Here is a 62,586-nt window from a genome sequence, read left to right as displayed (position 1 = left end):
TTTGTGTTTGCTTCTTGGAAAAGTTTAGTTGATGAATTTCTCTTTTGGTCTGCCATTGAATTTCTTATAATAACATTGTAAAATCGCAGTGGGTAGCTAACACTCATCCTCGTCAAACTTCTTTAGCCACTCCCATGGTCAACCAGAAAGAACCTTGGAGTTAACATTGACCAAATTGGCTAATCCAGTTTACAACACTACCTAAAGTAGCTTCCACTAGCATTCATATAATCTCACTTTAATTCCCCCAAATGGTACTTACTGTTTTTATTTAAATATTCTTTTGATTTATTTATGTCCAGATCCTCTCCAACCCCATCCCTTAATGAAAGATAAGCTCCATATCTTATTTATCTCTGTCTCCCCCAGCACAATACCTAGCACTTAGTAGTACAATAATGCCAAATGTTGTGTTAAATGTTGAAGAGTGACAGCAGGTCAACTGAGGAAAAATAATGGGGAACCTTATAGTCTCAGGCAGGGAGTTCAAGCATTACCCTTTGGGCCTGTGATTCCTAGGCGATCGAGGTCATGGACATATCTGAGAATCTGAACAGTTATGAGCCACTGCCTTCTCCAGAAAAAAATGCACATTTAATGATACACATAAAATTATACCTGTGATTTCAGGGAATGTAGAGACCCCAGGTTCAAAATTCCTGCTTCTAAACATGTGCAAGCCAGAAAAAACTTTCAAATAGATGCATGAAAAATCCAGCTTTGCATTTTAAGATAATAACTCTCATGGTCATACAATGATGGAGGAGGAGGGAGCAAGAGGCTAGGAGACCAGTAGAAGGCCTTGAGGTAGGCTAAGAGGAAGAGGATGTGGGTGTCAATTTAGGTAATTCTAAGCAAATGGAGAGAAATGGGGATTTGGGGGAAACATTTCTAAAATAGCAACTATAAGATTTGATCATTGACCAGTTGATGGAGGTGACAGAAGGAGAAGAGACAAGGTAGCTGTGAGAGTTCTGGCCTGGAATCCTAGGGGATAATGACAACCTGAATCATGGCAGAGATGATGCATCCCTTCTTAGGGTGAGGCCAAAGTGATAACCCAACCTTCAGGGCTGGATCCTAACCATAGACTTTGGTCTGCCCTCAGGCTACCTTGCAGTTCCTAGGAAACAGCCTGAACCGAAGGGCATGGGAAGGAGAGAAGAAACCTGCTTTCTGTGTTTCTGAAAGTGCCTCCTTCTCTTGGCACTAGTCTTCCCTCTCTTTGCTGAATCTTTGTTGGAGGAGTCAACTCTAGTATTGAAATGCTTTTAAGGGCAGCCCAGGTGGCTCAGCGGTTTAGCGCCGCCTGCAGCCCAGGGTGTGATCCTGGAGACCTGGGATTGAGTCCCATGTCAGGCTCCCTGCATGGAGCCTGCTTCTCCCTCTACCTGTGTCTCTGCCTCTCTATCTCTGTGTGTGTGTGTATATCTCTCATGAATAAATAAATAAAAATCTTTAAAAAATAAAAGAAATGCTTTTAAAATGTGGAAGTCCTAGGATGAACAGGTCAGAAATCTTAGCCTCTTCTTGCACATCTGTGGTTTAAAACAGTCTTTGGCTCACGCCGACCACATTGCTATTGTTGAGCTGTGGGTGTGACTATGAGGTAGCCCCCACATTGCACTGTATCCCAGTCCCTCTCACCCATTCAAAGACGTTGCTCCTGTAATTCTCCCCGTCCTTTTCCCACATCATTAATTTTTGCCCTCCACTGGACTATTGCAGTTGTTGTCCTGATTTGAAAATACTCTGATCTTTCTTCTCAATGCAGGAAGAAAGATCTTCTGCCCCTCTTTGTCCTGCTTTATTGTGATGTTCCTTGAAAGAATTGCCCATACTTACTACTGTCCGTAATTTCTCTTCTACCGATCTCTCTTGAACCCACATATAACAGACCTTCCTTCCTACTGTGACACCAAAAGGCCCGGATCATAATCAGCGATGGCCTTTACATCACTAAATCCACCAGTCAGTTGCCCATCATTGTGTAGTGGGGCCTCTCTGCAACACACTTGACATAGTTTTTACTCCCTCCTGGACATCACTCACTTCTCATTTTCCTGCTACATCCCTGGATGCTCCTTCCTAGTCTTCTTTGCTGGTTTTCCCACGTTTCTTGGATCTCAAAATGTTGGAAAAGCCTGGGGATCAGTTCTGGTTCTCATCTTTTTTCTACCTATATTGCCCCTGAAGATATCCTCAGGTCTCATAGCTTTAAATGTGCTGATGCTTCCTAAATTTACATCTCCAGCCCAGCCCTCTCCCTTGAATTTCATATTTTTATATCCAATCATCTGATTCTGTTTGAGTAGCTACTAAACATTTCCAATTATCATGTTCAAAGTTGAGCTTCTAAAGCACCCTTCCTACCTCTACAAACCTGCTCTTCACATTTTAGTAAATGGTTTTTTCATTCTTCCAACTGCTCAGGCCAAAAACCTTCAAGTAGCCTTGACTTCCTCTTTCTCACCCCATATCTGGTCCTTTGTGCTCCATCTTAGCAATTCCTCTATTACACGCTGATCCTTTCCTACCTAGATCATTGCCTTCTAACAAGTCACCTTGCTTCTTCCACTGCCCTTCTTCTATCTAGTCACCATATAGTAACTAGAGTGAAGTTGGTAAATCATAAGTCAGTCATGTCACTCTTATGTTTTAAACCCTCCTATGGCTTCCCATCTTATTCAGAGTAAAAGCTAAAGCCCTTATATAAATTGCCCCAATCTCCTCGCTGACTTCCTCTTCTACCCTCCCATCACTCATCTGCCCCAGCTGCACTGGCCTCCTTCCTGCCCCTTAAACATACTGGGTGTGCCCTTTGCCTCACGACTTTGCATTTACTGCTCCATCCACTTAGAATGCTCTTCCTCTGGATATGTGTATGACCTGCTCTCTCACCTCCTTCAGATCTTTATATATATATATGTCACCTTCCCATTGAGACTTTAACTGGATGTCATATATAAAATTATAACTCTCTCCACTAAATATTCTCTATTCCTTTCTCCATGTATTTTTTCCTGACAGTTTTCATTATTAAACACATTATATGTTTTACTTAATCATTTTGCCAATTTTCTATCTTTCCCACTAAAATATAAGCACCACACATACAGTGATTTTTGCTCTTTGCTTACTGTTGTATCTCCAGTGCTGAGACAATGCCTGAAATTATAAGTGGAACTTCAATAAATATTTTTCAGAAAATGTTTATATTTTAGTTCTGTATCAGAGCCTAAATGACAGTTCTAGAGATTATAAAAAGAATACTTGCCACATTCTCCTTCTGTCTACAGTGAAGTGACTTGTATCAGACCTATGTACCCACAAAACCAAGAGGAAAATCTGAATAAAATACAAAATTCTGTCTGGGGGCACTCTTAATGTCAGACATGAAGAGGATGTCTTGAAACCATTTAGAACATTTGAAGGGCTACACCCTAAGAGTAAGAACATCAGGAGTAGATCAAGACTTCAAAGGTCTCAGGCTAGCTTTAAGTAGTCTCAGTCCCTAATTGGACTGAGGTGATCTGCCCTGCCCTTACTACCCTCCAGGGAATAGACTAAAACCATTCTGCAGGAAAATAACTTTGTCCAGAGCCTCTATGATTATACTTACACAAATCTGGTACTGAATAAAATTTCCTGACACACAAAGGGAGAGGACAAAGACCACAGAAATACATTCACAGATGAGCCAGATATTAGCATTATTAGACATGGACTTTAAAATAAATGTGATAAAAATGTTCAAGAAAATAATTGTCAAGGTGGAGAATTTCATCTGAGAATTGGAATGTGTTAATAACACTGATGATTCTACCAATGAAAAAAATAATGTCAAATAAAAACTGAACACATGGATTAATAGCATAATGAATGAAAATGAGGAGAGAATTATTTTACTAAAAGATAGGGCAATAGAAAAAAATCAGACTGAGACCCAGGATGAAAAATCAAACAACAACAAAACAAAGAGTCATGAGTGTGGTGAAAAGTTTAGAGACTTGTAGTCCCAGAGTTGAGAAAAGAGAAAATTATTTGAAGAAATTATGGCCTAGAATTTTCAAAATTGGTGAACATCAAACCACCTATTCAAGAAGCACTACAAACCCCAAGCAGTATAAGCACAAATGAAATCACAACCAAGCACATTGTATTCAAACTTCTGAAAATTAAAACCAAAGAGAATACCTTAAAAGCAACCAGAGTAAAAAGAGACATTACACTTAGAAGAGCAACAATAATTCTGACAGCTGACTTCCTAACATAAATGATGGAAGCAAGAAGACAAGAAATGGCATCTTTAAAGTGCTTAAAGACTATAATAACCAACCAAGGATACTCTTGAAAATATCCTTCAAAGTAAAGAGAAAATAAAGGTATTTTTAGGAAAATACATATTTTTGCAATAAGACCCACAGTAAAATAACTTAAGGCAGCTCAAAAAGAAGGAAAAAGAGCCCCTATATAACCAGGGAAATGAAGGAAAGAATTATGAAAAATGAAAAATGCAAAATATGGACAAATCTAAAAAAATTGACTTTATAGTCATCAACAATTATATAGAACAAGCAAACAAAAAATCGACGAGGATACAGAAGCTCTGCCAACGTGATTAACAAACTTGAACTAATTGACATATATTGGAGAGTTTATCCAACAACTTCAGAATATACCATTTTCTAAAATACATGAAATGTCTACAGAATTATATGCTAAGCTATAAAAGCAACTCACAACAAATTCTGAGACTAAGATAAATCAGGGGATCCCTGGGTGGCGCAGCGGTTTGGCGCCTGCCTTTGGCCCAGGGTGCGATCCTGGAGACCCGGGATCAAATCCCACGTCGGGCTCCCGGTACATGGAGCCTGTTTCTCCCTCTGCCTATGTCTCTGCCTCTCTCTCTCTCTCTCTCTCTCTCTCTATGTGTGTGACTATCATAAATAAATAAAATTTTTTTTAAATTAAAAAAAAATAAATCAGACTATTTTCTCTGATCACATTGTAAACCAGAAATCAATAACACAAATATAAATAGATAACCCCCACATGTTTAGAAATCAAGTATGTTAGGTAAAACACTACTAAACAACCAATAAGTGAAAGAAGAAACTGTGGTGGAAATTAGAAAATATTGATAATTAAATGATAATAAAAATGTAGTAAATCAAAAATTATAAGGTAAATTTAAAACTATGTCTAGAAATTGGTATCCTGATTGTATATATTATAAAATAAGAAAGACTGAAAGCAAATGACCTAAGAATTCATCTCAAGATTTTAAAAATCAAGAGTAAATTAAGTCCTAACAAAGTAGAGAAATGAGAGAGTGGTGATTAGAGTAGAAATTTTTTAAAGTAGGAAATAAATGTGGATAGGAGAAAATTCACAAAGCCAAATATTGGTTCTCAGAAAAGGCTAATATATATATATATTTTCTTGTCCCTTCCCCCAATATGTACATAAATTTCAGGAATAAAATGAGGAATACCATTATTAATCCTACACACTTTAAAAGATGAAAGAATATTATAATAACTTCGTGCTGATATAGTAGAAAATTTAAATGAAATGGACAAATTCCTTTAAAAATAAAACTTAAAACTCAACAAATAATGAAAAATCTGAATAATTCTCTTTATATATTAAGGAATTTAAACCTGTAATTTCCAGGCCCAAAGGGCTTCATTGTTGAATGTTACCAAAGATTAAAGAAGAAATAAAGCACCAATCTTACCTAAAGTCTTCCAGGGAATAGAAAAAGAAGAAACACTGCCCAAATTGTTATCTGCAGGGGGTCGGGGAGGGGACATAATTTGACCAGCATAATCAGATACAAAATATAATAAGGAAATTACAAAAAAGAAAAATACAGGCCCATATCCCTCAAAACACAGATGCAAAAAATTGTAAATAAAATACCTGCTGATTGAACCCAGAACTATATAAAAAAAGGAAACACATCACAACTTGCTAGGATTATTATAGGAAAGTAAGGTTACTTTAACATTCAAAAATCAATGTAATTCACTATATTTGCAGAACAAAGAGAGGAAACATGGTCATGTTAACAGAGGCTGGAAAATAATTTGGTAAAACTTATGATTAAAAAAAAAAAACCTCTTAGCACACTAAGAATAAATGGGAACTTCCTTATACTTTAAAAATGGTGTGTGCAGGGGCACCTGGGTGGCTCAGTCCGTTGTGTTCGACTATTGGTTTTGGCTCAGGTCATGATCTCATGGGCCATGAGATGGAGTTCCACATTGAACTCTGTGCTCTGTGGGGAGTCTGCTTGAAGATTCTCTCCATCTGCCCCTCCCCCCCACTTGCATGCTTTCTCTCTCTGTCTCTCAAATAAATAAATATTAAAAATAAAATAAAAATGAGTATCCGAAAGAAGCCTACAAAAAACTCTTATATTTAATCACAGATTATTGAAAACTTTCCTTCAAGACAAGGAGAAAGAGGAAGAGAGAGGAAAATCGGAAATGAAACAAGAGTAGCCACTAAAATTACTTCTGTTGAATATTGTACTGAGGTACTGGTGAGAGTAACAATGCATGAAAAAGAAATAAAAAATGTAAAAATTAAAAATGAAATAATATCATCACTTTTGGCAGGCACCATGATTGTCTAAGTGGAAAATACAAAACACACGCTCATAAACTATTAGAACTAATAAGTGAATTTAGTAAGATTTCTGGATATAAAGTCAATACACAAGCCAATTGTACCTCTATATATTAGAACCAAAAAATTAGAAAATGTACTTTTTATTTTAAAAAAAATTTTTTGAAAATGTACTTTCTAAAAAGACATCAATTTACAATAGCATTTAAAAATCACATTCTTAAAAATAAATATTACAAAAGATTTGAAAAAAATTTTTCATAGAAAATTACAAAATGTTATTGAGAGAAAATAAAATCCAAATGGAGGGATATACAATGTTTATGAATTATAAGAGTCAATATTTTAAACAGATCAATTGTTCATGAAATGATCTATATTTTCAGTGTACTTCCAATCAGATACCCAGCAGTTTTTAATTTATTTATTTTTTTATTTATTTTTTATTTTTTTAATTGAAGTTCACTTTGCCAGCATATAGTATACCATCTAGTGCTCATCCCATCAAGTGCCCTTCTCAGTGCCCATCACCTAGTTACCTCATCCCCCCACCTGCTTCCCCTTGCACTACTCTTTGTTCGTTTCCCAGAGCTAGGAGTCTTTCATGTTTTATTAACCTCTGTGATTTTTCCCGCTTGTTTTTCCCTCCTTTCCCTTATAATCTCTTTCACCATTTCTTATATTCCCCATATGAGTGAAACCATATGATGATTGCCCTTCTCTGATTGACTTATTTCACTCAGCATTATACCCTCCAATTCCATCCACGTCAAAGCAAATGGTGGAGATACCCAGCAGTTTTTTAAAGAAATTGATAAATTTATTCTAAAATCTATATGGAAATACAAAGGCTCAATAAAAGCCACAGGATTGAATTAAGAATAACCAAACTTGACCAATGAGCAGGTGTCAAGAATTTTTATAAATTTCAAGTAATTAAGACAGTATGCACACTTACAAGTAACACAGGGTCAAAGAAGAAATCTCAAAAGAAATATTTTCAAGATTTTATTTATTTATTTGAGAGAGAGAGAGAGAGAGAGAGAGAGAGTATGAGTGGGGGAAGGGCAAAGGGAGAGGGACAAATAGACTCCCCACTCAGGGCAGAGCCTGATGTCTAGGATGGAGCCTGATGTCGAGGGCAGAGCCTGATGTGGGGCTCTATCCCAGGACCCTGAGATCATTACCTAAGAGCTGAATTCAGATGCTTAACCAACTGTTAAGCATTGAAGCATCCTTCAAAAGAAAGTTTAAAATACTTTGAATGAAATGAAAATGAAGACACAACTTATCATAATTCATGGGATGCAGTGAAAGCTGCTCTCAGAGGGAAATGTATAGCATTGAAAGCTCATATTTAAAAAAAAAAAAGAAACATCTAAAATCAGTAATCTAAGTTTTCACCTTAGGAAGCTAGAAAAAGAAGCACAGTAAGTGGAAGAAAAGAAATAATAAAAATTAGAGCAGAAATCAATAACATTTGGAAACAGGAAATCAGGAGAAAATCAATGAAACCAAAAGCTGCTTCTTTGAAAGGATCAATAAAATCAATAACCGTCTAGCCAAACTAACAAGAAAAGAGAAAGAGAGGATACAAATTACTAATATCATAAATGAAAAAAGGATACATTACTACAGGTCCTATGGACATTAAAAGAATAATCAAGGACTGCTATAAACAAATCTATGCCCACAGATTTGATAGCCTAGATGAAATGCACCAGCTGCTAGAAAAACACAATCTGTCAAAACTCACACAATAAGAAATAGACAATCTAAACAGGCCTAGAGCTATTAAGGAAAATTAATAAAAAATTAATAACTTTCCAAAACAGAAAACATCAGGTCCAGATGAGTTCACTGATGAATTTTACCAAACATCTAAGGAAGAAATAGTACCAATTCTCTAAAATCCATTTCAGAAGATAGAAGCAGAGGGAATACACCCTAACTCATTCTATAATGTCAGCACTACCCTAATATCAAAATCAGACAAAGATATTACAAGAAAAGATAATGGTATTGGTTCTATGAGATGAAGACTGGTTCTATGAGATGAAGATAAGATTTCTATGACCAAAGAAAGAATATAGAGAAACAGACCCACACACATAGGGTTACTTGATTTATGATGATGTCACTTCCATGAAATAGGACACAGCTGCCTTTTCAATATATGGGACTGGGTCAGTTGGATATCCATTCACAGAAACCATTTCCAGATTGAATAACTAAATGTGAAACGTAAAATAATAAAGATTTTCCAAGAAAACAGGGGAATATCTTTATAACCTTGGAGTAGGCAAATATTTCTTAAACAGATCATAGAAAAAACTAACCATAAAGGAAAATATTGATAAATTGGACTGCATTAAATTAAGGGCTAAAATTTGTACATCAAAAGGCACCATTAAGAGACTGTGAAGTCAGCTGTAGATTAGAAGAATATATTTTCAATACCCATATCCAACAGAGACTTATATCCAGAATATATAAAGGTGTTATAAAAAAAATTTCTCAGTATCAGTTGTCATTAGGAAATACAAATTAGTCACATTGGGATACCACTCCACACCTATCAGAATGGCTAAAATTAAAATTCATCAACCTATATACATATGCTTTGTACATTTTCTGCATGTAGCTTTCAAAAAAACCAACTTCAAAAATAGCTACAAGTCATTTTAAAAATTATTTTTATCAACTTTATTAAGGTAAAATTTATGTATAATAAAATGCACCTATTTTATAAGATATTTATTTATTTATTTATTTATTTATTTATTTATTTATTTATTTTAGAGAGAGAAGGCATGCAAGCAGGGGGAGAAGCAGAGGAGTCAGGAGAGGGGAGAGGACAAGGGAAGAAATCTCAAGCAGACTCCACACTGAACGCAGACCCCAGGTGGGGCTTAATCTCACAACCCTGAGATCATGACCTGAGCTGAAACTAAGAGCCGGGGGCTTAACCAGCTGAGCCTCCCAGGCACCCCAGCACTTATTTTAAGCGGATAGTTTGATGAGTCTGAACAGGGGTCAGGAAACTATGGCTCTTGAGCCAAATTCAGCCACATCCATTTGCTTACTTATTATTTATGTCTGCTTTTATGCTAAGTGATAAAGCAGAGTCGTTGTAATAGAGACCATATAGTCCTCAAAGCAAAATATTTCTTATCCGACCCTTTATAGAAAAAAGTTTGCTGACCTTTAGCCCCCACCACTACAATCAAGATATAGAATATTTTTGTCATCTCAAGAAAACTCCTCCCTTTTTTGTCCAATCCCCCTGGGCCCCAGACAACCATTGCCCTACTTTCTGATATTCTACACTTGTTTTGACTTTCCTAAAATTTCATATAAACGTAACCATAGAGTACGTACTTTTCTGTGTCTGACTTAATTTGTCATACTGTTTTTAAGACTCATCCATGTTGTTGCGTGAATCTGTTGTTTGGTCCTTTTGTTTTTTTTCGTTTGGTCCTTTTTATTGCCAAGTAGTATTCCATTATATTGTTATAATATAATTCACCTATTCACTGGTTGATGGACATTTGGGGTTGTTTTTAGTTTTTAGCTATTACAAGTAAAGCTGCTATGAACATTTATACTCAAGCCTTCGCAGGGACATATGTTTTCATTTATCTTGGGTAAATAAAAGTTGAATCCTGTGTATGTTTAACTAGCAAATAATTTTCCAAAGTGGTTGACCATTTTTTATTCCCACCAGCAATGTATGAGACTTCTAACTGGACCGCATCCTCAACAACACTTGGTACTGGCAATCTTCCTAACTTTAGCCCTTCTAATGGGCATGAGATAGTATCTTGTTGTGGTTTTAATTTGCATTTTCCTTATAATTAATGATATTCATCCTCTTGTGTGCTTATTGGTCATTTGTATATCTTCTTTTTGTCTGTTCAAATCTTTTGTCAATTTTTAAATTGGTTTGCTTGTTTATTCATCTGTAAGATTTTTTTTCTGTGTTCTTGGTACAAGTCCTGTGTGTGTGTGTGTGTGTGTGTGTGTTTTCTTAATGGTGTATGTATCAGTTTTCTTGATGATGTAACTAATTATTACAAACAGGGGGTAAAAGCAACAAAAATTTATTATTTTGTAGTTCTGGTGGTCAGAAGTCAATTTCACTAGGTTAAAATCAAGGTGTTGGCAGAGCAGCATTACTTCTGGAGGCTCTAGAGCAGGACTTATTTCTGTGCCTCTTCTAGTGTCTGACAGCTGCATGCATTTTTTGGCTGGTGGCTCTGCACAATTCTAACTTCTGCTTCCATCATCATATCTCCTCTCCAACTCTGACTCTTCTGGTTTCTTCTTACAAAGGACCTTTTTATATTAGACCCACTGGATAATCCAGGAAAACATCCCCATCTCAAGATCCTTTATTTAATCCTAGCTGCAAAGTCTCTGTTGCCATGCCAGGTGACATCTTCGCAGATTTCAGGATTAAGACATGGACATCTTGTGGAGGCCGTTATTCAACCCTCACTGTTTTTCAATGAGCAAAAGTTTTTGTCTGTAATAGTCAGGTTTCTCCAGAGAAACAGAAAAAATAGGAGATAGATAGATACATGATAGATAGATGATAGATAGATAGAGGATAGATAGATAGATAGATAGATAATAGCTGATAGATAGATCAATCTTTATGGAAAGAGATTTTTTTTATAAGTAATTGGCTCAAGCAATTATGCAAGATGACAAGTCCCCAGATCTTCAGGGTGAGCTGGGGAGCTGGAGATCCAGAAGAGCCAGTGGTGTAGTTCTAGTCCTAAAACTGGCAGGCTTGAGACTCAGGAAAAGCTGAGGTTTCAAGTCTGAAGGCAAGAAAAAGCCAGTGCCCCAGCTCAGAGGTAGTCAAGTAGGAGGAATCCCTTCTTTCTTAAGGGACCATCAGCCTTTTTGTTCTATTCAGGCCTTCAACAGATTGGATGAGGCCCACCCATGTTGAGGAGAGAAATCTGCTTTATTCAGTCCATCTGATTTAAGTGTTAGTCTGATTCAGAAATACTCTCATAGAAACATGCAGAATAATGTTTGGCCAAATATCTGGGCATCCTATGGTCCAGTCAAGTTCACACATAAGATTAATCATCACAGATCTATAGTCCATTTTGAGTTAATTTCTGTGTATGATGTGAGGTAAGAAGAATGGAGTTTTTATTATTTTTTTTCCCAAATGGATAGCCAACCATTCTAGCACCATTTGTTGAAAATACTGTCCTTTCTCCATTGAAAAACTTAGCACCTTTGCAGAATAATCAACTGACCATATGTCTATGGGTCTGTATAAGAACTCTCCATTCTATTTCATTCATCTGTATGCCTATCCTTAGGCCAGTATTTTATGCTGTAGCTTTTAAGTCTTTAAATATGGTAGTATAGGGAGGCCTGGTTGGCTCAGCGGTTGAGCATCTGCCTTTGGCCCAGGGCGTGATCCCAGAGTCCTGGGATCGAGTCCCACATTGGGCTCCCTGCATGGAGCCTGCTTTTCCCTCTGCCTGTGTCTCTGCCTCTCTGTGTGTCTCATGAATAAATAAATAAAATCTTTTTTAAAAAAAGAAATATGGTAGTATAACTCTTCCAACTTTGTTCTTTTTCAAAATTGTTTTGGTTTATTATGAGGTCTTTGCATTTTCATATAAGTTTTAGAATACATTTGTCTATTTTGATTTTAAGTAAGACTACTGAAACTTTAGAATTTCATTAAATCTATAGATAGATTTGGGGGAAACTGGCATCTTTAATTTGAGTGTTTTTTCAAAGTAACATCCTAACTGTTAATCTTAGGATCTTTGCTGTTGAAGATATTTATACCAAATGGTAAAAAAAGAAAAATAGCAATAATTTATTGAACTCAGCCTTGTACAGATACTCTCTATATATAATTTGACTTAATTATCCCAGAAATCTTATGAGGCATGTATTATTACCCTCATTTTTTAACTGCATAGTTGAGAACTGAGATTCTGAGATATAAAGTAACTGGCTTGAAGTTACAGTGTTAGTAAGTGGCAGAGTTAGGATATGAACATACAATTTTTTGCTTTCAAAATCCATCCCTTTTCTTCAAAAACACGAAGGCTATTTTACATCATATTCCTCATTCCCTGCCACCTCTTGCCCTGACTTCAACTCCCACCTAACTGACTCCCTAATTAACATTTATTAAGTCCCTATTATGTGTGCCTGGTGCAGAGCTAGGTGATTTATGCACAGTATTTCATCTACTTCCTCAGAGAGATACACACTTCTATGTCTCTATATGCACTCGCATGGCAATGTGTGCCTTTTCCAGAGGTGTCCCCCAAGACAAGGGTGAGGTTCTGCCTACCTTCCACTGTGCCATGAAGGCAGAGACCAGCTGAAAGCTGCTAGACATATTGATGTCCCCCACAGCCAACCCCAGGCCTCCAGGATTTCAGGAGTTCTTACTCAGCTCACCTGTATGTTTGCTCATTGTAGAAGGGGTTGCAGATTTCCATCTTAGAGTGAATGATTTGATCCTTTCTCTGACTCTCGACAAATAAGCAAACTTGCACAAACTAGCCAAGATGAATCGCAGAGGACCCAACTCTAAACGTGGGAAAACCAGCACTGCTATTTTTAGGTAACCCACTTGCTCTGCTATCTCACCCCTCTGTGGATAGATTTCCTTCTGCTTGCACAGGACTCGCTTGAAGGAAGCAGGTTTCTTGTACACTCTTTCCTTCCCAGCCAGTCTGGTGTGTGTCCCCATACAACCCCGTGGTGTCCCCATGACCAGGCCCTCAGGTCTCAGCCTAGCTCTCAAAGATATGAGATGGAAAGCAGCAGTATCTCACCTCCAATCTCCATCTGTAGCAAGAGCAGCACCTTCTGTAATCTTTATTTGTTTTAATGTCTAAATACCTACCTGGACACATGCATGGTAAAGTGGCTTCTTGGGGGCACTGTCATCTTTCTGCCATACTTAACAGGGAATATTTAGACTCCTGCCCCCGGCTGCCAGTACTCCCATGGGGTGTCTGGGGGACTGCTAAAAATTAGAGAAACATTTAGAGGCAGGCTGAATGCCAGCCAAATAAGGTTGTTCAGGCATTTACTCCCCCATTCAGCAAATATTTGTGGAAAATTCATCATTAGGTCCCTGATACACTATTATGGACAAGTGACACAAAGATGAGTAAGACAGAGTGCTTGGCCTCAAGAAACTCACAAGCTAATATGTGGGCCATAGATAACTACTTAAACAGTAGGAAGAACAGGGCAGCCCCAGTGGTGCTGCAGTTTAGTGTCGCCTGCAGCCTGGGGTGTGATCCTGGAGACCCGGGATCGAGCCACGCATCGGGCTTCCTGCATGGGGCCTGCTTCTCCCTCTGCCTGTGTCTCTGCCTCTCTCTTGCTCTCTCTGAATAAATAAATAAATAAATAAATCTTAAAAAAAAAAAAACAGTAGGAAGAGAAAAGAAACAACAGTGAAGAACAGGTCTCAGTAGGTAGGAGCTTACCCAGGGAGGTGGGGTACCCTGTGGTCCAACTCTGCTTACCAGGAAAGGGTGGAGGGAGGTGAGGGGGGACCTGCCCAGGAGAAGGCATGGGCCCTTTTGCACAGCGACTGATTTACTGCTCTGTCTCTAGTGAAGACAGATGTGAGGAAGTGGGCAAACCCCGCACAGGCACAATGTAGCTGACTTGGGGGTGTTGCCACCGGGATGGGTTGTTTTACCCTCCTTTGGGGTCTCTAAGATAGGGAACTAGGTGATAACCTCAGAGTCTCAGATATCAGAAAAAATGGCAAAATTAAAATTCCTGCATATGACACACCGAAGAATATGCCTTAAGAACTTTAGGGCAGGATTAGGGAACTTAGGCAAAGGAACACAAAAGAAGACAATATAAATTGTCCAATGTGCATTATCCCCTGAGCAGTGGTTAAGGGCAGGGCTGGAGTCAGGCTACCCTTGGGTTCCAAACTCAGTTTTACCACTTTTTACTTGCTGTGTAATGATGGGCAAATTATTAAACCTCTCCGGGCCCCAATCTCCTCATCTATAAAAAAGGGCTAAAATACCTTTGCTATAGTTATGAGAATCAGTGAGGCAAACGTATGTTAATCTCCTCATCCCTTTCTCACATTTGTGCAGGGAATGAATGAGTGCGGTGTTATTGACAGGTAGTAAACACTCCAAAAGTGCCTCTTGTCATTATTGCCACCACCCAAATTCCTACCCCATTGATGTCAGTCCCGCCCAGGGCTTATCTGTGCCTGGCCACACTGTGCACATTTTCAAAGCATTGGTAGACAGCCATGAAAAACAAGCACAAGTGCGGGTCCCGGCCATAGGCTGTCTGCTAATCAGCATGTTGCTCCTCCTGTGTCCTCTCCCCTTGGACTCTGGACCTAGGTCTCCTTCTGAATTCCAGCCAACAATTTTCTACAATGAGCAGAAAGGATCCTGGCCTGTACCTCTCTCTCCATTTCTGTTCCTCTCCCCTCCTCCCTGCTTTATTTTGGCCCAGGAATGTGTCCCCAGCATGTCAACAGCAGTGGGAAGTAACCTAATTAGTAGTTATTTGATAGACTGCCCACCCTCATGTCCCACTGGCAATCCAGCAGCCTTTTTCTGCAGACAGGAAAATATTTCCTTGCTAATTAATCTGAGCACAGGGATTTGAGTTTGGACCAAGGCAGGGAAATCCATCTCCACGAGTCTTGTTCAATTGCATCTGTTTCCCTGCAATCATTTCCTTCCCCTGACTCCCCCTGCTCCAACCCACCCCTCTCGCATCTCATCTTCTACCTTTATTAAGGCTGGTTACCCTGATGACTTTCCCACATGCCCCCCGGTGGCCCCTCTCATGAAGAGGCTGTTCTCTGAGGACTTGCTTTGGGTTGATTTTTCTCCAGCATCAGGTGATGCCCAAGGATAGACGAGTTCACGCCCCTCAGCTCTGGGTGGATGAGACACCAGTGGCCCTGTCTGTTCTGCTCCCAGGCCCCATCAGAATAGCACACACCTCACTGCAGTGCCCCCTGCCCCCACAATCCACACTCCCAAACAAATACAGACATCTCACTGTCGTTTTAAATAAGGTTCAGCTTCTGTCCCTGGGCCCTGCCCTGGTCCTCTGTAGGATTGTCTATTTGCATCCAAAGAAGTTCCTAAGAAAGGGGCAACCACACACATCATTTCACACATGTTTCTCCCTATTAGCTTCTGCCCTTTCCACTTATGTCTCCAGAATGCACACCAGACAAGGGCAGTGAGAAGGGAGACTTGGTGTTGATGGGTGTCTGTGAAGGGATGGAGGGTCATCTACAATGAGGTGGTGATGAATTCATTTCTGTTGGATGAGCTTGGGATCAATTGAAAGAAAGCACTCTTTGCCCAATATTAACTTATCAGACAAACACAAAGATTTTACATGTGTGTGTATTGTAATAGAGCAGATGACCTATTGCTTTTGTTTGCTCAGCATGCGCTTTTCCTGGTAACTTCACTCTAATTTTGCTTTGGAGAGATGTCCCATGCTCACTCCTTGCAACCTTGGTACAATCAGCAATACGACTTAAGCTAGGCCAACAGGATGCTCTCTCCATGGTGCTGAGTCTTGAACCAGGTGCCCCTAAGTCTGAAAACAGCCAAGCACATCCAGATCTTTAGCTGCTGTAGCTCTTGGCATCCCTGAGGCTTGGCCCTTCCTGTGAGCTCCTCCATCCTTCCAGTATATTCCAGTTTTGCTTACGTTTGTTCGGTCAGTTTCTATTGTTTGCAACCAGACAGCTATGGTGATGATGACTACATAACCTGGACAGCCTAAACCTCCCTCCCCCCTCTTATTTCCTAAGACCAGTTGGTAGGAATGTTCTTTACTCAGATGTCAGGCAATTTTAGAAGGAAATTATGAAATATAAGGCTGAAAATTAACATTCCTTTTTCCTTATCATGTCTCTGAGTCTCTTTCTTCTCAGAGTATTTCTTAGAAACTTTCTCAGGAACTTTCTCCACCTCCCTTGGGAACCATAGCCCACACAGGAAGGGCTCTCTTTCCTGGCTCCATCCTTCCTATTCCTGTGCAATGTTCCCCAGTCTAAGCCTATCATTCTGGAGTAGTAGACCAAGACCTGACAAGATGGTCAGGATGGACTTGATTCTACCCAAGTGCTATCCACCCAAACTGGGAGGATAAAGGGACTCTGGGCCCTATGGTGGATGGGGGGAGGGGGTCTTTCTGGGTAGAACCCCTCCTTAGTAGCTAAATCAGCATATGCTACAGGAAAGGTGGCTGCTTCATCCACTGGTCCATTAAAGTAGACACATAGTTCCCCAAAGGATTAATTTGGGGGAGATAACACAGTCTAAAGCCAACTTGAAAAACGTAATGTTTTCTCAGTTATGAAGCTATCTTTCCCTTCCTTCAGCTATCTTTCCCTTGCTTTCTAGTATCTGAATGAAGCATTTGGTTTCTTTCTTGTTCCATCTGGATTCCACCTATAAAAAAAAAAAAAAAAAGCCTTACACTGCCTTAACCATGCCTTCCACTGTTCTCAAGGATGAGTTCTGGACTCCACTAAATTATAAAGGTTCAGATGAGATTGGGCACATTCAGGGTGGGATAGCTTGGGTGACTCAGTGGTTGAGCATCTGCTTTTGGCTCAGGTCATGGCCCCGGGGTCCTGGGAACGAGTCTCACATCGGCCTCCCTGAAGGGAGCCTGCTTCTCTCTGCCTATGTCTCTGCCTCTCTCTATGTGTCTCTCATGAATCAATAAATAAAATATTTTAAAAATAAATAAATAAATTCTAAAAGTTCTACAGTCTCCTTCTGAGAGCTTTGCCAATTCTTCCAGAACTGAAGGAAGGATTCACTAAAAGGGAGGAATAATTTCCTAATAACAAATTTATGTTACCCTTACTTCCAGAAGAGACACAGCAGAATTTTGTTATTTAAAGAACACTCTAAAAAAATAAAAATAAAAAAAAATAAAGAACACTCTAATAAAATGCAGATTGGTTCCACTTCTTTCCAGTGCTAGTGAGGTAAAGCCTGGATCATTTTCCTGCTGTAGACAAAGTCCTGCCAACCCTCCAGGCAGGACCATGTTCTATACCACATGAGGCTTCCTTGACTTGGAAGCATTTCCTGAGAACACCATCAGAGATTATTTTCACCTGCTCAGGGTCCATGACTCTCTTGATGACACTGCTTTCCTTAGCTACCAGCTACCTAAAGAATAGAGCTCCTCTAGACCTAAAGAATGGATAGCTCCCATTGTTCTCTTGTACAGAAAGCTAACTTATTCCGAAGGGGGAGAGAGACATTTTCCAGGTGGTATTTGAGAATCTCTTTCCACCACCAAGTTGTTACTTTAGTTTCAGTCTGACTCTATGTCTGAGGTGATGTCAGAAAGACATGTAAGCTCACTTGATGACCTAAGAACCTGAGTGGATAACCCCTTAGGGGCCACGTAGCAAAGAGGTCATGAGTAGACTCCAGAGTCTAGTGGCCTAGATCCAAATCCTGGCTCAGCTATTACTTTTTGCAGAGGTTATCTATTGCTGCATAACCAATAATCACATTCATCAGCTTCAAATAATACTTCTTATCTCACAGCTGTATGGGTCTGGGACCCACCTCTCTGGGTCCTCTGGCTCAGCATTACTCAAAAGGCTATAGGGCTATAGGGAAGGTGTCTAACCAGCTGTAGTAGTCATCTTGAGTATCTACTGGGGATATCTACCAACTTGCCCACTTGGTCGTTGACAGGTTTCAGTTCCTTGTGGGCTATTGGCCAGAGGCCACCCTAAGTCCCTGAGGTTTCTCCATTGAGTAGTTCACAATGTAGCAGCTTGCTTTGCCAGAGCAACTGACTCAAGAAGAGCTGGAGGGAGAGGGGATGGAGGGAGTGAGCATGACAAAGGGTACAGTCTTCTGTGACCTGATTTCTAAAGTGGCATCCCATTACTTTTGCCATATTCTGTTCATCAGAGGCAAGTCATTAGATCCAGCCCACACCCAACAGTGCACAAGGGTATGAATACCAGAGGTAAAAATCAGTGAGGGCATCTTAGAGGTGGCCTACCCAACTAGTCATTTGACTTTGGCAAGTTATCCAACCTCTCAGGGCCTCAGTCTCTTCGTCTGTAAAATGTTGATAATTTATAGCACTTAGCCTCTGGAGATATTGTGTGGATTAAGTATATGAACACAGGTAAAGAACTCAGAACAGTGCCTGGGAAGAGCATGTGCTCAATACATGCCAGCAGTTGCAAATATGAGAGGAGAGGAGAAACGACAGAGAATGTTTTTGAGATCCTGGTGTGCACCCATCAACCTAGGTTCCTGCCTGCTCTGCTGCTGCTGCAGATGACTTTCCAGTAGCATGGGGGTGGATGCAAGTTGACAGGTCATCAGGATGAGGATGTTGGGATGAGTGGGGGGGAGTGGAGTTGGGAGAGGGAGGAACTTGGCAAGCTGGGCTACTCCTGGAGCCCAGGTCTTTGCCTCCTAAATAGGCCCAGTGTTCAAGTTTATTTCCCTGGTGGCATCTATGTACTTTGAGCCTTCCCTATGTACTAGGGACTGTGCAAAGTGACCTGCAGGAATTATCTCATTTAATCTTCATGACATCCCTGTCATGTAAGTACTATTATACTTTCAATTTATAGACGGCGCATACTCCTTTGGGGGAGGATTGTAAATCAGAGATTTAGAGCTTGAAAATTGAAGCTCAGAGAGGTTGAGAAACTTGCCTGGGGTCACACAGCTCTGAAGTGGCATAGTAAGGAGTCAAATTGAGGTCTGTTTGACCCAAAGCTAGTATTCACTGGACTAACAGGCAACAGAGAACAGAGAACACACTCACAGTATCTCCATTCTCTAATGCATTGACTCCCACGCCCTGGGCTTCTCAGTGTGACAAGCAGGTTCTCTGGCCTCTCCGGATCTGCACATGCCCTTACCCAGCCTCCTCTCTTCCAGTCCCACAACCCAAATGTGTCCCTTACGTCCAGATCCAGTCAACCAGCCTCAGCCCCCTCAGCCCCTCACACCACTTGTCTTAAAAGCAATCTCAACATGGCTATGAAAACCCTATTCTACTCCTTTAGATTTCTTGAAGTGGACACAATCTGACTCCACACACTTTCCAAAGTCACCTTTCTTCTCCACCCTCACATTAAACCTCTTTCTTGAGATTATATTCATCTATCTTGAGCTCATGAGCTGGCCTTGCTGACCTCGAATCCTTTGAACATCACTGAGACTTTCCTTCCCACCGACCACTAGGTCTAGACCCCTGATCAAGCAACCCTTCACCACATCAATGGGATGCTGGGTGCCCTGACGAGCGGCCCTCCTGGAGGAGAGGAGAATTTTCTCTACCCCATCACCAAGATGGAAGAGAAGGCCAAAGGCCCAGATGAGGGACAAGAGAATGATGGAGATCTCGGTATAGACAGAAGGGGAGAGAGTGTGCTCCAGGGAGGCTATAAATTCCCTTCTAATTCCAAATAATTCCGATTACACGGATGAGTAGTTTTCAATCAGGAAGATAATCTCAGAGATAGATGGCGGGATAATTGTTCGTAGCGCCGACGTAAATATTGTGTCGTTTCTATTAATCTCCGCGAATCGGCTGTCAGAGGTGTCACTCATTCATCACAACAAATTAAAAATAAAATTTTAAGAGAGAAAGTCACGCCTGGGGGTGGGGTGGAAGAGGCTGGAGTCGCTGCAGGAACTGTGAATAAGAGGGGGAGGTGTAGCCAGCAAGCTGTTGCTGGAAATAAATTTGGCTTACCTATTTAATATATTTATTTATGAAAGCAAATGGTAACAACAGTTGTAGATCTCTATTAACCTCCCTATAGTGTGTGCACATATGTGAGCATGTGCGTGTGTGCACATGCATGGGTGGGGGCATCCTGTTAACAGTGCCCTGAAGTGACACAGATCTTCAGACTGGTCTGGACCAGGGCATGTACATCTTGGAGGCAGGTCACCTGAGTTCTGCACTCCCTGGCCTCATCCAATAGGGGTGGTGGGACAGGGGGAGACCTGGGCAGTGAGACTCCCATTCATAGTAGAGATCAATATGGAAAGAACAGGAACTGGACCCAATGCGGTGTTCCTGAAATTAGCTAGGGATGTTCTGCAATGTTGTGGTCTTGCGGGGTTACTTAGGTACTCAGAGGTGTAAATCCAGAATAAAGACTCTTTGGAGATTTACCCAAGCAGTAAGGATAAGAGCTCATTCTTTCGTCTCTCTCTTATTTAGATTCCTTGAAGTATGGGGTCCCTCCATGAGAAGGCACACCATTCCTAGGCCTTCCCCTCTACACCATGACCCCTCCATGCCTAAATATCATCCCTGAAGATATATATGTGTATTCCACCCCAGTGGAATTTTGCCTCTGCAATGAGGCATATTTTCCAGCATCATGGCGAAATGATCAGCTCTATTCTTCATATATGTACTTATTTGTAACAATTATACACCCACACATACTTCCAAAATGTATTTGAGAACATTTACCAAAATGCATACAAGGCCAGTGTGTAAGGTCCTTGGGAGCAGGTCCCTAGGCCCCAACACTGAGCCTATTGTCTGGCACACAAAATGCATTCAGTCCACCCATCTTTGTTGAATTAGTGAGTCAGTGGAGCAGTGGATGGAAATCAGGGTGAAACTGAGATAAAGGGGCAGAGTAACGTCTGGAATAAATTCAGTGCCCAGAAATATATACCAGAATGTCACATACAACTGTTTGAGCTGGGTAGAAAATTTAGAGTTAAGTTTCCTAGAGACGAAACAAAAAGGAAAAGTTCCTTCATTATAAAGTCCACAATGTTCCTAAGATAGTGATCCTCAGCTGTTCAACAGAAGCACAACTAAAGTTTGAGAGAAATTTTAACTTTGAGGCCCATCAAGAGGGCACCAAGCAATAAAGGAAATATCAAGCTCATGTGGGTCTTTTCTCTTGGTTTCACAGAATCCCTCAGAGGGAACTTTTCCACTCTCCAGCTTGGGTTACAACCGATTGCTGTGATTCCTGCTCCAGACGTGTGAGTTCAGAGCCTTTCTGGCTCAGTTTCCCTAGAAATTGAATCTCTCTTCTTTCTCTGGGGTGGGGTAGAGAAATCCCTTGTCCAACCCACCCGGATGGGTTGTCTAAAGGTACCGTTCCACCTTTAAGCCAATCCTCTATTTTTATTTTTTATTTTTAAAAAATATTTTATTTATTTATTGGAGAGAGAGAATGTGCGCACACAAGCTGGGGGGAAGGGGAAAGGGAGAAACAGACTCCCTCTGAGCAGGGAGCCCAACATGGGGCTCAATCCCAGGACCTGGAGATCATGACCTGAACAGAAGGTAGACGCTCAACTGACTGAGCCACACAGGCACCCCGGGCCTCTGTTTTTAGTAACAACTATCTTCTCATTTTCAAAATACCTGGTGCCTCTAATACTTAAGCTCTTTGAGGGCTCCACTTAACCTGCCCTGGGCTCCTCTCTAACCCCTACCTCGACCACCACTCTGGACTTTAGGCTTCAGGGTTCCCTGAAGTGGTCAGAAACCACTTTTCATTTGTTTTCCCACTTTCAATACTTAATTGTTATCATGTCCTCCTCATTCTCTTTATCCTTATGGATCCACACCTCTTGAAAATCCATTTACTACCCATTTAGCTGGGTTGTGGGGAGGAATGGTAATAAATGTATGTGTTCTGGGTTGCTGTACTTAGTCCTGCATCTCAATAGCCTTCTTATAATAAATATACTTGTGTTTTTCCTACAACCAACGTGACAGACAGAGCTTGTGCCTTTGCCAGCCTGTCTTCTCTTCTTAGGCACTCAGAGACTAGCTTTCCCTGCCTCCCTCGTCATTTGGGATCAAGTAGCCAAGTTTTCAGGAATGGAAATGTAAGCTCAATGCATTCTGCTCACTTGTTCCCTACCCCCCCACCCCTGGCACCTTCATCCTCAAGAATGAAAGAAGTCAGAGATAGCTGGGGAGCCAGGCAGAAGCAGCCTGGATCCCTGAGTCTGTTTTGGAGGGGAACCATCTGCTCCACATTAGACTGTAAGGTAAATTCAAAGTCAAGTTTTACCATGTAAAACTCCTAAGACTTTAGGGTTTATTTGCTGTTGCATCATGGCATGGAATATCCTGACTAATACAACTGCTTTTTTTAATAGCATACGCAGTTAAAGCCACAGGCATATTACCAATGGATGGTTGTATGGGGGGAGGGGGGGCGGGTTGCAAAGCCATCCAGTCAAAGTACATAGCTCTTGGGTAGTTCTGGCTTGACCCATGGGTGCAGTTTTAGAATATCTGGAGAAACTATCAGACTGTAAATGCTCCAAACAGTTCTCCATGAGATTTACATTTTATTTTTGTAAGCGTTGGCCAGTTAAATCTTTGAGGTTATATTCCTTATCAAGAATTTATAATGCAGATATTGTGTTTCTAGTTAAGTGTTGAAACATATGTTTTGAAAATGAGCCAGACAGGAGGTGGGATTAGCAACCTCTTATGGAAGTGAAGTTGCTAAACCAGTACTCATGCTTGAACAGAAAACAGCAGACTAAGGAAACCCATCAAACAGAGCCAAAGTGCTCATCAAACGACAGTCTGAACATTTCCCCGAGATCTGCACAGGGAGGTGGAGGTCCCAAGATGGATGGTCACAGTGGACATCTGTGTTTTATCCGCCCATCGCTTCCCATAGCAAGAGTCTCTTAAGCTGCTTCTGAGGACCTCCCTTCTTTCTACCAGTGTGGGTTACGTGGGGTTGACCCTGGCTACCCACGGACAAGTGATGGGGTCTGGCCAATCAGCACAGCTGTTTCTCTAGGCCAGTGATTTGTTCAGAATGAGCATGGGATCTGAGAACGCTTGAGGAGAGTAACCAACCCCTGGGGCCTTTACTGAAACTATTGGGAAAGAACTGTTGTTTCCCTGGGCATTAAGCTGAAGGAACAGGAGCTGGGGTTGCTGAAAACCCTATTGTCACCACGAGGGGAGCAGTTTCCTGGGAATGAAATGAATCCAGAGGAAAGCAGAGCCAAGAGGTAGAGGGGTCAGGCAAACGTAAAGCCCTTTCTGTCTCTAGATCTGGGGGCTGCATTTTATTCTCTTTCTCTCTGTCTCTCCTTCCTTCCTTTCTTGTTTTCTTTTTTTCTTTTTTCCTTGGCCACTCTGGGTTGCGTTTCAGCACTTGCAACGAGAAGGGTCTTGACCCAGAAAGATCTTTCAGTCCACCTGTGGCTCTTAGTAGATGCTAAATACATTCCTGAATTCATAAACAAAAATGAAGAGCTGGAATAAGAAGGGGCCCTAGACACCACTTGAACCCCAAAGATACCCCTCACTACCCCTTCTACATAGTTCACTCCCCTTGCTGTTAATATTAATAGAACACATGCATCTCCAGTATGCTTCTAGCTGGGGTGACTTTGCTTTTGTTTTTGTTTCTAACCAGACTCCTTGGCATTCAGAGAAATAATCAGAAATGTATATGGAGGCAGATCATTAAAAAAAAAAAAAAATCTATGTGGTACAGGGAGAGGAGGTCACATCCTATACCCTTAAACCCTATCATCTAATTTCACTGCTACTTATGGGTCTTGGTAACTGTTTCTCTCTTTTTATAAGTCAAATCACTTCTTTAAAAAAACAAAAACAGAAGTTATAGCAACAGCTGCTCTCATTCATTAGCGCTCACTATGAATCAGGCCCTTAACTTTCACAATGGACCTGTTAAGTAGATGTCTTTATACTCATTTTATAGGTGAGGATATTCAGTAGTTAAGTAACTTGCCCTGGGTCTGTCAGGGAGTGAGTGGCATAATTAGGATTTTAAAAGCTGTTTCTGAAATATATACATACCATAAGATTTACCCATTTTAAGTGTACAATCCAGTGATTTTAATAAGTTTTATGCAACCCTCCCCACCTAGTTTTAGAACATTTCCTCTCTCCTAAAAAGATCTCCTTTGTGCTCCTTTGTTCTCACTCCCTGTTCATCCCCTACCCCCTATTCCCAGCCCTAGGCAACCACTCATGTGCTTTCTGTATCTAGAGATTTGCCTTTTCTGGACTTTTGATATACATGAAGTCATACAGCATGTGAACTTTTTGCATTCTGGCTTCTTTTGCTTAGCAGAAAGGTTTGTCCATGTTTATAGCGTGTATCAGGACTTCATTTCTATTTATGGTTGAATCGTAGTCTACTGTATGGATCTATCAGATTGAGTGTAGCCATTCATCAGTTGATGGATATTGGATTATTACTGCTTTTTGGCTATTACGAATAATGCTTCTATGGATACTTGCATCTGTGTCCTTGTGTGGACAAATGTTTTCATTTCTCTGGGGTAGATTGATACCTAGGAGTGGATACCGCTGGATCATATTTTGGACTTGAGTCTAGGTCTGTCTTTAACTTACTACCCTATGCTCATTTTTGCCTTCTTCCTTTAAAATCAGTCTCTGGCAACTCAAACCCTGAACATTCCCTTCCAGTCCCTGGCAACTCAAACCCAGAACATTCCCTTCCAGTTATCACCCTTTTCCTACACAGAGAAATGTGATTTCCACTGAGTGAGACACTGAAAAGGTGTGCTTTGATGATAGCTGTATGGAAGAAAACCCCTTCTTAAAAGCACAGGCAGAGAGAAGTGCTGTGGTTGACCCCAGCTGTGACCTTAGCTGCCTTCATCCTCAAGGGCAGAGGGCTGTATCACACTCTGGGATGTTTCAGCACAGCTGCCTTTGCCCTCGGGCCTCTGTCCCTGGTCAGTAGGTTCCTCTCTCCACCTTGCTTCTTCCATGCCTTCCAAATGGAAGTGACACTTTGAGCCTGGGGAGTGACGTAGGGGTCGAGGGAGGACTAGATTGCTGACAGACACTGGCTGTCAAGGGCTGTCAAAACGCTACTGATCATAGCTGAGATCCTCCCGGGTCAGGTTCAGGACTAACACTGCCGCTTTCTGCATGTGGTGACCAGTTCTCAATGGAGTCTTTGATGGGCAGCCCAGTGTTTGTCATCATGGTGTCTGGCCTGCCGGGATGACCCGGGAGCTGTAAGCATGGGGCATGTGGGAGAGAATGGCATGGATGTGGGGTGGGGAAGGGTACAGAAGAGAATGCTTTGTCTTCCCCACCAAACTGTAAGTTTCTTGAGAGCAAAGACTGCTTGCTGCACCCATGGGGCCTCACAGTATGTGACAGATAGTGGGTGCTCAGTAAGTATTTGTGGGTTGAAGGAATCAGTGAGGGAATGAATGATTATTTGGATAGCTTCTGCAAGGAGCAAGTTCCTGGAAGTTCAACAGTGGAGGCGGTTACTAACCAAATAATTATGGTTACTCTCCAGCTAGTTGGGGGTGTCCTATCCTTGGGACAGAGTGTCTCTTCAGAGCACATGAGACATGGGAAGTATGGAGTGGAAGAATCAGCCACTTCTGTTTAGAGCCCCAATGATAAAAGTAGGAGTGCAGCCAGGGGCATCACTGAAATCCAGGCCTCTCTGTGGCTCTGCTGGGGCTGTTTGCTTAGAGAAAAGAGCCTGGGTGGCTTGAGTACCAATCAGCTCTCACCTTTCTTCCCTCCTCCATCTTCCACCTCTCCTTGACAAGCAGCAGCTGGACCTTCCATGTAGGAGCAGCCATCAGTGGTGGGGATGAGTCTCCATGCCCTCTCCTGCCATCAGGGAGATCTGCCTCGAGAACTTGTGTGTTGAGGTCCACTAAGGACATGTTAATGATCATGAAAAAGTCATCAAAATGAGGTGATGAAGGTGTCTTCTCTTCTGGCCAATGTGGCAGTTTAGAATATTCTTTCCTCCCACTGATTCAAGATCTAAACCATGTGGCAGTGTTCTAAGGCTTCCTTTAGAACTTCTAGCCACAAGTCACTCCACAGAAATCAGACCATAATACAATTTACATAATCTCTCTGAGCTTCAGTTCCTTCATGTGTATAATGGAAATAATAATACCTACTATTCCCAGTTATGGTGAGGGTTAAACAAGCTGACATGGGTGAAGTTCCAGGCACAATAGCCAACTATTATTTTTTTTAAAGATTTTATTTTATCTATTTGACAGAGAGAGAACACACGTACAAGTAGGGGGAACATCAGAGGGACAGGGAGAAGCAGGCTCACCACTGAGCAAGGAACCCAGTGTGGGACTCCTCTGGAATCATAACCTGAACCAAAAATAGATGCTTAACCAACTGAGCCACCCAGGTGCCCCAATGGCCAACTATTATGCACATCTTCTCCTCTGCTCCACAAAGCTGGCTTTCTTTCTCTAGGAACTGAGACCATGTTATTCTCCTACCCCACTGCATTATCGCCCCACCATAGAATGTATAATACATTCTCCTTGGCATCTGTGCCCCTCCAAACACTTACTCATCTTGCAACCTTCTAGATGCAAGACCCCACCGCCCCATGGTTTAGTATCAGGTGCCAGTGTGGCTTGCAACAGAGATGCTTGTGATTCCTTGGTACTAAAGCTATAAATCAAAGCTTCAACTCTCCCCAAGAGCATCTTCCTATCAGCCTTGATCACCACCATGATCATTACTATTTTCACAGCTTCTCAAGCACATTTCACTCTGCTATGCTAACAGTCATTAATGTGAGGAATAAATCTTCTGGAAGTCAGCAGGCAGCTCTCCCAGAACTCAAATGGTATCTCTTCAGGTGATTCTGCCTTTAAAAAAAAAAAAAAAAAACAATGAATGAGTATGTTTTCCAAAAATGAAAGTGGAAAGGCTGAGGCATTGTGCCCTGCTCTGTCTGAGAGGTCATTATCCCTCTATCAACTTAAGAGAAGACTTGGCTTAATGGGATCCTGCATTTTTAAGGTTTGGTTTACCAAGTGATGACAACTCCTGGCAATAAATCAGAACATTTTTCACTCCTCAAAATGTACCTAAATAGTGGATTCATCATTTTGTTGGCTGTCCAGCATAAAATCTCCCTAACCATTACTATCCCAGTGTGGAAAGTCTCCATTGGGTGCCTTCTTGGGAGGATCTGCCATCATTTACAGGGAATCACCCATGGGATACCTTCTTGGGTAAGAGAGTTCCTGCCCATCATAATGGAGAATCCTCCAGAGGGTGACATATTGGGGATAGTGAGAACCTATGGGGATTTCCCATGGGGTGATATCTTCTGGATAGTGAGGGGCTGTCCCTTATTAAGGAAACTGGAGTTGAATACTGACTCTTCCAGTTCATCCCCAACAGTGGGCAAGAATGTGAATCTGAATTGGCCAATCAGATACTCTCTCCCCAGAGCAAGTAAGACAAAGATGTAGGACTGTTGGAGGCCATATTTATCTCAGCAAATACTGCAGGTTATAGACCAGGCAGTTCCTGCTTAGGTGACTGGTTGAAATTCCTGTTGTTCAATCGTCAAAACAGCTTCCTGTCACTGCTTCCTGACATTCCCAAGCCTGGCTTTCCCCCTCTCCTAATACATTTGTGAGCCCTTAGTATTCCTTCAGAAAATTCCCTTTTATCTGTAAGAGAACCAGAGCCTATTTCTATTGCTTGCTACCAAGAATCCTGCCTGATGCAATTTGCATTATAATAGCTAGCATTTATTTAGTACTTTCTGAATGTGGAACATTGTACATCTCATGGTAGGACTACAGCTACAAGACATCCCATCTGGGTGGAAAAATGTGAAAAAATTTCCCCCTCTGGCAGATAAATTGTAAAAGATGCCCCTTCTTCTATGCTGATACAGCTGCGCAAGGAGGCACAGGGCTCAGCAGAACATGTGGTGGGTCCTTAGGGCAAGGACAACCTCCATAGGCGTATCTGGCAGCCTTGATGCAATTCTTATAACTACTCTTCAAAACACTTGTTTCCCACAGTTTCTAGGAAACCAAGGCCCGGAGACATTAAGTAACTTACTCATTTCACTCAGCTAGCAAATAGCAGAGCCAGGAGACAGACCAAATTTGCCTGACTCCAGAGCTTTCCAATAACACAGCGCTGCCTTCCTATAGAGCAGAAGGGAGAGCAGATACATGGAGATGGGCCTAGTTATTGGGGTTAAGGAACCAAGAATGGACAGAATGTGGAGCCAAAAGAAAGATGATTTTAGGGTGAGATCCAGCCCTTCCAGTCAGTGGCACCTGCTGACCAGTGTCCACAGCATTTGTTCAAGGCTGCCTAATCAGCATCTGAGTGGAGTTGGGTCATAAATATGCTGTACCCACTGAAGTTTATCAGGGAGGACAGCAAAGCCATGAGCACAGGAGACTCCATCTCCATGCTGCTTCTCTTTCCAATATAAGCTAGAGTAAAGGTACATAAAATACAACTTCCCTATTACCCAGCAATTCCACTTCTAGATTACCCAAAAGAAATAAAAACATATGTCTATAAAAAGATTTCAACACAAATGTTCACAGCAGTTTTACTCATAATAACCCCAAACCAAAACCAATCTAAATATTCACCAACTAAAATTGGATAAACAAATTATGGTAGATCTACACCGTGGAATTTTATTTGGCAATAAAAAGGAACAAGCTGCTGATATGGACAGCAAGTTGGATGAACTCCCTAAACATTAGGTGAGTGATAGCAGCTGGCCACTAAAGACTACATAGAGTATGATTCCATTTAAGTGAAATCCAAGACCAGACCAAACTAATCTATGGTGAAAGAAGTCAGAACACTGGTTGTCTATGGTGGGGTGGGGACAGAGGACTGACTGGAAAAGGGGACAAGAGAATTTTCTGGGGTGATGGAAATATTTCATACCTTGTTTGGGGTGGCAAAAGTGTATACCTTGTTATAATCTGTGGAATTGAGCTGATCATGCATTTTATTATATATATATTATAACTGAATTGTTATTCTTTGTAAATGTCAGTTTAAGAAAAAAGAAGGAAAAAGTCCAGAAGCTGCTCTTCTCTGGGGCCATGTATCTCCCCCTCCCCCACAGGGGTGGCCAAACCACAGATGACACCTGGTGCTCCCCAGACCTGCTCTCCACCCTCAGGCAAGTCCAGTGATACTGAGCCTCCAGCCTTATCACCCTGAATGATCTAATTATCTCCACAGGCTTCTAGCTGGGAAGAGAAGAGCTACAGAAACCTCTCAACATCCAAAGAAGTTCCTCTGCTTTGGTTACAGTTGTTCTGTGTAGGCTGCCCAACCATCCTGACAGCGCCGACAGATGCAGCCTCAGAGGGTGAAGCCACAGCTCGGGTCTTCTGGTCCAGGGCGGCCCTCTGGGAAAAAGACCCATTTGTCTCAGCCTAAACTGAAGAAGGCAGCTGAAATTCCAACCGCCTGCAGGGAAGCACTTGATGAAGTATTTGGAATTTGAGGGGGTGGAGGGGACTCGTCTCTCCCAAGAGGCCTTGTCTTGTGAGAGAAAGAACACATGCCTTGAGGCAGAGACATGGGCTCAGATGCCAGCTGTGCCACTTACCAGGAGTGTGGCTGGGAGTAGGTGACAGCCTCTCTGAGCTGGGAATGGTGCCCATTTAGACACCTACCTATGAAGTCCCTACCCACCCTCACCCTGACCTAATACATGGTATGCAAAGGGTTCTTGCAGACCTTCTTCTATCTTTCCACAGATATCCAGTAACACATGTGTAAAGGGGGTCTGTGTACATATGAACACCACAGTCCTCGCCTTTGCATCTCAGGCTAAATGCCAGGCCCTCCTAGTCCTCAAAAACTAAATTAAATGCCCCTTCCATATTTGATTTGAAGCACACTTATCCCAAACTATTATTATATATTCCTTTGGGCTCATTTATCTCATGGCTTTCTGGTCCCCAGGCTACTAGAGTTCCATGAAGGCAGAGATCAAATCTGCTCTCTTTACCCACTATTTTCAGCAAGCACATAACACAATTTAAGACATATAGTGAGTGTTCAATTTGTGAATGAACAAATTCATAATCACAGAAAGATAGTTCGAAACTTAATCTTTCCAGAACCAGGAATGTGATAAAACCTGGTATGTAGCTATATATTGCTAAAGATATGAGATGTTTCTGCACAAAGACATATGTCATAGACATCATTATGGTGAAACTCACAGAAATTTATTTGCAGTTGGGATCTAGCCATAACCTAGCATCTGGCAAAAGAGTTATTTTTCATTCAAACAACCTGTATCTCTAAGCGGCACGTGCCCATAACAGAGCATATGCCTTTTTACTTTTAAAAGCTCAATAAATCATTTGTGATATCTTTAATGGAAATGAAATTAAATTAATACTATCAGCTTTTATTTTTTTATGCAGTGCACATTTTCAACATTTATTGAAAAGTAGTTCAAGGTCTGTAAAATCCAGTGCTTTGGAATGGTTTGGGGTTTCAGGGTTAATTTCCATACTAATTTAAGCTATAAACATGATTAGGAAGTAGATTTACTGCCAAATAGGTATACATAAATGTATTCTGAAATCAAAGGTGCATTTGGGATTATCAGTGGATATAGATTTCCATGGCAAAGGAACTCTCAATTGATATGGGTGGGGGTGTAAAATTGGTCCGTTTTTACTGGCTACATTTTTATGGAGGTCAGTTTTTGAAGTTTCATGCCACTCCATTGTCCCTCCCCTTTCTTAAAATCACTCCCTATGACTCACTTCTTCTGAGAAGCCTATTCTAAGCCTTCTTCAAGGAAAGCAAACTCAGATATAACCCTGCTTGCCTGCCCATGAGCTCTCTCCCAAAGGACACTATAACTCTGAGTTGAGTTTGCAGAAACATTCTGAACAAGGAGCCAGCTTACCTCTTCTCAGAGCCTGTGCTCTGGGCTGAGCAGCCCCTGTCCACCCAGGCTTCTCAGCCTTGAGTCCGTAATACCTGATATTTTCATTTCTGAGCATGTAGAGTGAATAGGACACTATCCTGAGAAATTTTGGAAGATTGTCTCTGCTCTAAAAGGCCAACCTCTTCTTATCCCTATCTTACACATAAGGAAACTGAAGCCCAGAAAACCAAATAATTTCCCCAGGGTCACACAACAACTAATGGTAGAGAGTCAGGAAGATCATTTTCAGGCTGGTCTCTCGCTCCACTCCAGTGCAATGAACTAAGCAATCTCTGAATTTCATGTTCTTGGGTTTGGAATTCTGGAAAGGTGTCTGCAAAGATGAACAAAGGGAAAGATCTGAAGGAGCCAGGCAGACCCACCCTTACTTACTCATACAGCAGAACTCAAGTTCAAGAGGGGAGAAATGGGTAAATGGGACACAGCAGGGGAATCCCCCAAAAGAGCCACATGTGCACAGGTAAAGCCACGGGAAGTAAATTGTACCTCTTTCATCCACCAACTTGCTAGCTGTATGTCCTTCCCAGTTCTCTCCTCCCCATCCCCCTCACTCTCTCACTCCAGAATTCCTTGTTCACACATCCTCTGTACTCAGCCCTGAGCCTTACCTGCCCCCACCTCAGACCCTGAACACACTTTGCAGCATGCCCAATGTGCAACCAACTATAATTAACCTCTGGCCTCTATCACCTATTGAGCTCCTATGGTTTCTTACAACTCGGCCAGTTGTTGATGAAGCTGGAAGCTAAATCCTTGCCTAGAAGCTGAAGGAAATGGTATAGTAGGAGAAAGGATGTGGGTTTTGGAGTCACATAGATCAGTACTTAAATCTAGCTCTCAATTTACTAACTATTTGATCGAAGTATCCTCTCTCTGCCTCCGTTTCTTTATTATGAAATGAGAATAACAAAAGCTACCTCTTAGGGTTAGTGTGTGGATCAAAATAAGATGAATAGGAAAGCCTGGAATGGTTATTTATTTTTCTTGCTCTGCATCCTGTCCCCCCTTCTTCTAGAACAATGCCTTGGGTTTTCTGTATGGTGTCACTCTTCCCACTCTTAGTCTATGTGATTTGACTGAGTTGACTCTACCTTTTGATCAGAGTGAGCAACCACGGGGGGGTGGTGTTATAGGCCGAAGTCCAGCTAATTAGAATCTCAGTCATTGGTTCAGTGATGGGCACATGACTGAATCTGGGCCAATGAGAATTGGCCCCAGGACTTTTTCCAGCACCACTAGGATAGAAGCTTTCTTTTTCCTAGAGTTGATAAGTTGGTATAATAACAAGCCAAAAGCTATGTCAGCCACCTTGGCACAAGTGAAGGGAAGCCTGCTTGAGAATGATTTTAACACAGAAGAAAATGGAGATGAAAAAGGGAAAGCACAAGATTCTAGACAAGGGGCTAGGATCCAGCTTTAACAATTTGATCAACCTCAATTTTTCAGATACTGAAGATGAAAAATTCTTTCTTTTGGCTACTGTTATAGACTGAAATGTGTCTCTCCCAAATTCATATGTTGAAGTCCTAACCCCTAGTACATCAGAATATGACTATATTTAGAGATAAGGACTTTTAAAGAGGTAATAAAGTTAAAATGGAGCCATTAGGATGGGCCCCAAGCCAATATGATTGGTATCCTCATAAGAGAAAATTGGATATACAGAGAGACACCACAAGCATGCACAAAAGAAAGGGCATGTGAGAATACAGTGAAAAACAATTATCTTCAAGTCAGAGAGAAGGCCCAGAAGAACCAAACCTGCTGACACCTTGACCCAAGACTTGTAGCCTCTGGAACCATAAGAAAATAAATTGCTGTAATTTAAGCTACCGGTCTGTGGTATTTTGTTATGGCAGCTATGATAGTTAATTTTATGTGTCAACTTGATTGGCCTATGGGATACCCAGATAGTTGTAAAACATTATTTCTGGGTGTGTTCTTGAGGGTGTTTCTGGAAGAGATTAGCATTCCATTCAGTGGACTGCATAAAGAGATCTGCCCTCACCAATGTGGGCAGCACATTCCAATATGTTGGGAAGTCTGAATGAAACAAAAAAGGCAAAGGAAGGTGAATTCTCTCTGTCTTCTTGAGTTGGGATACAGATTCTAGGGCTTTGACTTAGAATAGGGAGTTACACCATCAGTTCCCCTGCTTCTCAGGCCTGTGGGCTTGGACTGAGTTTTTCCTGGTTCTCCAGTTTGCAGATGGCATATTGTGGGGCTTCTCAGCCTCCATAACAACGTGAACCAATTCCTGCAACAAATCTCTTTATCTGTCTATCATCTATTCTGTTGGCTCTATTTCTCTGGAGAACCCTGGTTAATACAGTAGCCCTAGCAAAATAATACAGCTACCAGAAGAATCTTGACTAATACAGCTTTCCTTTCTTACAATCTATGAAGAGAATTGTAAATAGCAACCTTTCAATAACAAGATATGAATATGCCAGAAGTTTCAGAGATGGGAGAGAATAGGGTGCTAAAGTAGTCAGAAGGGACTGGAGGAGGAAAAAGACAAAACATGGGTTGAATTTAAAGAATACTAGAAGAAATAGAAGAAAAGATAAAGGCATTTAAGTGGAAGGAACAACTCATCTGGGAATGAGCATTTTATGTATGGGAAATAAGATAATTAACCAGGGTGGGAGAAAAAAGGAAGACTGGGTATTTAGAGGTTAGAATATGGAGGGTCTTAAAATCCAAACTGAGGAGTTTGGAATGTATATTGCAAATGACAGAGTTCATTGTTGGTCTTGAGGTGGAGAGGTGACAGCCTGAAGGTGGTGTTTGAGGAAGCTTAGCTGCCTGTGGCAACAGGGAGAGGCCAGAGTCAGGGAAGGCATCTCTGAAATATGGACCCTTCCAGAATCCCACAGGGAGATGAAGAGAGTGGAAAGCAACCCACCAATTTGCTTGACACCAAGGTCTAGTTCCAGGCATAGGAACAGTCTCTGTGGGTGGTGGGGAGGCGGATGGAATGCATTGGGGTTAGAATTGGTTGAAGTTTTAGATTTGGTGGAAGTATTAGTTTGCTAATGCTTCCTACATTTCCTACAGAAGCCTCTGCCTCCTGCCAGGGACACAGCTGGATGCCATTGTCACTGGTAAGGGCATCCAGCTAACCCACTCCACCATTTCTGCCCTATCCCTAATGCCAATCTCTGTCAGAGCTTCCCAGCTCCATTAACCCCCATGGACTCTTTGAATATGCCTAATGTAAACATGGTGGTCTTTCTACTCCCAAAAATCCACCCATGCATCCAAAGCACCCTCCAAATCCAACCTCCATCCTGGGAGAGGATCCTTCCAGGATCCTCCTCCTACTGCCTTCTGCAATTGTAACTCCACAGAAACCAGCACCAGAGTCCCTTTCATCCAATGAGTATTTATTGAACATCTATAATGTGGCAAGCAATGAGGTTGGCTCTGGGGACACAAAGATAGAATTCAGGTAAGATCTAGGTGGGAGTTCCTCTGCTGAATATAAGACTTAGTGTGAAGCTACAGTAATTAAGATAGTATAATATTGGCATAAGGATAGGAAATGGAACTTTAGAACAAAATATTGTCCATAAACAGACCCATACATATAGGGTCACTTGATTTACAACAAAAGTGACACTGAAAAGCAGTGGGGAAAGATGGTTGTTTGAATAAATGGTGCTGAGTCAATTCAATATCAATAAAGAAAAGAAAAAGAAAGAAGACAACCCCTATCCCATACCATACACAAAAATCAATTCCAAGTAGACTATAGCTCTATAAAGAAAACAGAACAATAAAGTTTCTAGAGGATAAGACAAAAAACACTACCCACAAAGGAAGAGATCAATACATTTAACTTTACTAAAATTAAGAACCTCAGTCCATCAAAAGACACCATCAAGAGAGTGAAAAGCAAGCAATGGATTAAGAGAAGTTTCTGTGCCAAACATGTAACCAGCATAAGACTTGAATTCAGAATATATAACTCCTCAAAATCAGTTTTTTTAAAAAAAGGCAAAGATGAAAAAGAAAAATAGGTAAGAGGTTTGAACAGGCAATTCAAAAAGAAGATTCAAAAGAGCCAATAAATATATGAAAATGTTCATGTCATTAAAAATCAGAAAGATGCAAATTAAGGTCAGAATAAGTTACCACTATCGACTTTAAACATGTGACATCCTTAGTGCTAAGGAGGCATGAAGCAACAGGGACTCATATGCTGCTGAGGAAGGGAAATTTGTAAAACCACAGTGAACATAGACATACATTTTGACTCAGAAAGTTCACTTTTAGGTCTAGTTCCATCACCTACTGCTTTTAGATCTACATCCAAGAAAAATATGTGTACATATGTGTACATGGGCACCAAAAGACATAGGATTTCATAACACCCCAAAGCTAGAAACCACCCCCAAAGTCCCTCAACAATAGACCCAATAGTGCTCCTATAATGGAACACTATACCAAAATGAAAACAAATGAATTACAGCTACATGTGACGATATCAAGTGGAGTAAAAGAGGCCAGACACAAAAGAGAATTTGTATGATACCCCATGTAGCTCTATTCAGACACAGACAAAACTATCTGTGGTGCTAGAGAGCAGGGGAGCTGTTACTTGGGGGGAAAGTGGAGGTGTAACAATTAAGAGGAGGACTGGGGGATTTCCTGGGGTGGTGGTAATGTATAGGCAGTGAATACAGAGATCTTTGTTTCATAGCCACTTATTGAGCTTTACACTTTATGTTTTATGCAATTTTCTGCATATGCGTTTTACTTTACAAAATAAAATTTAAAAAAATGTTCATGCTCATACCACCAACAAACTCACAGTCAAGTTGGAGAAGCAGAAACAAACAGGCGCTATGACACAATGAGATAAATGTGATGGCAAGCCAGACTGCCTGGCTTCCCTTCCCAGCACTGCCATCACCTAGCCATGCGATGACAAGTGCCTTCAATTCTGTTGGCTTCTTTCTCTTATATAAAATGGGAATGATAACCATACTTGCCTCATGGTGTTGTTGTGAGAATTAGATGAGTAAATAGAGGTAATAAAGCTACACTACACTTGGCATAAAGTCATAGATCATATTTTTGTCACTTATTACCATCACTGCAGGTACCGCAACTGTTAGTATCACAGGAGCTCACGTGGGGGCACACAACCCAAACAAGAGGCAATAGTTTCCTGCTTCTGTTCTGTGTGCTCATGACCATTCTCCTGCCAGTTAATACACCCAGAAAAGTGGAAGAGGAAGGCATTGGGTTATTCTTCCTTCACTCCCCACAGCATCCTGGAATCAGCCATAGCAATCAATTCTCAACCCCACTTTGCTCAGAATCAGGCAAAGAAACACTACAGCTACTATGATGCCCAAGTTATCATGTCAGTGCCCTGTACACAATAGGTGCTCAATAAATGTTTATTGAATTGCTGTAAAATAAGGAGATGAGGGTAAATGAAAAAGTAGGGGAACAGAAAAAACTGCAAAGCAGGTGGGAAACCCATGGGCACCAACAACTGTAATGAGAAACTGAGGTACCAGTTGTCCTTTGGCTGTCCCCCTTTCTCTCCTTGTGACCAAAATCTTTGTTCTCCCATCCCTCATCCTGCTCAAACCTGCTGCTCACCCAGACTAGAGGTCACGTTGTGATCTGCCGAGCCACCTACTGCTCAGATGGCAATGTGAGGGAGTTGCTATTTGTCTTTGTTACTGCTGCAAGTGTCCGAGAAAAAACAGCTTCAAAGATCACGTCTGTTGGGATAACCTATTGATTTGTGTCACGTTTCTCCCAATCCCCATTTTATTGTTGTTCAAGACGGGGTCAGGGTAGGTCAAAAATAACTCTTTCCAATGGAGGCAACAGACTGAGGAATTCTAACAGGAATTCTAAATTCTCTAAAAGGTGTGGGCTGGGGACGTAATGGAAGACCGAGGTAGCCCAACGCCAAATTGGAGACTTTGGGGAGGGAGGGTCAGGATGAGGTCTGTGACACACAAGCTTAGGGAGACAAGAAAAAATTAACTAGGAAGATAAAATGGATTACAACTCAGGATCGACACCCAGAACAAGCTTGTAGAAGATTTTTAAAAATCCGTTTTTTGTACTGGCCAGACCAGTTTGCTGAATACAATCTCTAAGTGTTAGCTAACTATTCTATGATCAGTGAAAGGGAAGGCATTTCATATTTATGAAGACCAGATCACCCTCAAATACTTCACCTATTGCAGGGATCAGTGAACTATGACCAAATCCAATCACTGGTTGTTTTTGTAAATAAAGTTTTACCAGAACATAAGCTTGCCCACTCATTTATGTATTGTCTATGACTGTCTTGCTATGGTGGAAGAGTTGAGTAGAGGCCTCAGGGACTGTGTCGCCTGCAAAGCTGTACTTACTATCTGGCCTGTTGCGGAAACAGTTTCTAGGTTCTTAGTTAATTCTCACATCTCCATTTTATATTAGTAAACTTTAATTCTTAAGGGTAAAATAGCTTGCTCAGGATTAGATTTAAAATTGGTGCTGGGATTTGAATACAAGTCTGCTTGATGTACAAAATCTTCCCTTGGACATGTGCTAGGAGAAGGGAAAAATACTATGTTCACTCTGAATAATGTCATCTGTATAAGTCAAATATCTAAGTCACACGTCTATACGAGTTAAATTTGGCCCAAGGATTGTTCAAATCCCACTGTATCACTAGAATGTCATTAGTTGAGTAGCTATTGAGGTTAAGGGAGATATCCTCTTAGGTTAAGAAACCTTTGGGTTATACTGAGATTTTAGGGTGATGGCCCTTGTCACTGAGTTAACTTTTGGTCCATTTCATCTTCACAGCTCCAATTTCCTCCTTTGTCTTGACTAACACTGACATGTTGGATGGGGAATAATTGTAAACCCTTTCTTACAGGGGACTCCATAGAGGCAAAAAAAGCCATGACAAGCATAACCAATAGTAGTTAAGGATAGAACCCATGGCCTCTATGCTTTGTGTTTCATGGGCCTCCTTTCCTTGGAAGCAGAGTCATCCCCTCAGACACTGGGCACAGCTAATACAATACTCAGGATGAGGAAAGTGGCAAACTAGAAATATTCAGAATGTAGTGCTTTCCGAAGAATCTCTGTTTCTTTCAGATAACTGATAGGAATAGATAGGATAACTGATAGGAACAGGTAACTGATAACTCAGAGGGGGCGGGAAACGCTCATTGTGGTCAGAATGGAATGAGGAAATACACTACTATTTGACTTCAGGAAAAAAATAATTGCTAAGTGGGGGACGAGAGAAATACAGAGGGACTCACAAAGGAGATGACATTATATAAGCTTCTTGAGAGAGATTGCTTAAGGATAACTAGGAAAGAAGGAATCCACACAGTGTAATTTTTGAATAGCTACTCATTCCAAAGAATACCACTGTACGTCCCAGGCCCCAGGTGCTCTGGAAGTCTGTTATTTTGGAGTCATTTATATAATGCTGCAAGTAGCTTGGTCATGGAGCTTGCAAAAAATAGAGCCTGGGCATTGCAGAAGGATCGCAAAGGCCAGGAGAGAACAACTGGTGGGGTATTTCCTTGGATGGTGTGGAATAATATCCACCAATGCAACCACCATCGCCACCAACTCTAATTCTGAAGCAAAATATCTTTAGGAGTGTGAGTCTGTTCAGAGTCAACCTGGGGACCCCGAGAGACACTAACCTTACCTATCTTGGGAGTCAGGATGTCCTCAGAGTAAGCCAGTCCTCTCCCAACTCTCCAAGACACCCTTGTACTCCTCCCACAATTCGATCCCTCCCTTGGATGATCCTGGAACCAGGCTTCTCATCCCATCTCCTTGCTAGCTCGAGAGCACGGACCATGGGACCTTGTGCACACTTTACTCATGCCACACAACTGCCCTACTCAGGATTGCTTGCTTGGACAGCAGCTCTGGCACCCCTGCCCTACTGGGACCCTGGGGAAAGTTTAATTATACTGATGGGAAAACAGGAAGACCCAGGCACTGGCATGCAACTGACAAACACAAAGGAAAGACACAGGGATGGAACAGTGAAACCCCTGCTGAAAAAAATCTCAATTTACTTTGTTTCTTCAAATTTCCCACCTTAATACTAAAAGTCAAATGAGAAGAAGCAGACCAAATACGCACCAAAAAATGGAAAATGATATGCGTCCTTAACATCAAACCGAATCCTGTTTTCTCTCCTTGGCAAGACAACCCTTTCCAGTAGAAGAAATTGAACCCTCGTGGTCTTTAAATGCTGCTGGGGGTGTGCATGTTCAGGTCAGAAGTGGCTCTGGTCTCAGGCAGAGGCATCTCAGGAGTTAACCAGGGGTATTTATTTACAGGTTAAAGAGGCAAGCTCCAGAGTGAACGCTGTGCTGAGGAGACGCCGAGCGTGAGCTAACAAGACGCTCTCTCTAGCGGCATTCTGGGCGATTACTCCCGAGCACCCAGCCATACCAAAATCAATAAACAATTTCAGCGCAGCCCAGGGAACTTTGCCACACTTAATAAAAGTCTCCAGCTGCAGTTATGGCTTCATTTCACCTTAACGTCTTCTTTAACTGTCCCTTCTTTTCAAGATCAATTAGAGGTACATGCAAAGAGAATAAAGAAATACGCACATGCAGGTACACGCACTAACACATACACCATAAGCAAACAAGGTCAAGACTAGTTATGTGTGCAGGTGGGCTCTCTCCTCCCATCCACAATTTCTACTTTAAGATGACCAACGGGGAATAAGTCTGGGGGTAGTGTTGGGAGAAGGGAATTGGATGTAGGGGAGAAAGGAGAAGGAGGGAGATGAGAGATTGGCCTCACACTTCCTGAGTACACATAACTAATCCCAATATAAAAGGCACTCTACTCTATTTAGATCTTTTGCTCTCCGAAAATCACTCACGATATTTTTTGACTGCTTCCCTACTCCCCAGAATATCCATTTAAGAATAGATAGAAAAGGGGATCCCTGGGTAGCTCAGTGGTTTAGCGCCTGCCTTCGGCCTGGGGCATGACCCTGGAGTCCCAGGATCGAGGCCCACGTCGGGGTCCCTGCGTGGAGCCTGCTTCTCCCTCTGCCTGTGTCTCTGCCTCTCTCTCTGTGTGTCTCTCATGAATAAATAAATACAATCTTTAAAAAAAGAATAGATAGAAAAAAGGAGAGGAAATGAGGCCAAACTGTATTAATGTTATTGCAGTGACTTGAATTGAAGAATTGGGAGATAGTGCCTGAGATAGAGACGTTGGCCGGAGAAGACGAGGTTCGATCTGTTCCGTAAAACGATGTGTGTTGTTGGACTATTTGTGTGTTTGTTTCACACAATTAAAAACCTACCATTACGTTGACTTTGGAACCAAAACTAGTGCTTGCTTAACTGACCAGTCATATCAGCCATTTTCCAGGCTTGGTTGGATATGTGACAAAACTAAATGAGGATCTGTTTAATTTTTTAAGAATGGTTCTAGTGTATGTTACACTCTATACATCTGAAAGTTCATTATATATGCACATCTCTATGTGCAAACCCTTTCTTCTCACTTTAGAAAATTACTGGACTCTAAGATGAACTGTTCACCCTTTTAGGAAGTCAATAACACTAATTAATTCATCATCTTTCTTGGATTCTTTGCCACTAAAGTGTGGTTAGAAACAAGTAGGAAGCTCTATCTGCAAGGAGCATGAAGATAAAGACCTTCCGTGAAACAAACACACTTTAGAAAAACAAAAGGAGTCACTCAGATGACGGGAACAGAGATGGTAACAGGACATTTGGGGTGAATATAGAGACAGCAACATTTCCTTCCCCTCCTGCTCTTTCTCCAACCATAACCAACTCTGAGCAGTGAGCTCCAAGAACCTATAAAGAGAGTCATCTTCCTTCAGGTATAAAAGTCTCTGGAGAAGGAGACAGTGTCTCTGGTTGCTTATCTGGTGATCTCTCCTTTCCCTAGACTGCAAAGGCACCCCGGCTACTGGGTATGTGACATTATGCACAGTAAGGGGAAGGCTTTTACCAAAGGCTCTTAGTCCCAGTGTTCCTCCTGCCTCAAGGTGTGTCACTACATCATTGCTTGTTCTCTGATCTGGTCTTTCTCCAGTTTTCTGAGGGCTTGAATCCATCATTGAGACAGCTATATCCTCTATTCAATTCTCTGTCTTCTTTCTCCAAAATTCTCATTCCCACTTGTCATTCCTGGTAGACTCCCATATTCACCAAGTGTATATTTCAATCAGGCTTTGGGTGACCCCAAACATTGAGGAGGGTAGAAGATATTAGAGCAGTAATTATAGCCAAGTTCACATTTCCCCTTGCCAGTATAGAAAGTGGCTCTGTTGAAAAGTTCCATTCATAGGGGTAGAAAAAATATTTGCACGATTCCTAATGCCACTACCACACGTTGGAATGCTAAAAATTGTTGTTTGGTAGAAGATTCTTTAGCAGTTTAGAGTCAAGAATATAGACAAACCAACCACAGAAATAAAGCGGAATTTCTAAATTTGTCTACTTTTCATCCAAACCCAAACTAGATATGTCAATTATGATTCAGGCACTAGGCATTTCCTCAGGTTCTGGTGGCCTTTTATTGCTTATTGGGCATGACAGGTTCATGACACCTAGCTTAACACATTAGGCAGGAAATCCTAAACCTACTGGTAGCTCACATAGGATAAACCACAGGCATACCTACCTTTCTAAAACTCAGTCAATAAACACATTTGTAAAAATATTCCACAAAATGAACACTGATCTGCAGGTTCCAGTGGAAAAACCCAACTACAAAGGTGTGTGTTCTTGTGCCTTCCTCATGCCTCTACCCTATTTAATATTTTCATGGTGAGCACAGAAGGGGAGGCTCATGTCTAATTCTATCTTTTGATGCCCTGCAGGAGCTCAGGATGTGCAACTAGCTTTATAAGCAACCTTCACAAGCACACTTGTTTAAAAAATAATCAACTGGGACTTCGGTTAGAGTAATGCTTAGCTACCGAGGACTAAGAAAGGCAAAGTGGAGACTAGTACAAACTATATGAGGTAGCTAAAATGAAGGGGCAATTGGACACTTTGGAGCTCACTGTTCAAAATAAAGGTAAAGACCACCATTATTTTGAGTAGTGCATAAGAGTTGTAGGACAACATACCTTCAAGTGGTGATTCAAATGGCATAAATCACCAAATTCACAAATGACAAGATCTGATCTTTGTATGTTTTCTGATCTCTGTATGGTTCTATATATCACACAGAGCTTTGAAATATATATTTGGAACCAAGCAACATACATAGAAACTGACTTCAGCTATAAATCAATTTCTGGTTTACTGATTACTTTTTAGGGAAATTATCTGACATGTGTATATATAAGCTGTAGGGGGTGATTGAAAATCTTTCTGTAGTAAAAGAGAAGACTAAATATAATAAAACAATGTATTGACCTGGCCTTTCCCAACCTCAGCCACCTCCAACACCCACCCCTAGCCCCCACCACAATATCCTTGGCACTTGAGAGTCTCAATCAAACTCATCCACTTGCTAATACTCCTGGTTCTACATAGTGCTGCACTCTGTGGTTGCTCCTTTGGAGTAGGTCTTTAACTCTTACCATATAGCATCAGTCCTGCAGGAATATTTAAACACCTGCACAAAGAGGATTAGTGGGGCAGCCCAGGTGGCTCAGCGGTTTAGCCCTTGCCTTCGGCCTGGGGCCTGATCCTGGAGACCCAGAATTGAGTCCCATGTCAGCCTCCCTGTGTAGAGCCTGCTTCTCCCTCTGCCTGTGTCTCTGCCTCTCTCTCTTTGTGTCTCTCATGAATAAATAAATAAAATCTTAAAAAAAAAAAAAAAAGAGGATTAGTACTTCTACTCCTACTTATTCTAGTAGCACAGGACTCTGCTTCTTAGCAACCATAGTCCCACTGTTGGGCTGGGTGGGATCCCCTGTTGGGCCAAGAACTAGCATGAGTCTTTTCTTGGTTCTTCAGGGCAAATGATGAGCAATTACAAAGAATTTTCTTTTCATTTGACAAGTATTGAAAGTGCTGACCAACTTAAGAGAACACTGATGACTAATGCCACGTTGATAATAAATTGTCCTTTCTAAAAGCTATGGGCATCTTGACTCTGCACATGTATGTTCAGGAGTTAGTCTGCAATATGGCCAAAGACTGTACAGATAGCAGATGGCTTAGCAGATCCTGGACCAGAAATCCCCCAGGGAACCCTGGGAATGTGCTAATGGAAGTTTAGGAATATGAAATTTCAGTCCTTAATACCCTTCTTAGGACCAGTCAAGATTGAAACAAATTGTAATACACATTTTAGCATATACTCTTGTGATTAAAAAAAAAAAAATTCCCCTGGGGAGCATGGCTTGCTCAATCAGTGGAACATGTGACTCTTGATCTCAGGGTTGTGAGTTCAAGCCCCACGCTGGGTGTGGAGCTTACAAACAAACAAACAAACAAATAAATAAAAATTTTCAAAAACGAAAAACCAAATAAACAAAAATAAATTCCCCAACGCTGAAATGTTTCCCTTTATAGAAATTCTGAAACTTGTCCCTAGTTTGGGAAGAGAGTTTGTAGAAGAGCAGAATTAATATCACTTTGCAAACCAATTTCTTTCTAAAGTTTGAATGAGGAAAAGCATTCAGGAAAAGGTAGTTTGTTGAAAACAGAAATGATTCTAAGAAAATCAATACCACATCTAAGAGCCTCAGCCTGGCAGCTTTTACTGGACTGTTCTCACACACAAATCTTGTTTTTCTTCTCCAAGCATTCTAACTTGGCTCATCTCCCCCCATCCCAGCATTATGAAAGAAAGAAACCCCTTTCTTTCTTTTTTTTTTTTTTTGAAACCCCTTTCTTTATTAAGGACTCTTCTTTACAAAGGCCTGCTTCCATTTTGTCAACTACTATGAGAAAGAAGTTGTGGCAACTTTCAGAATTCAGACTTGTGAACTACAGCTGAACTACACCTGTGGATGAATTCATTGCTGGCCCATATTCCAAATGGGAATGGGGATCCCCAGCCACCCCCAGCTGACCTCATACCCTTTGTGACCCCAGCATAGCATGTTTGACAGTTGGCTTGCTAGGGTAGGGTTCCTATATTTAATTCTATTACATATACAATGAAGATGCATAAGTACACACACATATACATATAATTATATAATGATTATTTGTTAAGTACCCATTATGTGCAGAGTAGGTTGTTTGAGAGGACAGAGACAAGAGAGTATACAAGAGAATGTGAGCATAAGAGTGGGGATAAAAAGATGAATTAAAAAGACAACAGCTGTGGGGCACCTGCCTGGCTCAGTCTGAGGAGCCTGCGACTCTTAATCTTGGGGTTGTGGTTCGAGCCCCAATTGGGTATAGAGATTACTTAAAAATAAATAAGTAAAACTTAAAAAAAAGACAATAGCTGAAAAAAGGCAATATATATATCAAAACTGAGTACACATCCACTCTATGACCAAGTCCAAAGATATGTATACATATATTCACTAAAAGAATGTATAAGAATGTTCAAATAGTTAATTATTTCTAATAGCCACAAACTGGACACAACCTAGATGTCCATCAACAGTATAATGAACACATAAATTATGAGATATTTATCTGATAGAATATAAATCTCAGTGAGAATGAACACCTGATACATATGACAAACTGGATGACTCTCATAGACTTAATAATAAGCAAATGAAGCCAGACTAAAGGAGCACGTGCTATATGTTTTCATTTGCACAAATCTTAAAAGCAGGCAAACTGTTCCATATTGTCAGAAATAAGGATAGTGATTACCCCTGGGAGGAAAGGAAGAGTGATTAAATTGGGGCAGGTACAAGAGTGGCTTCCAGGGTACCTACAATGTAATATTTCTTGATCTGGTGCTAGTTATTCAGATGTGTTACTTGTGAATATTCATCAAACTAGAACTTGGACTTCATGTATCTTCCTCTTTTAAAAACTTTTTTTAACTTTTTAAAATAAAAATAATATATCTAAGATGTACAACATGATGTTTGATATATATGTATATAAAGATTACTAGTCAAGCTAATTAACATATTCATCTCCTCACATAGTTACCTTTTTTTAATGTGTGGTGAAAGCTCCTGAAATCTATTGTCTTAGCACATTTCCAGTACACAATACAATATTAAGTATAGACATCATGCTATGCATCAGATCTCTGATTCATTCATCATTTATAACTGAAACTTTGTATTCTTTGATCAACATCTCTCTATTTCCCCCATCTTCCCATTCCTAATAAACATGATTTTAGACTCTACTTCAATATATTTGAATTAAAAGATCCCACTTAGAAGTGAGATCATGAGGCATTTGTCTTTCCTGTCTGGGTTATTTCACTTAGCATAATGTCCTCCAGTTTTATACATGCTTATTGCAAATGTTGCAAATATTTTTAGGCTTAAAATTCTTTTAAGGCTGCATAATATTCCATTGCTTGCATGTGATGGGGATGCAGATATCTCTTCAGAGTACTGATTTCCTTTCCTTTTGGTACATGCCCTGAAGAGGGACTGCTGATCATACTGCAGTTCTATTTTAAATTTTTGAGGAATCTCCAGACTGTTTTCCATAATGGCTGTACTCATTTACATTCCCACCAACAGTGTACAAATATTCCCTTTCTCCACATCTATACTAGGACTTATATCTTTTTCATAACAGCTTTCCTAACAGATGTGAGGTGATATTTCATTGTGATTTTTATTCACATTTCCCTGATGATTAGAGATGTTGAGACCCTCTTCATATATCTGTTGGCCATTTTCATGCCATCTTTGGAAAAATGTCTATTCAGGTCCTTTGCCCATCTTTTAATTAAGTTGGGGGTTTTTGCTATTGAGTTGTATGAGTTCCTTATAAATTTGAGATATTAACCCTGCATTAGATATATGATTTGTCAGGTGCCTGGCTGGCTCAGTCAGTAGGGCATGTGACTCTCAGTCTCAGGGTTGTGAGTTCAAGCCCCATGTTGGGCCTGGAGCCTATTTAAAATAAATGGAGACACGGTTTGTAAATATTTTCTTTCAATCTATAGGTTGCCTTTTCATTGTTGATCATTTCCTTTGCTGGACAGTCACTTGTTAGTTTTATGTAGTCCTACTTGTTTATTGTTGCCTCTGTTACTTGAACTTTAGGTGTCATGTCCAAAAAATCATTACCAAGGACCATATCAATGAAATTTTTCCCTATACTTTCTTTTAGGAGTTTTATGGTTTCAGGTCTTACATTTAAGTCTTTATTTTTTTAAGATTTTTATTTATTTATGAGAGACACACACAGAGAGAGAAAGAGGCAGAGACACAGGCAGAGGGAGAAGCAGGCTCCTGCATGGAGCCCAACGTGGGACTTGATCCCAGGACTTGATCCCAGGACTTCAGGATCACGCCCTGGGCCAAAAGCAGCGCTAAACCGCTGACCCACCTGGGCTGCCCTTAAGTCTTTAATCTATTTTGAGTTTGTTTTTGTGTATGGTGTAAGATGAGGGTCCAGTTTCTTTTGCATGTGGAAATCCAGTTTTCCCAATATCATTTTTTGAAGAAACTATCCTTTCCCTGTTATGTCCTTGTCCAAAATTCATTGACCATAAAACTTGGGTTTATTTCTGGGCTCTCCAGTTTGTTTCATTGGTGAATGTGTCTCGTGTTATGCCAATACCATATTGTCTGGATTACTATAGTTTTGTAGTATAATTTGAAATCAGGAAGTATGTTGCCTCCAACTTAGATCTTTCTTAAGATTGTTTCATCTATTCAGGGCCTTTTGTGATCCCATACAAATTTTAGAATCATTTTTCTATTTCTGTGAAAAATGCCATTGATAGGGATTGAATTGAATTTTTGTATTACTTTGGGTGTTATGAGCATTTTTAACAACGTTAATTCTTCCAATCCATAGACTCAGTATAACTTTCCATTTACCTATGACTTCAATTTCAAATTTTATAGTTTTCAGTGTACAGATCTTTTACTGCCTTGGTTAAATTTGTTCCTAAGTATTTTACTCTTGATGCTATCATAAATGGGACCATTTTCTTGATTTTCTTTCTACATCATTGTTGGTGTAAAGAAATGCAACTGAGGGACACCTGGGTGGCTCAGTGGTTGAGCACCTCCCTTGGGCCCAGGGCATGATCTTGGAGTCCTGGCATTGAGTCTCTCATTGGGCTCCCTGCATGGAGCCTGCTTCTCTTCTGCCTGTATCTCTGCCCCTCTCTCATGCCCCTCATGTGTCTCTCATGAATAAATAAATAAAAGTAAAAAAAAAAAAAAAAAAAAGAAATGCAACTGATTTTTTGTATGTTGATTTTGTATTCTGTAATTTTACTGAATTTATTTATTAGTTCTAGGAGTTTTTTTTATGGAGTCTTCAGGGTTTTCTATATATAGGATCATGTCATCTACAAATAAAGATAGTTTTAATTTTTCCTTTCCGATCTGGATGCCTTTTATTTCTTTTTCTTGTTTGATTGTCCTTGCTAGTACTTCCAGTGTTATGTTGAGTAAAGGTGGCAAGAATGGGCCTCCTTGCCTTATACTAGAACTTAGAGGAAAAACTTTCAGTTTTCCCCATTCCTTAAGGTATTAACTATGGGCTTTTCATAAGTGGCCTTCATTATGTTGAGGAAGTTTCCTTCTATGTCTATTCTGTTGAGAGTTTTTATCATAAACAGATGTCATATTTTATTGAGTGCTTTTCCCTTTTTTCCCTTCATATTGCATTTATTTTTTAATAATAAATTTATTTTTTATTGGGGTCCAATTTGAGTGCTTTCCTTTATCTACTGAGATGACCATGTGGTTTTTTAATGTGGTATATCACATTGTGTGATTTGCATATGTTAAACAAATTTTGCAGCCCAGAGATAAATCTCACTTGGTCATGTGTTCATGTGTTCATTCTTTTTGATGTGTTGTTAAATTTAGTTTGCTAGTATTTTATTGAGGATTTTTCTTTTATATTCATCAGAGATAGTGGTGTATAATGCTCTTTTCTTGTGGTATCTTTGTCTGACTTTGGTATCAGAGTGATGCTGGCTTCATAAAATGAGTTTGGAAGTATTCCCTCTACTCTTACTTTTTAGAAGAATATAAGAAGGATTAGTATGAATTCTTCTTTGAATGTTGGGTAGAATTCAGCCATAAGCTATCTAGCCCTGGGTGTTTCTTTGTTGGGAGTAGGAATGTATATTCTGCTGCTGGGAGAAACGTTCTGTATATGTCTGTTAGGTCCATTTGGTCTATAGTATTGTTCAAGGTCATTGTTTCATTCTTGATTTTCTGTCTTGATATTCTATGCATTATTGAAAGTAGGGAGTTGAAGTCTCTTATTATTATTGTACTGCTGTCAATTTCTCTCTTCAGATCTGTCAATATTTGTTTTGTACACTTAGATGCTCTGATGTTGGGTATATATATATATATATATATATATTTATTATTATTTTAAAGATTTTCTTTTTATTTATTTGAGAGAAAGAGAGTGAGAGCACAAGCAGGGGAGCAGCAAGCATAGGGAGAGGGAGAAGCAGGCTCCCCGAGGAGCAGGAAGCCCGATGTGGAGCTCCATCCCAGGACTGTGAGATCATGACCAGAGCTGAAGGCAGACGCTCAACCAACTGAGCCACCCATGTGCCCCTATATTTATAATTGTTTTATCTTCCTATTGAATTGATCCCTTTATCATGATGCAATGGCCTTCTTCATCACTGGAGATAATTTTTGACTTAAAGTATACTTCGTCTGATGTAAGTATAACCACTCCTGCTTTCTTTTGGTTACTGTTGCATGGAATACCCTTTCTATTCCTTCATTTTCAGTTTATGTGTGTCTTTAGATCTACAATGAGTTTCTTGTAAACAGTATACAGTTGGATATTGGGTTTTTATCTATTCAAACATTCTGTATCTTTTTATTGAGGAGTTTAGTCCTTTTCCATTTAAAGTAATTATTGATAGAGAAGGATTTACTATTGCACTTTTTAAAACAATTTTCTGTTTGTCTTATAGTTCTTTTGCCTCTTTTCTTATGCTGCCTTCCTTTATAAACAAAGTCTTTTATTATTATTATTATTATTATTATTATTATTATTATTCAGTTCCAATTCCTTTCTCTTTTTCTTTTGTGTAACTTCTATAGGTATTTTATTTGTGGTTACCAAGGGGCTTTTTATCTTTTCCTGTATGTATGTCTTACTTCAATAAAAACATAATCCTTGCCCTCCAGATTATGAGAGGATACAAGGAAAAATGAATACAGTGATAATTTTAATATAGGTCTTAAAAAGTATCCTCACCAGGTTTTTGTGCTAATCAGGACATTTTCAGCTGCAAGTAACAACAAAATCAATCTAACTGATTTAATCTAGAATATCTAAAAAAAGGACTTCATGTACCATGGCATCCAAAGGCAGGGCAATAACAAGATTGGCTAATTCGTGGTCTGACAAAATCATAAAGAATCCAGGTTCTTCCTATCTAGTGTCCATCCATCCTTTGGCTAGCTCCCTTTATGTTTATAAGATGGTTGCTATGATTCTAGAAATCATACCCACACAGATAATGGCTAGCAGAACTGTTCTTTCCATATCTTTGATTTTAAAATATTTATTTATTTTTTAAAAAAAGATATTTGTTTATTTGACAGAGAACAAGCACAAGCAGGAGGAGTAGCAGAGAGAGGGGAAGAAGTAGTCTCCTCGCTGAGCAGAGAGCCAGATATGGTGCTCAATCCCAGGACACCGGGATTATGACCTGAGTGGAAGACAGATACTTAACAACTGAGCCACCCAGGCACCCCTAAAAATATTATTTTAACCCTTATTTTAAAAAGCCTAGGGGATCCTGGGGTGGCTCAGCGGTTTAGCGCCTGCCTTTGGCCCAGGGTGTGATCCTGGAATCCCAGGATCGAGTCCCACATCGGGCTCCCTGCATGGAGCCTGCTTCTCCCTTTGCCTGTGTCTCTGCCTCTCTCTGTGTGTGTGTCTCTCATGAATAAATAAATAAAATATTTTTAAAAAATAAAAGCTTTTCCCAGAATGCAGACATTTCCTCATTATTCATTGGCCAGAATTATATCACATGACCACTCCTACACCAATCACTACAAAGGGCATTGGGACCACTATAGATGGTTTCAACTAATCAGGGTTTGCCTGTGTCAAAATGAGGAAAGGTATCAGAAGCTAAACCAGGGCTCTGCTCCCATGAGCAAGAAGGAAAGTCTACTGGGTAGGCAGCAAACAGAAGCACAAGGTAACAGTGGAGGTTTGGATGAGGAGAGAAACATCCGGTTGAGAGACTAAAAAATAGTTTCATGGAAAAGATGGCTTTAGGGATAGGACCTGGAGGATATAAGGATTTTTAAAGGTGAAGATGGAGACGAGAGCTGGGGAATAATTTCAGACTAGCTGGCAAAGGTATGAAAGTCTGATGGGTGTTTGAAGCACAGCAAATAGTTCAGTTGGGTCTGTTTAGGAAAGTTGTGGGAGATAATGTAGAAGGGCCTTGGTCACCTAACTGAGCAGTGGCAACTTAATATAAAGTAATGAAGAGTCACTAAAAGTTTCTTTGAAGGAATGTGACAGGATTGGAATCTCAGTAGTGGTGTTATAAAGGTCTGTCTTATTGTAATGTATTAATTTTACATTATTATATAACAAATTATCTCAAATTGTAATTCCTTAAAATAACAAACTTTTGCATACTACCCAGAGCAACCTATAGAATTCAGTGTAATCCTTAGAAAATGCCAACAGCAGTTTTCACAGAATTAGAACAAATAATCCCAAAATTTGTATGGAACCACAAGATTCCACATAGTCAATGCAATCTTGAGAAAGAAGGACAAAACTGGAGGTATCACAATCCCAGATTTCAAGATATGCTACAAACTGTAGTAATCAAAACAGTATGGTACTGGTCAAAAAAGAGACACACAGATCAATGGAACAGAATAGAGAGCCCAGAAATAAACCCATGTTTATTTGGTCAATTAATCTATGACAAAGGAGGCAAAAATATACGATGAGGAAAAGACAATGTCTTTAACAAACAGTGTTGGAAAACTGAATACTAAATGAAAAAGAATGAAACTGGACCACTTTCTTACACCACACACAAAAATAAACTCAAAATGGATTAAAGACCTAAATATGAGACCTGAAACCATAAAACTCCTAGAAAAAAACATAGGCAGTAATTTCTTTGATATTGGCCTTAGCAATATTTTTCTAGATATGTCTCTTTGAGCAAGGAAACAAAAGCAAGCATAAACTATGGGACAACATCAAAATAAAAAACTTTTGCACAGTGAAGGAAACTATCAACAAAATGAAAAGGCAATCTACTAAATGGGAGAAGATATTCACAAACTTTTATTATCTCACAGTTTCTGTGAGTCAAGAATTTGGAAAGAGCTTACCTGGGCAGTTGTGTCTCATGGTCTTTCATGAGGTTGAAGTCAAAACATTTTCTGGGATTGTAGTCATTTGAAGGTTTGACTAGGGCTGGAGGGCCCACTCCCATGGTGGCTCACTCACAGGCTGTTGGCAGGAGGCTTGAGTTCCTTGCCACCTGGGACTCTCCATAGGGCTGCTTGAGGGTCCTCACAACATGGCAGCTGGCTTCCCCTAAACTGAATGATCCTAGGAGGTGGGGAAGCAGAAAGAAGCTGCAAAGCTTTTATGACTTACCTTCAAAAATTATCAAGTTTCAGGTAAAATATTACTTCTGCCAGATTCTGCTCATTATAAGGGAGTCACTACATAGAGCCAAAAAAATGGGAAATTAAGCTTCACTCTCTAAGGGAAGAGTATCAAAGAATTTAGTGGACATATTTTAAAACTACACACAAGTAGGTATTGATTCCCTGCTCTTGAATTGACTAGCATCAGTAGCAGAACCACAGAAGATATATTGGTAAAGATGGCCAAGAAGCCCAAAGAATGCAAGGTGTTATGGGGCTAAGAAATTCTATTCCTGTTTGATCTTTGTCCTCCTGAAACCCTATTTGGTTGGTGATAGTGGCCAACTCTGGCCAAAAATGGACTCTGACTAGCAAGTGATTTTAGTTTCAGATGACAGGTTGGGAAAGGAGCCTGAATCTTTACCCAGCAAAACAGAGTTTTTAGTCTGTCACCTGCCTTCATATACTTATATTTAACACACACATGGATAATGTTATCTCTCTAATTTTCAGAAATTCTCAAGCATCTGAGTGGCACCCCATGTTACTTTGCCCAAATGAGAAGTGTGAAAAAAACCAATGTAGTCAGTATAGAATAGTATGGTATGCTATAGTGTAGGGAATAGTATAGTTTAGTAGTATAGAATGGTATAGTATGTTATGGAGTAGTATATTTTAGTATAGGATGTTACTGTGTGGTATAGCGTGGGATGGGATGGGATGGGTTGGGATGAGATGAGATGGGATGACTTGTGATGGAATGGGTTGGGATATAATAGAAGAATAGAATAGAATAGAACAGAACATGCATGCTCACAGCCTAAACTTTTGCTTCCTTGTAACATCAGTGTCAGCTGTTCTGAACCTTGCCCAGCCAGATTTCTAGTTTGGGTTCAGATTATTCAGATTATTAGCCAAAAGACAAAGGCGGGATCCCTGGGTGGCTCAGCGGTTTAGCACCTGCCTTTGGCCCAGGGCGCGATCCTGGAGATCCGGGATCGAATCCCACATCGGGCTCCTGGTGCATGGAGTCTGCTTCTCCCTCTGCCTATGTCTCTGCCTCTCTCTCTCTCTGTGTGACTATCATAAATAAATAAAAATTAAAAAAAAAAAAAACCAAAAGACAAAGGCTATTTTTGCCTGGCTTGGGATGAAAAATCAGATGGGAACTCCCAGATGGACCACACTGGCTCCTGGCAGTTTAGGGCAAAGGAAATGAAAGGTAGTTTCTTTAAAAACAGTGATTCTCAAAGTGTGCTGCCTAGACAAACAGCAACAGCACCACCTAGAAACCTGTAAGAAACACAAATTCTCTGACCCAGCCCAGACCTGCTGATTGAGAAACTCTGGAAGTGGGGCCAGATGTTTTTAACAAGGCTTTTAGGTGATTTTCATACATGCTCAAGTTTGAAAATTACACTTTAGAAAAATCCTATGCCTAACTCACTGCATTTAATTTTATAATACCTGAGTGTGAAAATGAATAAAGGAAACCTGATTTAAAATGGAGTCAGTGAGGGCAGCCCAGGTGGTTCAGTGGTTTAACGCTGCCTTTGACCCAGGGCCTGATCCTGGAGATCCGGAATCGAGTCCCACGTCAGGCTCCCTGCGTGAAGCCTCCTTCTCCCTCTGCCTGTATCTCTGCCCCCGCCCCCCTCTCCTCTGTGTGTGTGTGTGTGTGTCTCTCTCATGAATAAATAAATAAAATCTTTTTTTTTTTTCATTTATTTATGATAGTCACACAGAGAGAGAGAGAGAGGCAGAGACACAGGCAGAGGGAGAAGCAGGCTCCATGCACCGGGAGCCCGACGTGGGATTCGATCCCGGGTCTCCAGGATCGCGCCCTGGGCCAAAGGCAGGCGCTAAACCACTGCGCCACCCAGGGATCCCAATAAATAAAATCTTTAAAAAAAAAAAGAACTTTTAAAAAAAAATAAAGAACTTTATTTTAAAAATAAATAAAGAAGAATAAAGAAATAAGAATAAAGAAATAAAGAAGAATAAGAAGAATAAGAAAGATGAGGGAGAAGGAGGAGGTGGAGGGGTAAGAAGAGAAAAAAAATTGTGTATTTTTAAACTTAAGTCCTTAAGATATCAACTCTTTCTACAATCACAAAATGCAAATACCATTGATCTTCACAGCAGCCTTAAGAAAGTTAAACATTTTAAATAATTTTATGCCTCCAAAACTCAACATTATCGACAGCATTGTTCACATATTTAAAAGAATAAACATCTGGGATGTCTGGGTGGCTCAGCAGTTGAGCGTCTGCCTTTGGCCCAGGGCGTGATCCTGGGGTCCCTGGATCGAGTCCCACCTCGGGCTCTCTGCATGGAGCCCGCTTCTCCCTCTGCCTATGTCTCTGCCTCTCTCTCTCTCTCTCTGTGTCTCTCATGAATAAATAAATAAAATCTTTTTAAAAAATAAAAAAGAATAAAAGAATAAACATCCTACCAAAGATGTGCTTGGTACGTCAGAACTTTCTCCCAAACTATAGATGGTACCCAACTTATGATGGCTCAACTTACAAGTTTTTGACAATGGTGAAAAAGCAACATGCATTCAGTAGAAACCATACTTCACATTTTGAATTCTGATCTTTTCCTGGGCTAGCAACACTTTCTCGTGATGCTGGGCAGTGGCAGCAAGCCACAGCTCCCAGTCAGCCACAGGATCATAAGGGTTACAACCAATATACTTACAGCATTCTATAACCACACAGCCATTCTGTGTTTCACTCGCAGTACAGTGTTCATTAAATTACGTGAGATATTTGGGGTGCCTGGATGGCTCAGTCCACTGAGCGTCTGACTTGATTTCAACTCAGATCATGATCTCCAGGTTGTGAGATTGAGCCAGCTATGGGCTCCATGCTCAATGGGACTCTGCCTCTCCCTCTCCCTCTCCTTCTGCCCCTCCCCATCCCCACCGGCCCCTCTCCCTCTGAAATAATAAACATATTTTTATTTTTTTTTAAAGATTTTATTTATTTATTCATGATAGTCACACAGAGAGAGAGACAGAGAGGCAGAGACACAGGCAGAGGGAGAAGGAGGCTCCATGCAGGGAGCCCGACGTGGGATTCGATCCCGGGTCTCCAGGATCGCGCCCCAGGCCAAAGGCAGGCGCCAAACCGCTGCGCCACCCAGGGATCCCTAAACATATTTTTTTAAAAATTACATGAGATATTCAACATCTTGTTATAAAATTGGCTTTTTGTTATATGATTTTTGCCCAACTCTAGGCTAGTGTAAATGTTCTGAGCACGTTTAAGGTAGGCTAGGCTGAGCTATGATGTTTAGTAGGTTGGGTGGATTAAATGCATTTTCAACGTACAGTATTTTGAACTTATCATGGGTTTATGGGGATGTAACTTCATTGTAAGTTCAAGGATATCTGTGGTTTGCTTTTTAACTTGTACACACTGTGAAGGGAATTGTTGACTATGCTTTCTTCTTCTAGAAAACTCAGAGTCAAATTAGCAAGTGAACATCAATCAGCCTTTAGCACAGGAGCCTCACGAGGCTATCTTATTTTTCCTGCTTTTATTTCCTCGGCCTGGTGTTCCTCCTTAGTATCTACCTTGCTGTACCATTCATATTTCTGTCAGACATTTAAAATCCTTTTAGGAATGAGGCTGGCAATACAAAAATACATCTAAAGGGTGAGGTGGGGGTGCATAGTTTCTCTCCTCAAGCAAACAGAAAACCAGAGGGGAGAGGTGGAGTGACAGCCAACCGTCCAGCAGCCCCTTCCCTGATGTACTGAGCCGTGGTGGGGTAGGCACTGAAATCAGGGTCAGCTTCTGAAAAATCAGGAGCGGAGAGGGGAAGAACAGCTGTTAGTGGCAGAAGAGCTCTTTGCACTAGTTGTTTCCTGAGGTTAGGAAAAGAGGGTGGGGAGAGGAAATTGAGGTCTAGCTTCTCTATCTTATGAGATGGATCTATTTCTTGTCCTCTCAGTCGTCTCATTTTAAGATTAAATCGGCATCCACACAGGACTGGCAAACAGAATGCAGGCCACCCAGACCCCAGGCATCTCTCTCTTTAAGTGTAATGCACAAGCCACTGATATAGACCACCCTGACCCCACTCTGCTCAGAGTTCCCAGGGAGATCGGCCAGCAGTTTGGGGACAGGAAATTATAGAGACAATAGGGACATCTGGTGAAGGCTTATTGCAAAAGTCAGAGAATACTTACTGTTTTGATTTCCTGTCTTTCTAGTTTGGAACAGATCAAGGGTATTTTTCTTGGGTAGCTACCTTGGAGGGACTTATTCCAGCTTCAAGGCAGGCTGATTGGAAAGGAATTAGGAATCAGCCACAGAGTGGGGGCTGTTTGGAGCTGCCCACCCCACCAGCCAGCAGTGCCTCCCAGGAAAATTTCCATAAACAGCTCCGTCAGGACTGCAGTGTCAACCTTGACCAGTCACTTCTGAGCCCAGTTACATCCATAATGACATTTCTCCACCTTCCCCTTCCCCTCAGAACATGACAGATGAGGGGCTTCATGGAACAAGTCTCCGAGCTGCGATGGGAATCCGTCTCGCTCCATTGCAGGAAAAATATATATCCCTGAACAGCTGTGAGGAATTCTTTCATTATTCATCTACAATATTACTGCTAGCCCTTGCATCCTCTTTTTACAATAAAAAATGAAAACAGATTAAATGGCATATTCTGACAATGATTGCTTTTAAACACCCAGGCTAGAATAAAGGAGGTGGTAGAGAGAATGTGAAAACAGAAGGTTTGTGGAACCCTGGTCTCTGGAGACAGAGAATGGCCCCTGCTGAGTGGAAGTACAAGGAAGTTTCCCAGGGTGGCCTCTCTGCATTGTGACCACACAGGGTCATCAGAAGCTTCCTGCTTATGCCCCACCCAAAGCTTTTTGTTTGGAACAATTTACAACCATTCAGTATCGTACTGGCTATGGTGTGTTTTGAGAAGAAAGTAAATTTTATCAAGGGCAGAAACAGTCATTGGGCAAATAAAGTGGAGACAGACACCCAAAGACCACCTGCTCCATGTCGTCCGCATCACAGAAGGAACTACTAGGTCTATTGAGAAGACTCAAACCTTTAGGAGGGCTCTCATGAGGGGGCTTACCCTCCAGAAACTCCCCCTGAGGTCAGTGGAAGCAGGCTGAGAGGAGATGATGGGGGGAAGGTTTAGGAATGGTGTGAGGCCATGCGGAGGATACCACAGTTGGCCTGGCTTGATGGAGGGCCTGACCCCACTCAAACAGTGAAGATGTGGGGCACAAACCATCTCAAGAGGCAGTGGAGTGGTGGTGGAGTTTGACCATGCGGTCAATGGCTGGAAGACATTTTCAACAGTTAAAAGCACAGTTTCTGACCATTGCCTAACTAACCTCCTTATGTATTCACTCAATCAATTCAACATCAGTTTATTGCACAGCTGCTGCATTCACTTTCTATACCACTTAATTACCAAAAACTCAGCAGCCCTAAACAACACACATTTATAATCTGTAGCTTCTATAGGTTAGATGTCTGCACACAGCTTGGCTGAGTGCTCTGTGTAAGGGTCTCACAATCCAGGTGTTGGCTGGGGCTGTGGTCTCATCAGAGGCTTTAGTGAGAAAACATCTGCTTTCAAGCTCCCACAGATTTTCCTTGTAGTTACCACCTGAGGGTTTCAGTTTCTTGCTGGGATCTACTCTCAGCTCCTAGAGAGTGCTAACTCACAGTTTCTTGCCACATGAGCTTCTCCAACAGGGTCATTTACTTCATGGCAGCCTGCTTCTCCAAAGCCAGTAAAAGGGAGAGGGGGAGGGAGAGAGAAACCGAGGCAGCTAACAAATGAAGTCTTACATATTGCAATCATGGATGTGACATCTCATCCTTTTGCCATATTCTATTGGTTAGAATGAAGTCACAGTCAAAAGCAGGGGATTAAACAAAGATGCAGACGCCAAGAGGCAGGGGTCATGGGAACATCTTAGAGCCTGTCTATCACATCTACTATGAACCCGATTCTGTTTTAGACAGCAGGGGTACAGCAGTGAACAAGTCATATCTTAAGAGGGAAGTGGTTAGGGGTGGGGAATGGAGGGAAGGAGGGAGAGGGAGAATCTGTCTGTAAATTAAAGGTCACATATTAGATGAAAAGATATATCTACAGGGACGCCTGGGTGGCTCAGCGATTTGGTGCCTGCCTTTGGCCCAGGGTGTGATCCTGGGGTCATGGGATCAAGTCCCATGTCGGGTTCCCCACAGGTAACCTGCTTCTCCTTCTGCCTGTGTCTCTGTCTCTCTGTCTCTCTCTCTATGTCTCTCATGAATAAATAAATAAAATCTTTTAAAAAAGATATATCTACAAATCTCAATATCTGGACCTCATTTGGATTCTGATTTTTTTAATGTAAAAAACAAACCCTGATAATTATGAAACAATTGGAAATTTGAATGTCAACTAGATATTTGATGACATTAAGAAATTATTAATTTTAGAAGTATTTGTGGTCTTTTAATAGAGTCCTTAGTTTTTTAGAATTTCTTACTGAAATAGTAAAGATGAAATGATATATCTAGGAGATTTTCTTTAAAAAACTATGGGAGTGAGGGTGCCTGAGTGGCTCAGTTGGTTAATGTCCTACTCTCGATATTGGCTCAGGTCATAATCTCAGATGGAGCCCTGTGTTGGGCTCTGCACTAGGCGTGGAGCCTGCTTAAGATTCTCTCTCTCCCTCTCTCTCTGCTCCTTCTCTCCTCCCTCTCCTGTGCTCTCTCTCTCTCATAAAAAAAAAAAAAAAAAACAAAAAAAAAAACTTGGGAGTGAGAGAAGGTGGAGATATAAGTGAAACAGAATTCCCAGGGGTTGGTGGTGGTGTGGTGGGGATGATGGACATATGGAAGCTCATTAAGCTATTCTGTCAACTTTTGTGACAGAAATGTCACAAATGTGCTCAAAATCCTGCATAACAAAAGCTTTAAAAATAAAAATATTGGTATATACTCTTGATACTAATCCTAGAAATGCAAATGAAAACCATGTGATGCCACTTCATGTCTATCAATTCACCAGAATTTTTTTTTTTTTTGTGATGATACCCATTGCAAGCAAGGGTGTGATAAAACAGATTTCTGATGCATTGTTGGAAGAGGGTGGAGGATGAGTGGTGTACAAATGGGTACACTCTTCAGAAAGCATTTTGAGGGCAGCCCAGGTGGCTTAGCAGTTTAGTGCCGCCTTCAGCCCAGGGCGGGATCCTGGAGACCCGGGATCGTGTCCCAAGTCAGGCTCCCTGCATGGAGCTGAGCCTGCTTCTCCCTCTGCCTGTGTCTGCCTCTCTCTCTCATTCTGTGCGTGTCTCTCATGAATAAATAAATAACATCTTTTTTTTTTAAAAAAGAAAGCATTTTGATAATATGTATCGAGTCTTTAAAATATTCATATTCTTTAGGGCACCTGGGTAGCTCAGTGAGTTAAGCATCTGCCTTCAGCTCAGGTCATGATGCTGGGGTCCTGGGATCAAGACCAGCTTTGAGCTCCCTGCTCAGGGGGGAGTCTGTTTGTCCCTCTCCCTCTGCCCCCCTACTCATGCTTTCTCTCACTCCCTATCTCAAATAAGTAAATTCTTTAATAAAATACTCATATCCTTTGATCCATAATTCCATTTCTGGAAATTTACTCTAAAGAAATAACCTTCAAAGTAGACAGTTTATGCACAAAGATATTTATTACAGAATGTGTAATAGAGAATTCACCTTACCCAAAGAATGTTCTGGTCTTTGTCCTCAACTTTGGGAGGTGCTTCCTAGGTCCTTGGAATGTCCTGACTAATAAGAGTGTCTTTGTTTACCTGGGGATGATTTATGATCAGGTCATTGGGCCATGTGATATCCAATCTATGTCTAGAGGATCTGGAAGCTAAAGATCAGCCACACAGGTTGTCAACCATGGAGCTCCAATAAAAACTCTGGACATCAAGGCTTAGGTGAACTTCCATGGTTGGCCATAGTCACTCCATGCATGTTGTCATATATTATTCCCAGAAAAGTAATGCCGTCTATGACTCCATGGGTAAAGAACAACTCCATGTCTGGATCTTTTCTGAAATCTCTTCCCATGGCTGTTTTCATCTGTATCTTTTAACTGTAATAAACCATAGCCATGAATATGATAGCTACCTGTGAGCTCTGTGAGTCCCTCTAGGGAATTATTGAAATTCAGGGCAGTCTTGGGAACTCCCAAACTTATCATTGGTGTCACAAATGAAGGTAGTCCTGTGAGCTGTTCCTAACTTTGCAGTTGATATCAGAAATGAGGGCAGGGGTGCCTGGGTGGCTCATTGGCTAAATATTTGACTCTTGATTTTGGCTCAGGTCATGATTTCAGGGTCATGAGATTGAGCCCCATATCCGGTTCTGTGCTCAGCAAGGAGTTTGCTTGAGATTCTCTTTCCTTCTCTGCCCTTCCCCCTGCATGCCCATGCACTCTTTCTCTATATCAAAAAAAGCTTTAAGAAAATGAGGGCAGTCTTGTGGATTGTTTCCTTTCTAACTTTGCATGGCTTATTTACAAAATAAAAAAAAAAATCCCTGGGAACACAAGAATAATAGTTCAATAATAGCACTACTATGTGTTTCACATATGTAATATTATACAGGCATTAAATACAGCACTTATAAAGAATTTATATATTAATAGGAGGGAGGCTATGCAACATGTCCAATGCAAAATATTCAATGCAGAGTATTATCACTATATGCACGTAGATTTTGAAATACATGTAGAATAATGTCTAGATGAATTATACCAAAATGCCAGTGAGTAGCTATTTTGGGGTGCTAAGATTAAAAAACTTTTCCACATCTCTAAACTTTTCAAATGCTCTATAGTATGCCAATCTGTATGACTTACTTTGATAATCAGAAATGTCCCTGGGACAATGGCAAATCCCTGGGATCACTTCCAGGAGGGTAACTAACTAACTAAGGCTTCAGTCTTTGAGTGAGGCAAAGGGGGTCTTGAATTGAGTGCTCAAAACACTTTCCCAAATAAGGCACCTATTCTCATGGGATTCTGTTCTTGGAAATCTTGGCAGAGTGGAATGTGCACAAAAACTAATAAACAAGATGAGTTTTGGCTTAAAGAGTATCAGAAGGCTGAAGCCAGCAATGAGTTGAAATTTACACACACACACAACACACACACACACACACACACACACAAAGCCAAAAGCATCAGAAATGGCTTCTGCTTTTTAAAGTTAAATTTAGGGCAAGTTGGAAAACAAAGATGACAGAAGCCACTGTTTAGGAATGGTGGTGATTTTTATCAGATAGAAGGCAGAACTTCTACACCACTAATTTGCTTCCATCTTTTCTGTCAAATAACATCTTCTACCACGAAATGGGCAACACAAATGTTGATAAGAGAGAATTAAAACCCTGAGTGAAGAGATTATAAAAAGTGCACCTGTTCCCTAGCTACTCTAATGAATTAAAGTCGCTTACCTCAATGAATTACTTTCCAGGATGCTGATAACCCTTGCAAATGGGATTGCTAAATTATTGTCAGGGATCTTGGAGGCAACCAGGAGAATAGAAGATTTTCAGAGATGGAGATTGGAGCTTTTATAAGAAACTGCAGCCCAGATATAATGCATTACATTTCACTAAGCATTTTCATACAAATTCCTGTTTGTTTTTTAATAATAATAATAATAATAATAATATTTATAATGTTTATAATAATAAACAGTATGGTTGGATCAAATGAGAGAATAAAGGCTAAATGGTAAAGCCCTAAACAGAGGTTTGGAATTATAAGTAGGATAGATACAATTATTCCATCCATCTTACAGATGAAGACACTGAGATTCAAATAGACTTGCCCAAGTTCCCATTGCTGGTTCACTTTGCAAATACAGGGATCTAATTACTAACACCCAAGCAAGAGTTTCAAATTCTAAATAACTTCCAAGCACTCAGGAAACAAAATGTCAAACACTAGGACATTGTATGGATTCACTTACAAAACACACACATATAACATGATGACATCATTTCTATCTTTGCCATGGTTATTAGATTCTTGGATATGGTATATCTGTAATTCAACAAAGGATTTCCTAATCCCCTCCCATCAGGCACAATGTTGGGCTGTCCCTTAAAGGATGGTAGAAGCATGTCAGAAGAGGTGCCAACCAGGAAACCTAGAAAATTGTGTTAATGAGGCCAGAAGCTGAGTCAGGGTAGGCTGGGTCAGAGCCCAGTAACTATTAAAATGTGTATCCTATTTTTCTTACAGTTATATTGCTATAAGCAATAGACTCTTCATCTATTGACAGGAAACAGTGGACTTTCCTGAGAAAGTTTTGGTGAACTCACAGGACTGACAGAAA

At 40.8% G+C, this 62,586-nt stretch overlaps 1 long non-coding RNA gene across 1 annotated transcript; it reads right to left on the bottom strand.

Annotated features, from left to right (window-relative positions):
• Positions 1-26,756: 26,756 nt before the first annotated feature.
• Positions 26,757-57,036, bottom strand: LOC144320938 (uncharacterized). Its single transcript, XR_013386555.1, has 3 exons — positions 56,413-57,036; positions 51,948-52,170; positions 26,757-27,368 (listed from the first exon to the last, which is right to left on the bottom strand). It is a non-coding gene; the product is annotated as an uncharacterized LOC144320938 (long non-coding RNA).
• Positions 57,037-62,586: the final 5,550 nt, after the last annotated feature.

Source organism: Canis aureus, chromosome 9 (assembly GCF_053574225.1).
Source record: "Canis aureus isolate CA01 chromosome 9, VMU_Caureus_v.1.0, whole genome shotgun sequence".
In the NCBI taxonomy this organism is placed as follows: Eukaryota; Metazoa; Chordata; class Mammalia; order Carnivora; family Canidae; genus Canis; species Canis aureus.
This window is presented reverse-complemented; position numbering and strand designations above follow the sequence as displayed.